The 67,979-nt window shown below is 49.5% G+C and overlaps 1 protein-coding gene across 16 annotated transcripts; it reads left to right on the forward strand.

Annotated features, from left to right (window-relative positions):
- Positions 1-20,612: 20,612 nt before the first annotated feature.
- On the forward strand, positions 20,613-58,905 carry Sirpa (signal-regulatory protein alpha). 16 transcript variants are annotated; one of them, XM_087649564.1, is made up of 9 exons: positions 20,613-20,828; positions 21,357-21,447; positions 37,322-37,681; positions 42,192-42,506; positions 42,908-43,243; positions 45,140-45,253; positions 47,760-47,784; positions 54,554-54,605; positions 56,548-58,905. In XM_087649564.1, exons 2-9 carry the CDS (start codon positions 21,366-21,368, stop codon positions 56,803-56,805), a joined length of 1,542 nt encoding a protein of 513 aa, XP_087505690.1. In that variant the 5' UTR covers positions 20,613-20,828; positions 21,357-21,365; the 3' UTR covers positions 56,806-58,905.
- The last annotated feature ends 9,074 nt before the right edge of the window (positions 58,906-67,979 follow it).

The raw sequence follows: 67,979 nt of genomic DNA on the forward strand, positions 1-67,979 counted from the left end.
CTAGCGTTTCCTAGAGGCACAGGAGTATCCTGAGAGCAAGAAGGAATGTGACTTTGCTAGATTTTACTATCAGAGCAGAACCAGGTGACAAAATGAGATTCCCACAGACCCTCCCAGCTCATAAAGCAAATTGGCCAGATGTCCACTCTGGCCCTCCATCCCTGAGTGGTACCACCCAGCTACCTACGCCAGTGCCTTACATTTACAAGCATGTCCACAGCCTGTCTTCACTGTAATTCTTGCTTCTTCAGGAGACAACCTTAGAGCCCTTAGAACCAAGAGGTAGTTAGGAAATAGGCCTGGGAACCCAAGTACAGGGTTGAAATTCGCTCTACTTAGAGTCTCTGGGGCCCAGTCTTCACCTCTGTAAAACGTGAACAAGGATATCCCCAGACCCAGAGTAAATGGAGTCCCAAATATCTGGATAAGTAAAACATATCACAACACAGTTATGGGGTTAACGGGCATCAACACTTTTAGTCAGTCTGTGCTGTTGCAGTCTTAACACCAAGAAACTGTTACCACCAAGAGAAAAATCTAAGGTCACATGGGTTGTTTTTCAACCAGCTACCCCACCCCCAACCCAAGTCCACTCACATTTGAGAACAGAAACTGAGTGGAGTCCGGGCGCTCATTACCACCCAGGTTTTGCTGTCCATCTGCCTCTCGTAGTTGTGACACGGGAAGATGAGCCCATATAAGATGTGTCCTTGGGAGTGAGAGCCGAGTATTCATAGCTCTATGAATGGTCCCAGCACCCATGCCACCTGGGAAGGCCACCTGGCAGACGACCAGCAGCCATGAGAATGCTCTGTGAGTTGTGGCAGCATCTGTGCCCAAGACACTTAGGAGTGAACTGTGATTACCTAGGGTGAAGAATTCCTAGAGAAGTCCTGTGGCTTACAGCAGCAGATGCAGACAAGAGTTGACCACTGGGTCTGTCCTATGGAATATTTGACTTAGCAGAATCCACTGGTGGCCTCTCTTCCCCCTTGTCCCAGTCAGTCCAGGGCAAAAAGGCGCTAACAGCCCCTCCCGGATTTGAGAACCTTCAGTATCACTTTCTAGATGCTTCCTGGCTCTCCAGCACTAGATTCTGCTCTATGCATGTTCCTTGGGTCTCCTGGGTGAGCCCCTTGGAGCACCATTTTGCAGGCGAGAAAACTGAGGCACACTGGTACCTGGGGAGGTACAGACAGGTAGACGGTGATGGTGACAAACTTTGAGCTGTCCTGAGCCCTTGAGCTTTTCCCCTGAAAAGCGGCCTAGTGATTAAAGCTGACGCCCTCTGGAGCAGCCTGCAGAGTTCAAAGATAATCAGGTGCCTCTTCAGTTTCTTCATCCAGAAAAAAGAAGCTCAGACCCTTGAGAAGTCATCGTGGGGATTAGAGAGGGGCAGTGAGCACCACCTTCACTGAAAGCTCACTCTGTCACCCCACACACCCCTCCTCTGCCCACCAACTCTGCTTCTCTGGCTTCCCTACTTTTTTTTTTTTCTTGTTGCCATCTCTTCTGGGACATATGTCTTGCTTTGAAAATCTTCTCTTTGCCAATTTCTTCCCTTTCACGCTCCCATCTGGGTCCTAAACCCTAGCTCTGCGTTTACCTGCTACATAAACCCAAGCAAGCCTGGGCTGGCCATTTCTACCCAGTGCTATATCCAAGCCCTGCCCTCTTCAAATTTCTCCTGAAGAGCTCACTCCCTAAGTGCCATCACTCAAGAGGCAGATTCTATGGGCGAGGGTGTGGCCAGGGAATCTGCATTTTTCACCAGGCCTTCCTATGGGAGAGAGGTTGGCTCTTGGATTGTACTCTGTGAAGAACCAATCACCCTCAGTTTCCTTCTCTGTCAGAGGAGGGGGCAGAACCTCCCTTCCAAGGTTGCAAAATTGAAATGAATTATCTGCAAACAAACATATCTTTTGTCCTGTCTTGGTTTTTGTATAATTGCTTTTGTCTGTCCTTCCTGGTCTGTTTCGGTTGAGTTTCTATTCTTTTTCTCACTCTCCACTCATTACCTGAAGAACACCCAACTCCGGAGTGGAAATGGAAACCCCGAACACGGTGTGGGGCAGAGGTGGGGTTTCTGTGAGGGCTGGAGGCTCCCAAGCCGCCTAAGTGGCCCTTTTCACTCCTGGAAGCCTGCACCCAACAGTCCCCTATGATGGAGCAAACCCGCCCCTGCAGCCTCCACAGCCAGGAAGCCCAGAGAAGAGGAGGAATCTATTGTGCAGGAATGGCCTGCTGCTATGGAAACCAGCGCTCAGGAAACTCAGCAAAGATCCATTCTGGGGAGCCGGCTTGCCTTGGGGGAGGGGAAGAGGCCAAACTGCGCCTCGGACTTTGCCCTCCCATTACCCATCCTATGATGCTGGGCAAGTCACTTAACCTCTCTGAGCCCTCCTTTCCCTCACTGGCCTGAGAGCAGCAGCCCCCATTAGCGGTGGATAATCCCAGCCTCCGATGACTGAATGTCGCGCTGCGGCTTTCAAGACTGAAGATGGGCCAAATTGCTGTGAGCTTTCTTTCATTACCGCAAGCTCAAAATATTCCAGTGCCAGCTTGCTGAGCGACCCTGTGCCACGGAGGACCGGCAACGATTGCAATGATTGAATTCCCTCTCGCGGAGGCAGTGGGTCCACCCTTAACACACACACTACCATACACACTCAGACGCAGCATGCACACAGGTGCTGAGCTAGGCTGCCCAAAAAAAAAAAAAAAAAAAAAAAGCTCGGTTTCTGCAGGGAGCTCTCGCTCTCGCTCTCAGTATCACTCCATCTGCAGCGCCATGGTCAGGATCATCTGAAGGCTTCGCTAGACTGCCCACTTCAGGAGGCCTAAATCCAAGCCCAATAGCCAGACCTTGGAGGTCTTTAGCTCTCTGCCCTGTCCTGCTCCTCCTGGTATCATCTCTGGTTTTGTAAGAACCTTCCCCGAGAGGCAAAAATTGTATATTTTTCTTGCCACAAATCACCCAACATCTGGCCCATTTAGTTTCCTGTGAGGCTTGGAAAGGCAGAGGCCAAAGGGCATAGATATTCAAAGTGATGGGAACTGAAACTACCCACCCCAATAAGTATAAGTGAAAAAGTTACCCTCTCTGTGCCTCAGCTGCCTAGCACACACCTCCCTATCTACAGTGATCTGTATGTCACACACTTGAACTCAACTCACACAGCCCGTAGCACACACAGAATCCCACCACGCATCGCCACCTCCCATCCATCCAATGCCTGGAGTCTCCGAACCCCGTGTGTATCTTGCTACCTTCTTGCGTTTCCTGATACGGTTGCCTTGCCCCCAAATCCTGCTGCTCAGGTTCCCCTAGCACTCCTGAGATGCCCTAGTTCCACTATTTCCCCTTATCTCATTTACTCCCCTCAATTTACAGAGAACCTGTGCCCAAGATCACACTGGCTCTGTGGCCAGCAAGCCTGGGTTAGAAACAGATCCTTTGGAAGGCACTGAGTCAAGCTGATCCAAAGAGCAGCCATGTATGTGCTCCTTCCGCCAGCCAGGCTGTTTGCTTTCCTAACAAACTTTATGCTCCAGGCCGACGGCTCGGTGCTGGGTTCCCAGGAACGCACAAAGCCAGCTGAGATAAGAACACGCAGCCAAGAGAAGCAGGCAGATGTTAAACAAGTAATTACAGTCATGATAAATGCCACAAAGGAACAGCAGAGCAAGACCCCCAGGAGCGATACAGGACACCAGGGCTTCCCAATTCTATGAGGTCCTATAGTTCTAAGGTTGGTCCTCTGGTACAGAACCACCTTGGTAAAGCCCCCAAGTCTGCAGACTCAGTACCTTGGGATAGAGGGGTCCCTGGACCCATGTCCGCAAAGAGACATGGTAGGGTTAGACCTGAGTCGTGGGGGTGATGTTTTGCAGCCACTCATTGTATCTCAGGCAGGCTCATCTCCCAGCCAGCCATCTGACAGGCAGAATTAGTTCTAGGGCACAGGTAAGCAAACCGAGGGCTAGAAAAGTCAAGTGACCGCTTGCTGAATATGCTTACAGGTAGCAGGAAACAAGCAGCGCCCAGTGGGCTGGTCTTACCCACGATCCTTCACTTCACGACAGCAGTTAGCAACCCAGTATTGGTTAACCCTGTCATCATGGTGAATGGGTGTCCAGCCAGGCACTCCGGGTCACCAATTGAATGGCCTTCGACAGTTTAACTTATCTGAGTTGTTTCCCATCTGGTTGTGTCTCTGGTGTGATGGCACTTGTGAGGTTTTACTGCGGAACCTGCTCCCTTTCTCTCTACACTCTACCTCCATCCCTCATCTCAACCACACTGGCCTCAAGGACTCCTCTGACTGGCAGGACCTGACCCTGCGCAGCAGTTTGTACATACTGCTCCCTGGGCCTGGCAACTTCTCCTCCTCATAACCACAGCTCCCCTTAGAGACCTCCTTGGCATCCTGGTAGAAACTGGTCCTACGCCACCACCTTGGATGCCACCCAGCCTGTGTTTTTCTCCCTTGTACTTCCACCAGTCCCTACTCCCAGCCTCTTGCAGCACAGAGCTCTGGTTCACTCACTGTAGCCTCCCAGCCAAGGCACTTGACTAAGGCCACCAGGAGTTAGCAAGCCCATAGAAGCTCATGCCAGACCTATGCATACCCTTGACAGCTCAGAAGGGGTGCCCTGTCTCCCTATCCATCTGGTGACTGGGTTGATTCTGATCATACCTCCTCCCAAGTCAGTCAGACAGCAAGGTTTAGGCAGAGTGTATTCACAACTATACAAACAGGCTCTCTGAGAAGACAGCCGTGCAGCCTTCCTCCTATGTAGTAGGTCTCTAAAAGGGCACTGGATTCCATGGTCCTCTTTCTCCAGCACCCTGGAGCTGGCAGGCAATGGGAAACCAGGCCTAGGCCTGGCAAAGTCTAGCAGGGCCTCAAAGCTGAGTGCCAGGTCCCTGCCAGTTCCATTCCCCCCCAAAACAGCCTCCAATTGTCCCAATGCTCCCACGTTCCCTGAAGTCCTTCCAGAGGCCACTCTCTCATGGGGACACTCACTCTCAAAGGGACCCCAGGCAGTCTGCTTCCTGCTGGACAGGCATGGTGGTCCCAGCCTCACAGGAGTCCTAGGATTTCCATGCCCCACTGAGAACTCACAGCCCAGAGCTTGGCAAGGACAGAGAGCCAGAGCAGGCCACTGCTTTTAGCATTTGTATTCGGGTGCTGGCCCTGAACAGGCGCTAAGAATCTATCAGCCCAAAATAAAGTTCTCACTGAAAGCAATCATAAGAAGACAGATCAGAGGAAAAGGAGCCCCCAAGGGCCCTCTGTCTGGTTGAGAATTCTCTACTCTCAGCCCATACCCCAACCTTCATCTGTAGGGTTCACTGGATAGGTTCCTCGAAGCTCAGATTGCTATGGCAAAGATTCATTTCTCACCAATAGCAGTGCCCTAACTCAGGGGTGGAGCTTCTGTATCAGGCTGGTCCCAGGTCTATGCTATAGGATTTAGTGAGTGTATTAGTTACTGTTCTGTTGCTCTGACAAAAGCAACTTAAAGATGTGCAGGGGTAGGGGATGGGGGGTGGAGTGTGTAGGTCTTTGGTTAACAAGTAAAGTGTACAATTTTCCATGGCTGGAGCATGAGGTGACTGGTCACATTGTATCTAGAGTTAGAAAGCAGAGAAGGTGAAAGTTGGTACTTAGGTGTGTTTTTCTCTTCTTTCCTTGGGAACTCTAACCCACAGGATTGGTGCTGTCCACAGCTGGGATGGTTATTTCATCTCAACTAATCCAATATGTAAACGTCCCCATAGACATTCCTAGAGGCATGTCTCCTAGGTGACTCTAGATTCTGTCCAGTTGGCAGTCAGCATTAAGCATCCTAGCTAATCTACCTTTTAAAACATGGCCCCAGCTGGTTCTGAGTTTGAGATTCACTTAGAGACAGCTGTGACATAGCATACCTGGCTTTTCATTTGTCGAGTAAACAGGTCCTTTCGGGGAGTGTGTGTGTGTGTGTGTGTGTGTGTGTGTGTAGGGCTGTATCCATGTGAGATCTGGGGATAACAACTTAAAAATGAGCTTCAGGGGTTGGGGATTTAGCTCAGTGGTAGAGCGCTTGCCTAGCAAGCACAAGGCCCTGGGTTCGGTCCCCAGCTCCGAAAAAAAAAATGAGCTTCATCAGCACATACTATGTGTTACATCTTCTCTGAAGTTTTCACACTCATTTCATCCTCACTACAACTGCATGCAGGAGGCAACACGCTCTCCATTGAGCAGACGGAGCATGAAGTTTCCCAGCAGGAAGATGACAGGAGTAGCTTATGAGGCTAGATGGAGGCCCCAGAGCCTGTCCTCTTACTGTCCTCTCTCCATCCTGAAGCCCACAGTCGAGTGGGAAAAGAAGGAACATTCTTGACATGCAAGCGAATATACTCCAAGGAAGGAGCTATGCACGGTTTAGGGAAGTACAAGGAGTCACTAGTCACCAGACAGGAACCTGATGGGGCTTTGCTAATGGCTCATCTGTTTAGAGCACTTGTTGCTCTTGCAGAGAAGCAGGATTTGATTCACAGTATCCACATTGTAGCTCACGACCATTTGTAACTCATTCCAGCGCTGCCCTCTCTTTGACCCCCCTGGGCACCAAGCACGTATGTGAAACATATACATACTTGCAGTCAAAAAACCTCATACATAAAATAAACAATCTACCAGAAGGAAGGGGGAAATAAGAAAGAAGAAAGAGAAGGGACATGATGGAATCCTTCTTTAAATGAGGCCCCAGAGAGTTGGTCTTCACAGATAGGTAAGAGTTAGCAGTGCAGATGTGGTGAGAACGGTGCTCTCTGCAAAGGGAGTAGCCACACAAAGCCATACAGTTATCTTCATGGAAATGCGTGTGGTAGTTGCACAGTCAGGGAAGATCTTGGTGTCAAAGAGGCTGAAGGGCTGCTCTGCACCCCAAGGACAACAGAGGAACCACTGAACTGTGGAGAGCCCAGCCTTGTCACTAGGAAAACCACTCAGGTCACAGCCCAGCTGTGCTGGAGCAGGGACTGAAGAAAAACCCAGGTTGCAGAGGCTGGCAGGACCCCACTGAGCAACGGCTGGTGGTGGGGGCACTGCTAAAGCAGAGTGGGCAGGGGATGCGCAGAAGGAAGCAGATAAGTTTGGAGAAATCTTGGAAAACACAGTCGTAGGCAGGGGGAGCTAGTGAGCAGATATGCTGGGTCTGGGCCTGGGGTTGGTCTGCAGAAGCAAACCTGATAGAAGTGGGAGGTGTCCCGAAGGAAGTTAAACAAGACCTTGAGATGGGACAACAAAGTAACCCACTGACAGGTCCCAGTATCAGTTTTGGCGCCTTGCGAGGGGCCACATCGCTCGTCATTGTTAAGTCTGTCTTTTCTCTTCTATGCATCTTTGTGAGGTAAGTGGGAGGAGGGGCTATTAGTCCCGCTAACCTCTAAAAATAACACAGGGGAGACGGAGACGTGTCCACTGCCTGGGAGATTGATAGCATCACCGACCAGGTACATGTTCAGGGCCCTAAAGGTACACTACTTCAGGTATATTTTGGCACTGTGGAATCCCAGGACAATCACTTCCAGTAGGTCACCCTCACCCCCACATACACTCAAGCCTTGCTGAACTTCCCCATGTCCTGTTTCCATATACACCCACTAATAGGGAATTATTGGAGAAGTTGAGGCTCAGTGTGACACAAGGACAAAGTGTCGGATGCCAGTTAGGAAGGGGGTACGAATATGGACCCAGCCCAAACGGATCCCCACTTAAAGGTTGCCTAGAGGCAGGTGCCTTCCACCTCTGCCTGGCACAGTGGGAAGTCAAACTTGGACGTAATCCTGTTTGGTGGTTGACTATGCTAAATGGCTTCAGTTGGCGAGCATCCTGTGGACACTGGGATATCTCTACGTCTCTGTGTAGGGTGCAGGGTCACTCCTTACCCAACGCTGTGCAGCCGAGCATCTGTGACCCCTCCATCGATGCCCAGCAGTAATCCTGGAGAACTGTTGGGGGTATGAGGAAGGTGAGGGGACAGAGCGGGCGGGAGAGGGGTCCCACCCTCACTGGGAACCTACTGGAGGACCAGGAGCGCCTAGGACTAGGTGGCAAGCCTGGCAACAGAAGATGTTACGACCAGATGATGAGTTAAGCATTAACTGTGCGTCCAAGACTCTCTGAGAGTTTCTGAAGCCTACACCCTTGATAGGAGCTGGAGATGGTAAGAGGAGCTGGCATGGGGCAGAGGGGTGTCATAGTATGGAGCCTCGTCCTAGACTCCCAGGCCCAGCCCCAAGATGTACAACCCCTGGATCATGTATGCCAGCGCCAGCATGTCTCCTGACAGAGCTTTTAAAACTTAATTAATTAATAGAAATTTTTAATTTTTAATATTTTCCCAATTATAGGCCCGTATCTAGTTTGTCATACCATATCCGCCCTCATTATGCTGTCTGCTCCTGCCTACCCCCGTTCTCTTTCTAACTGGTCCCCTCCTGCTCGCCTGTCTTCTTCGGTTGTGTGCAGGCCTTGCGGTGGAAACCGGAGTTGCTGTGAGTTCATGATTGCGATGGCTATGCTATATCCAAAGGACAGCATTTCACTGAACTCCCTGCCACTCCCTGGTTCTTAAACTCCTTCTGCTCCCCCTTCCATGATGTTACCTCAGCTTTGGTGGGGGTGAAGCAGAGTGATGAATCATAGTTTGGGCACTGAGCCACGGAGACAAGGGCTGAAGCTGACTTCATTCTTTTGGATGTAGCGAATTGTACTTGACTCTGCCAATCTTTCTGCAAATTGGGATAATACTGCCATATTGCCTATTCCTAAGGCCACATTCCCAGTCCTTGGACAAACTCCAGCCACTCCCTGGGACATGCCAGGTGCTTTCTAGGTCCTGAGGATCCAATAGTGAGAGTTTCACTCTAAATGACATTTGCATGGGGGTTGGCAAATAAATAAATAGATAGATAGAAATAAATAAATAAATAAATAAATAAATAAATAAATAAATAAATAAATGGCAAAAGTATCAGAAGGTGACAGGAGTCAAAAATGTGGAACAAGGCAAGGAGCTGGGTGCAAGGAGGGGGTGCTTTACTGAATAATGATGGATCCTGACATTGGAACAGAGCCTCAAGGGACCCACAGTAGTCACAGGGAAGCCCTAAGTTGGCCTCCACGGGCTCATTTGAGGAGGAGAAAGGCCTGTGTGGCTGAAGCACAATGTGCATGCAAGATTATACCATAAACTTGAGGGTGGAGTGGAGGGGAGCCCTTCGAAGCAGTGTTGACTGTAGAATCTGGGCTTAACTTTAGGTGAGACAAAACAGAGAAAGGATATGATAAGATTTCTCACTGAAAGGCCTCCTGGCCAGTGAAGGGTAGGTTGAAGGGGCCAGGAGAGAGGCAGATGGACTGAGAAGCTTGGGTCTGGTCGATGAAGGTAGCTCAGGGTAGAAGAGTGTTGGTGCATGGCTGCATTATAAAGGCATCGCCCCCACCTGTGAATGATGCCAGACCAGAGAGAGATAGAGGCTAGGGTGGTCAGGATTAAATGAGATGTGTGTGGGCAACTGTTTACTTAGTAGGCCCCTTACATAGAGAAAGTGCTTGATAAGTATCACCCATTCCAGAGCACGGTGATGTTTACGGGCACTGAGGACTTTGCTGGAAAAGGTTGGGCAGTGAGGCAGCCTGGCATGTGCAGAAGTGGCACGTGGGGCGGGGACTTGGTCTCTCCCAAGATTAACAGGAGCAAAGCAAGCACCAGAGACCAACCTCCTGACCCTGCCAAGTCCCCCTGGGATCAGGGAAGGCTGTGTTCCCAGAGGTAAATTCCAAGAGCACCTCTCTCCACATCCGCTGAGAAGCCAACTCTGAAGTCTGTTTCCTGACCCTGTGGACCCCTGGGGAACAATAGTAGAGATGAGACTCCTCTTTCCTGAACGGTCCTAATTAGCTGCACAGGTCACTTGGACCTTCTCCATCTCCACTCAACAATTCTGCAGAGTTTAGGCTTCAGAGATGACCCCAGCATCCCCAGGCCAGGGGCTGGGGGTGGAGGATAGCTTGGCCATCAGAGAACGGGGCATTACTACCATCTCAGGTCCTTCTGTGGAAGAATCTACAACCGTATGATAGGACAAAGTGGCATGGCAACCTGGACCCATCTCCATGGCACTGATGGATCCACACAAACTAGGTCTGAGTGCCAAGCCACACAGGATAGAACCACCTTTCCTGTTGGGAAATGGCCCAGACGGAATCCCCCTTTACCCCTTATCCAGTTAGGATATGAGTCAGGGAAGGTCCCATTAGCACTCTTCCTTTCTCCTCCTGCCCAAATGGACCTGTGGTACAGAAAGGAGAGGCAGGGACATCTGGAGCTGCCCCACCTTGCTCTTGCTTGTAAGGGTCATCCAGGAGCACCAAGCCCATAGGCAGCCACCTCATATCAGCACCTAATGATCTAGGTCTCTGCTGGCCCCCGACTTAGGATGCCAGCTTTATGCTTAATCTCAAAGCAGTTCAGGGCTCACTTAAAGCCAAGTTCAGATAAAAGGTAATCAGGTTCTAAAATGGCTTCCAGCAAAGGCCAGCTGTCTGGCTATTAAATATTAAGTGGCAAGAACCTGGTAACGTGCAATTGCAAATTAGACTGTGAAGCAGATGCTGCCAATGGGTTGGCCTGGCACTCACAGTTGGGATCAACGGGGGACTGCAAGTTACCATGCTGAGCGGCTGGCAGTCGCCTGCATTTCCTGGGTGCCAGACTCTGGGTGACCTTATCAGACAAGAGGCAAATGGGGCAGCCCCAACTGGATGCCACAGGTAGGAAGGTTGATCTGACAGTGTTAACTCCATGGTGTTTTGTGCCTGCAAAGATTTCCACCCACAAAAACTCCTAGGGACAGTGTGACCTGGGAAAACACCTGCAAGGGCTTATGGGACTGAGACGGCAAAGGAGAAATGAGCTGAATTTAATGGACACAATCAATCCGTCACTCAACAAACATCTATTCGATGCCTCCTGTGTACTAAATGTTGAGAACTCTGGGAAATTATGAATTAAATATGTTAAACTTGTTCTCGGATGGCACTTAGAATTAACTGGAAGGTTTTACTCCACTAATGAATAAAGGTTTTCGGCAACAAAGTTTCACACAAAGGAAGGACTGGACATAGCACAGTCCAGAGCCCAATGGGCCACCAAGCTAAAGAGCTTGTGGGAGTCCTGGGGATTTCGAAGTCTAGAGCAGTGACAGGCCTCAAGGATGGTTCCCAGAGTCCCTGGGAAAGGACACAACCTGGTCTTTTAAACTACCATGCGAAGGCACAATAAGGAAGGAAGATCTCGGGATGGGGCTCAGTTAGAATATTCGCCTATCGTGCAAAAGGCCCCGAGGTCTATCTCCAGCAACACAAAATCTGGTGCAGTGATACACACCTGTAATCCCAGCTCCTGGGAGGTGGAGGCAGGAGAATTAAAAGTTCAAGATCACTCTTGGCTACATGATGAGTTCGAAGTTAGTCTAAGTTAGCAGAGACTGTGAGTGAGTGTGTGTGTGTGTGTGTGTGTGTGTGTGTGAGAGAGAGAGAGAGAGAGAGAGAGAGAGGAGAGAGAGAGAGAGAGAGAGAGAGAGAGAGAGAGAGAGAGAGTCAGTCCCAATCTCCCATTGGGTATTCCAGTGAATGTCTCTGCCTGCTTAGCTGGCCCTCCGCCCCTAGGTTGGGTTACCCAGCCTCGCTTACGGACAGGACAGGTATCTACCCCTTATTGTCTCTACACCTGCAGCAGCTAAGCCACCGCATGCACATTCTGGGAACACAGGCAGGCACCTTCATGTTGGCCAGAAGCACAATCCGTGGAGGTAATATGAGTATGCAGACCATTCAGGGGAAGCCTTATTCAGTTTGCCAGCCTCACGAATGCCCCAAACAGCTGGACTATGGCCCTGTGTGAGCCAGGGCCTGAGCCAGGTGAGCTTTCAAAGTCACTCCCTGGCCATGACTGTACTCAAGGAAAGGCTGAATCCAGGAAAGGAAAACTGCGGCAGAAGATATTGAGTGAAAGAAAGAAATAAAAAGGAAAAGCACAAGACTGCTTCTGGGGACAGTAGAGGAGACAGTTTATTGCAGATAAAAGGGAGAGCGGAGTCAGAGACAGGGACATCTGGGAGAGTCCAGAGTGGACATGACCACACTGAGCTGGGCCATGTGAGGAGAGGGGGAGGGGAAGGGAGAGGGGAGGCCAGGTACCAGGAGGCCCATGGGAGAGTAGATCAAAGACCAGGTAACCAAAACGGTTGGCTTACATACACACCCCTGGGCTGGAGAGTTTAGGGCAGGGAGCAGGGTGTACCAGCCAGGAGGCCCCACAAACAGGTAGGGACTGAGGGAGAGCAGCATCACTCCTCTGAAAGGTTAAATAGGCGCCTCAGACATCTGTCTCTTTGAAGTCTAGCAGACACCACCATCCCGGGAAGAGTTCCACCCTTGATTGTGGTTCTGGAAACCTAGAATTGCACTGGCTCAAGATGCCACAATTCCACCAACCTAAGACATCTTAGCATTCTATAATCCTGTGGTGCTAAGGGGAATGAAAACAGCATCATAGCTTTCTGATCCTCTTGGTAAATGCTGCTCTTCAGGAAAAGACCTCATAACCCACAGGACCCAAAGGCTGCAGGCCTATCCTACTTCTAAACACATAGTCTCTGTCTCTGTCTCTGTCTCTGTCTCTGTCTCTGTCTCTGTCTCTGTCTCTGTCTCTGTCTCTGTCCCTCCCTCCCTCCCTCTCTTCCTTCCTCCCTCCCTCCCTTCTTTCCTCCCTCCCTCCCTTCTTTCCTCCCTCCCTTCCTTCCTTCCTCCCTCTTCTCCCTCCTTTCCATTCTTCTGCCTGCTCTCTCCTCTCTCCTGCTCCCTCTCTCCCTCCCTCTCTCTCCTCTCCTCTCACGCCCCGCCCCTGTATGCTCAGCTGCACACCCCCTCCACTGCCCCTCCCCTAAGCCTAGCAGCTACACATTTGCCATCTGCATATAACCCAGTGATTAACACCTCTAGCTGGAGGGGAGGAGGGGTGTGGCCCACTTCTGGATTTAGCCAGTCAGGTAACTAAGTGAAGGAATGCTACGGGAGTATCAGCTCCCCCAGGAGAGCCTAGTAGGGGAAGAAGGCAGAAGCTCACATAACAAGATACATCAAAGAATGTCCCAGACACACAGATTCACAGACACGGGAAGGCGTGTGTGCTGCATTCCGATGGCACAGACAGCACAGGATGCATACGTGTATAGTCCTGACACTCGTGCAAACAACCACACGCAGGCACATAACCCATAGTGACATGCAAAACCACAAAGACAGGTACAGCACACAAATATCCATATTTGTGAATAGACATGTGTCCACTCTCATCGGTGAACACATATAACTAAGCTTGGAGACATAGCTACACATTCAGAATCACACACACACACACACACACACACACACACACACACACACACACACACACACGGGACAATTGCATTGCACTGACTACAAGCCCTCCAGGTGACAGACGGCAAAAGAGCTACTCTTTTCACCTGAGAGGCACTGCTCTTCATTCACAAGATGTTATTTCTCCACCACCGTGTACAGCAGCCGACACTGGGCCCTTGGGGGACTCCAGGGTGGTGACACCATGGCAGGGAGGTGAGGAACAGTTTATTCAGACCCCGGGAACTCAGAAGCAGCAGGAGCACAGGCAGGCCTCGGAGTTCTCAGCGCTAAGATGGCCTCAACAGGTAGTGAGCACCTCTTAGCAGCAGCAGCTCAGCCTCTCCCTCAACCCCGCCCTGCTCAGGACCGGCCCTGCTCTCTTTGTGAGGAGCAGAGCAGCAGATGGGGTCCAAGGTGGGATCTCAGGTGTGAAGGACAAATGGAGCAGGAGGTTAGGGGTGGAGAGCCTAGCGGAAACTAGAGGTGGAGGTGGGAATGATCCCAAAAAAAATTATAGTCTGGTTTGGCTGCCAACCCAGTGGGCTGTCCAGGCAGCCTGTCTCCTCAGACAGCCTGTTGGCTCTGTTGTGCAGTGGGTGAGTGGGCATAGATGAGCTCAGCCTTGACCCAGGATGGCAAAGTCTCTTGCTGATAGACGTAGTCTTGGAGTAGAGACTTTCTACTCCAAAGCAAGGGCACTGTACAGGCCCAGGGTGGCTGTTGTTCCTCAAAGGCCACTGTCGAAGTTCAGCAGAAACCGACAGAGAGGAAGTGGTGTGTATTGCTCAGGCTTTCCCTGCATGTCCTGTAGCAGGAACCGATACTCCAGCTGTAAAACAGAATGACAGCAAAGGGAGGCTTGGACTCCCTGTCTGGGAAGGTAGCGGGAGTCGACAAAAACACCTCGTCTTTGAGACGAGCCAGGCCTAACTCTTCCTCGGGATGCAAGGATCTCAGCCCTTCTGAGAAGCGGCCAGGGCTCTTACAGAAGAGCCTCCTGCTTTCTGCTCAACCCCATCCACTGCTATCAGTTACTTCTTGAGGCCCTACTGTGTACAGGCTCAGCTCAGGTACTTGGGAATAAAGGTGGAGTCTACATGTAGCCCTAATATGAGTGAAGAGTCACCCCAATCCACAATATGGAACGTTTATCTGTCACCAGGAAATATGAGTGCACTCAAGGGAAAAAAGGAGGAGCAGGTGGGAGAAAGCAAGAGCACAAGTTTAGACAGTGTGGCTGAGGCAGGCTGTGCTGAGGAGACTGCATTTGAGTAGAGCAGGAAGATTTGGAACAAGCAAGGTGGCTGATGGAGGAAAGATGGCGGCTGTGAAAGCCATCAGCAAGTGCAAAGGTCCTGAGGTAGGGGCCTTTGGGATAAATCCTGCCAGAGCATGGCATACCATGTGAGTCTCTGATTTCATTTCAAAATCTGACAAGGAAGGCTTCTGGATGGTTTATGAAGAGCACAGTGAACACCAAGGAGAAAGGAGCCAGAGAGGATGTGAGAAAGGCAAGTGTCAGAGCAGGGTATGACGTGGGCAGTGTGATTATGAAGCTAGAACCTAGAAGACTGGTTTATGTGTAGGGAGGAGGGAGAAGATATGTGTGAAGGGACCCTGTGGTACCGAGCCTGAGCTATGCTTTGATCAGAACCAAAATGGAGAAGGGGTTGAAGTAAGGGTCTCCTGTCACACTCTACTGATTTTAGTGATCTGTCTCGTTTCTTCTCTCTCTCCCTGCCCACACCCAATAATCCTGGATTTCAACGTGGTTTACAGCCACTCAGAGCCACACGGCTAGGGAGGGTAGACCCAGGAACAATAAGGTCTCTCCGCCCCTAGGCTATGTGGGCCATCAATGGAATTAAAGCTGTGTGATATTTGTTTCTTTCACTGGAGTCTGTGCCCCAACCAATCAACAGGCTTCGTCAGCGCTGGAACCACAGAAGGATGTGTATACCATTAAACTATGGCCTTAGTGGGCAGGGAGACCCAGAGAGGGTACTATGAACTTCCAAGCTCTGGACCAAATCCAGTATTGCAGAGGAGGGGCGATCGCACTGTTCACTTTAAAGCCTGCCTCCGGAGCTTTCAAGTCTTGTGCCTTGGGCAAGCTTCTTACATTCTGCCTCAGTTTTCCCACCTGTGGAGTGGGGATAAGACTGTTTCTAGGGGCCCAGGGGAGAGAGTCTCAGGAAAGAGTCAGTACACTGGACTCATTCCGGGTTGGGGCTCACTGTGGTCTTCTGGGCGTGGCTCTGATTAGCAGTTTTTACCAGGCACTCGGCCCTGGAACCCAGATCTTTTGATATTCATAGATGTTATGAACATTCTGCCTGAGCTTGCTGTGGGGAAGGCTCAGCTCCGCACAGCTGGGCTGGCTCTGGGTAGAACCAGATCCCCAGAGCCTGAGAACAGTGTTTAGGGCCTGACAATGCATCCCACCCCTGATGAGCTTAGGGGGAGAGCTAAGGAGCTAGCTTAGCTGCCTGTCTGCTTGCCGGCCGAGTGGTTCAGTCTCTGATTTTCCTGGGAAAGCACTAATTACCCCATGGCTCCCTGGGAGTGTGGTAAATGATCTGTCAAAGCCCCACCCCCACCCCACCCCCCCAGCCTGGGAGCACTGCTGCCTTCTCTTAGATGGGTGCTGCCCTTACCTCCCCCTTTCCTCTAAGAAGACTGGACCACAACAAACTGACCATCTACAGGGAAGCTGGGGCTGGACTCCTGAACCATTTGTGTCTTGGCTCAAAGTATGGTCCCCAGACCTGAAGCCTCAGCTTCCTGGGACCCCCTGCTAAGAATGCTGATACTCAGACTATCTGACACCTCCTGAAGTTGGGGTGGGGGTTTTGGAATCTATGTCTAACAATCTTTCTAGGGGATCTGAAGTTCCCCCACACTGGGAAATCACAGATGTGGGGGCTGTGGCCAAAGGAGAGATGATTATCGAGCACTGTGGCTGCCACACAGGCTGGGAGAGAGATACCTGCCTTGCAATGTGAGTCCTTGTGACTCCTCACCTGTGAGCTGGGACAGATCTAATACATCTAATTTACAACCTACTGCTCATTGGTGAGGGTCCTGGGGCTGCAGTTCTAGGGAAAACAATTGCGACAGCCAATTGAGAACTCAGTTAACCCTTACAAGAACTGTTTTGGGTAGGGCCCTATCACTGCCTTAATCCACAGAAGCAAGATGGAGGAAGTTAACTTACTCCATAGCTAACCTCAGTGTGCTAAACTTTGAGCCATTGCATCTGTCCCCAGAGACAACCACTGAGCCTCTGAGATGAGCCAGCCTGTAGGGAGGCGATGAAATGCACTAAGGCTCACAAGGCAGACACACCACCGTACATGCTATAAAGGTAAATCTGAATAGGGATGAGGATAGGGAATACCGGGGGAGGAGTTGGGTAACAAGGAGCTCTGGCGAGACCACTCTGAGACAGGCCTAGCAGAAGGGGTGGTTTCAACTTCTGCCTTTCTCTGCTGTTAAAGCGGTGTAGCAATTAGCACTCCTACCAGGTATGGTGTGACCACATCACAAGAACTGCAGGGACTGGGGGGACAGTTCATCGATCAAGGACACTGGCTGTTCTCCCAGAAGTCCCGGGTTCAGTTCCCAGTTCCCACATGTCAGTTCACGACTGCCTCTGAACTCCAGACTGGGAGGATATGACGCTTTCACACAGACACGCGTGCAGGTGAATATGCACAGGAGATAAAGAAACTGTTTATTAAAAAAGGACAAAACTGCAAAGCATGGCAGGTGCTGATCAAATAGAAACCTTTTGTTGTTGTTGTTGTTGTAGTAAGAACTGAATTCAAAGTTGACAACTTGGGGACCGAACAGCTACGTGTCCTAGGTAAGCTCTGACCCCTCTGAGTCTCTGTTTCTACAGCTACAAAGTGGGAATAGCAGCAGCCACGCCCAGAAAGGGACGACTATGAGACCCAGAGTGGCCTACACCATCAGAGCTGGTGAGTCTCTTCACTCTGCTTCCAGCCTGCTCAGCGGCTTCCCTCCAGGACAGCCTGCCCATGGTGGTTCAAGCTGCCTCCAGGGTCTGTGGCACTTTTATTTTTAATTGTTCTGGCTTCAGAGCTGAGGCCTCTAACTCTAAATGGCTCCTCTTGCCCTGTAAAAATAGGTCCTTGGCAGCTTGAGCCTCCTGACAGGTCCCACACAAAGGCAGCCAGGCAGGCTGGCCTGCTGATGCCAGCCCAGGGCTATGGGAATCAGCAGCAAGCGTGAGCCAGGCTGTATCAGTTGTACCGTGTCTCTGCAGGCCCCAGCATGCCTGGCAGAATGGCCCTGGTCGAGTCAATGTCTGTCTGGCCTTGTTTCTTGCATCTAGAGACACGGAACGGTGTTTGGGGCCTCAAGGAGAGAACGTGGATCTTAGGGCTTGGCACACATCAAAAATGCATTTGTCACTCTTACAGGCATCAAAACCTCCTGAGATTGCATTCATGTTCTGGCCATTAGTCAAATCTCTTGTGTCTTAGCTTTGAAGTCTCCAATTCTTCCCCTCCTCCTGTTCATTCAAGTCTTCTCTCTGGCGTGTGCCACACACACACACACACACACACACACACACACACACACACACACACACCAGGAAAGGGATGAAATTAGATCTTTACTGTACAGCCTCATATAAAAGGATTTCTTGGCTCCTGAGTGAGGATGGACAGGAGAGAGGAAAGAAATGGGTGCTAGGTAAAAGCGTATGAATATCTTTCATCTTGCCTTTTGGAACTGCACTGCCCCCACCCCGACCCCCATGGATACCCTTGGCCCATCTCTACCTCTCCCTGGAGCACTGACACCCACCTGACATGTGAAGCATTACAGGCTAATCTGTCAGCTCCTTGAGCACAGGGTCTTGTACTTAGTTTGTTCTTCCCAGGGGCCGCATCTCTATTGCCCAGTGCACTGCCACACACACAGTAGACACTCCGTGCATGCTGGTAAGTGCACGAAGCATGAACGGATCACATCTGGATTAAAGCACCCAGACTGGCTGTTGTGATGGCTGGTTCATAGCAATTATCTGTCATAATCTGCGTTCGACCCCAGGCAGGCTGTACCTTGCCCATTTAGTTTACACATTTGCCCACGAATCTCGGTGGACTCACAGCAACTGATGGGCGAGCATAAGGGACTTTTATGTGGACACACGTCAACTCCCCCACACTCAGATGTGAGAGTGAAGGGGGGTAATTTGGAAGCTCTGCTGAGCGCCTTTGCCAAAGATGCTGTATATAAATAGCAGGTAGTACAGCTATTATTCTTCCTAATCTCCCAGTTCCTAATCCCAGGCAGGCCGGTGTCTGTGCATGCGTGCCCCAGAACCAGGAGCAGCACAGCGCAGGAGGCTGCCTCAATTCTGACCCCAGCAGTAGGCCCTTCCTCTTCCAATCCCAGGTGGATTCTGGAGGATGGTTTTCACAAGGCTTTAATGGACGCCATGGTCCTGTCAGACCTGATTTAAAGAGCTGGAGACCCTCCCTGCAGCCCAGCTCAGATGCTAGAACTAAGTTCTCTTTCTTGCCTAGTTCCACGTCTCCGCACTCTCCTCCCTCCAGCCACCTCTTACTCCAAGTACAGTGGCCCCTTGAGTGTATAAATCAAGCATGGTAGGCCCTACTTGAATCTTGCCCACAGTGGTTCCTATTTGCAGAACCAATTCTCTTGGGCTTCTGGACCACCCTCCAGATTTGCTGGCCCCACACTGTTGCCCTTATCTAAACAAGCTGACACACATGCACACTTGTAACATACACTCCCTACAAGACCTTCTCTGTTCCTTCTTTCTGCTTGTCTTTCTCTGCATCTTCTCCCAGAGCACCAGTGGGTCCTTGTAATCCCCTAGGCCCAAAGAAATACATCTAATCTTCCTCCTAGGGTTGCCCTGTGGTCCCTCAAGGACTGTTGCCAAACACTTCTCAAACACTATCCTTGCCCTTGGTACATGGTAGGCTCTTCTTAAAATGCAGTGCAAATATCAGCCTGTGTAACTCTCCCAGTGGCAGTTCTGGGTCGCTGCTCATGTTGGCCTGGTCTGCTTTAAAGGAAGCAGAGACACAGAAACAAGGCCTTTTCCCCAAGTCTGCAGCTTCTCAGACCAGGAGTGAAGATCTAAAGCTTGGGAGATGGTTCCTGTGTTCGTCAGCTGCGTCCTGCCCTCCTCTCTGGTAAGAAAAACAAAACAAAACAAAACAAACAAACAAAAAACAACAAAAGGAGCAAAGAAAAAAAAAGAATCTTAAAAGACCCCAGGCTTTTGACCATAGGTGCAGGGAATGGCGGTGGGGTGTGGGGGGCAGGTTGGGGGTGCCATTGCATAAGGGGCTTTCTACACCATTAGGCAATCTTCCTCCTTCTCCTCTGAGCCTAAACATCCTCTTTATTAAGAGGCTGGGCCAGTAGGGCCTGTCTTGTTTCCTTACGTCCCCCAATCACCATCCTGGGAAACAAAATTGACTATCTCTGAACTTCCAGCTCAGAAACTATCCAGTTAATAGAGGGTCTTGATTCCTCTTCCCTGCCTTGGTGCCCAGCCTTCTGCCAACTGACCAAGCACCTGACCCAGCTCAAGGAAATCCAGAGCTAAAGTACACTTTGCATCCTAGAGGCTCTGTCCTTTGGGAGTGGCTCTAACATCTCTCATCTTCCTCACTGGGGTCACTATTTGCAGCCCAGGCCTCTCCCAGCCCAGTGCTGCCTGGGCCCTCTCCACTCTCAATCTACTCTCCCTGATAGAAGGCCTCAGGTCAGACTCCTCCCTAGGGTCCAGCCCTACTCCTTTCCCTGCCACAGCATTCTTGCTGCTCTTCTCCCCCAGCGCGCCTTTACCAAGAGGCACTGAAGTCCTTCCTACACACACGCTATTTTTGTACCATCACTCTCTCCTTCCTCTCCCCTTCCCCCTGCATTTACTTCCTGGTTTTGCTTTACCTCGGGGCCAGCTAGGAAAGATTTGGGCCCCTAGAACCCATGCCCACGCGGAGGCCGACCTTCGGCTTTGGGACACACGGTCAGGGCCTCTTGGGGAGGGGCAGAAGGCAAACCTCCCCGCCCCCTCCACTCTCCACCCTTGCCAGCGCGCCTGCCGCCGGCAGCCTCTTGCCCACTGGAGACTAGAACTGACCCGGTGAGAGGCGGAGAACAGGGGCGATCGGCCGCCACTTTCCCAGTCCACCTTAAGAGGACCAAGTAGCCAGCCTGCCGCTCCGACCTCAGAAAAACAAGTTTGCGCAAAGTGGTGCGCGGCCAGCCTCTGGGCAGAGGGAGCGGTGCTTCCACCGCCTGGCAGCCCTGCGCGCGGCGGCGCAGGTCCGAGCGGCTGGCGGGGACCCGCACGGGCAGAGCGGGCTCGCGCAGAGCCGAGGCGGGCGGCGCAGCTCGCGGGGCGCACTAGGGCGCGGGCGGGAAGGTGCGGGCGCGAGGCGGGGGCGCTCGGCCGGGCCGCCCTCGCGCTGGCCTCGCGACGGCTCCGCGCAGCCCGCACTCGCTCTGCGAGCTGTCCCCGCTCGCGCTCGCTCTCCGTGCTCTGTCCCCGCTCCCTCTCCCTCTTCCTCTCCCCCTCTTTCCTTCTCCCTCGCTATCCGCTCCCCCGCCCCCGTGCCTCTGGCTCTGCGCCTGGCTCCCTCGGGTCCGCTCCCCTTTCCCGCCGGCCTGGCCCGGCGTCACGCTCCCGGAGTCTCCCCGCTCGGCGGCGTCTCATTGTGGGAGGGGGTCAGATCACCCCGCCGGGCGGTGGCGCTGGGGGGCAGCGGAGGGGGAGGGGCCTTAGTCGTTCGCCCGCGCCGCCCGCCCGCCTGCCGAGCGCGCTCACCGCCGATCTCCCTCCTTGCTCTGCAGCCGCGGCCCATGGAGCCCGCCGGCCCGGCCCCTGGCCGCCTAGGGCCGCTGCTGTTCTGCCTGCTGCTCTCCGCGTCCTGTTTCTGTGCAGGTAAGCACCCTCAGCTCCCACTGCCACCCTCCCCAAGCTGCGGGCTCAGGCTCCGCACACTGCCGCTCAGCTAATGTCGACAGATCCCTGTAACGGGGGTTACAGATGCAGAATTGAGGCCCAGAGAGGGTCAGCCACTTGCCCAAGGTCACATAGCCTAGGCTAGAAGCCGGGATAGAACTCTTCTTATCCGGATCTGCCTTGTGGACTGTGACTGGGTAGCCCTGCGCTGGGCTGCGGGGTATAGGAATGAGTTGGTTTACCATACCCCTTGCCCAACCTGAATGGGGAAGCAAGCTGGCAGTTGCTTTAGGCAGTAGGGCGCCTGGCTTCCCCATACGCTGCCTTGCTAGACTTGATTGGAGAGAGGTCGGGGCAGAGGTCCTCGCTCTCGCACTGCTGGGCTGTTGGGATGGGGAAGAGTGAGCTTTCGCTCTAGTACCAGAGAAAGCAGGGTTAGGGTTAGTGGAGGTGGAGACAGGAAGGGAGGCCTGAATAAGCCACAGACCCTTGGGAGACACGTTGGATTTACCTGTGGTGGGCACAGCCCTCCCTGGATGGTCTCCTCCCCGCTACCCCCCTGCCTTCCTTAGGCAAGCTTCCAGTAGCTCCCTGCAGTTCCAGCATGTACCTGTGGCTCTGAGCTTGTCTTCTTTGTTGGCCTACATCAAACACCTGGCTGTCTCCAGCAGGAGGGCTCTGAAGGCCGGTTGGCCAAGGAGTGAGGTCACCATTCAGGAGTCCTGCATCTTAAAGGGGTTTTGCAAAAATCCTGGGTCTGGTCTGGAAGGATATGGAGGCTAAAGCTGTACAGGGGAGGAGAGAGGGAGCCTTATTTAGTGTCTTCTTGGATTGGTGCTATGGACATAAGGGTCTCTGTACACCCTTCCTTTTTCCGGGAGGTAAATACGGTCTCAGCATCCCCTCCTCACCCACATTTGCCTGGAGCTTGGCACCTGATGGCAATGTAGAAGGAGGAAGAGAGTCAGCTTTAGGGAAGAGAGTCAGCTTTAGGGAAGAGAGAACAGCAGGGTGGGAAAAAGTGGGGTGTCCAGGAGCTCTCTCTGGGTCACAGTACCCCCAAAAACCCAGGCACCCACCAGGTGCTCCCCACCAAGTGCTCCCACCCCATTCACAGTTTTCAGTTACCCTTGGGTCCTTTCAGGGCCAAACGATGGATTTCACCTCTCTCCTGAGATCTGGTCTGCTTCCTCCTGCCTTACCAAAGTTCTAGCCCAACCCTGTCATGTTCCAGGGCTTAGGAATCTACGGGCATCTCTCCGAAGTGCAGAAAGCTGCGTCCAGGTTAATATCTAAATGTTTGTTCTGCATCTTTTTCTGACTAGGGCCCTATGGCAAATGAATAGTTAACAAGTGTTCAAACTAGCAGTCTGCCCTTCCTGGGCATGGGGTTGCGGTGGGGGGTTGGGGTTGGGGGGAGCGGGGGAATGATAACACCTTTCTTAAGAGCCATATCTACCCCCTTCCCTACCCTCACCTATCAAAACAGTCTATAAATGATAAAGATTGGACCTTCTGTTCCAATCCATTCAGCATCAATAACCTGAAAAAGTAGGAGCAGTGGAAGGGCATAGATTAACTTCATAGTAAGTCAGTCTTGGGAGGTGAGAATGAGATTCTCTGTGAGGAAGAGATGGTGCATGGCCTCGGAGCACCAGCCTCCCAGCAACCCACACATAGTCCCCTGGGGCTCAGCATCAAATTCACATCTTTGCCACAGGAAGTACTTTAGCTCCTACTGGACTCATCCTCCCTTGTCCAGGCTAGGGAATTTACAGCAAAGCAGAAGAGGAGGAGAGAAGGACAGACAGGTGGAAGGCAGCTGTAGGTAGGACAGAAGGAGAGACAGGTAGAAGGCAGTTGCAGGTAGGACAGAAGGACAGAGAGGTAGAAGGCAGTTGTAGGTAGGACAGAAAGACAGACAGATAGAAGGCAGATGTCCAGTTTTCTAGGAAAATGGATTTGTTTGAGCAAGAAACCCAAATATCAGCTTAGAAAAGACAGCTTTGGATTGAATGAGTGCTGTCTCTGGCAGAACTGTCATCCTGGGAGGTGTCATGTGATTGCTGGGCTTCACAAGATCACTGCTTGGGTGAAGGGAACTGGTCATGTGAATTATTGCCTCCGGGAGGCAGGAGAGGAAGTTTCTAAAGATTGCACTCGACAAATGATGCCAAAGGAAAATTCTAAAAAGATTCTGGTGAAGTCACCACCGTGGGTTCTTGCAGCCTGTGTAGGGGCTGACCCTGCTATTCTGAACCAACGGACGAACGACCGAGATGGCGGCAGGCCTCACACTCAGCCACAGGATGCTTTCCCAGCCCTGGCTGGGCCTGAGCCCTAGGATGGACTTCTTTGCTCTAGTAGGGTGTATCTGAGGGGAGTTGAGGTTCCAGCGTAGATGAACAGTGAGCCCCTCCAGCAAGCCTTGTGGCCCTTGGGTAGACAGCAGCATGCTGGTTACGCCTCTGTGTTTTCCTAAGCAGTATAGCTGATCTCACTTCCTCTTTCGTAGGAAAGGGGGTGGGATGGGGTTATCTGCTATGTCTAAAGTCCAGAGGCTTTTGGAAGGCTCACTGAAAGCTCAGTGTTCTCTGGGTGCTTGGTGCCCATTAATTATTCCTGCCCCCCCACACTCGAGCTGATTTTTAGAAGTCTTGACTGTGTGTTGAGAAAGGGAGACGAACCCGTGTATACTGAGTAGCTAGCTGCATTCCAGGCCCAGGGCTTTGTCCACACAGTCTCACTTACCAACCGTGTGCCGTTCAGCTCCTACTTGTGAGGTTCAGATGAGGAAAACTGAGTCCAAAGCTTGTCCCAGGAGTAAGCAGTAAAGGAGCCAGAATTCGGGATCCAGCGTCTGGTGAGAGGAATGAGTGACTTAGGAGTCTGCAGCCCACATTGGTTGGGGTGAGAAGAGCCACCTGAGGCTGAAGAGTTACAGGAAGGTTCTTGTCAGCAAAAGCTTTTGGTCAGGTCTCCCTGAAGTCCACTGAGTGTGGAACTGGTAGCCTCTTGGCTTCTTGGGGAGTGATGTGGTTTGAACAAGAGGCCCCATCTGGGCTGGGGAGCTCTGGATTCCCTAACACTGGAACGTTCCTCCCCGAATCTTGCCCTTTGCAACAGATGGAGAACAGTGGGCGAAAGGAAGGGAGTCTAAAAGTGCTGAGTGGATCCCACACACACCACCTCGCCACTTGCAGAGCCTGCGTGTGACAGTGTGTGACAGGTTATTTCTTATTTGTCATCATGGGCTGAGGGAAGAGGACCTTCCTTAACTATGTTCAGGTTCCTGGCTGTGGACTCAGCTCTGACTATGTCACCATGTCACTCCCCAGCTCAAAACTGGTGATGCCTTGGACCAAGTTTTCTTTAAAAGAAAGAAAGGAAGGTAAAGGAGGAAGGAAGGAAGGAAGGGAGGGAGGGAAGAAGGAAGGAAGGAAGGAGGGGAAGAAGGAAGGAAGGAAGGAAGGAAGGAAGGGAGGAAGGAAGGAAGGAAGGAAGGAAAGAGGGGAAGAAGGAAAGAAGGAGGGGGAGAAGGAAGGAAGGAAAGAAGGAAAGGGAAGAAAAGAACAGAACAGCAGGGCCTGGGTGTTCTGTCAGGCCTCAGTTACATGTTTCCCAATAGGCATACATGTTCATGTGCTGTGAGGTAACAGGGCCTCCTCATTGCACACTGAAGCCCAGGGGAATCCTATGTGGGAGACCCCCAAGCCGCTCCAGTGTGTTATGAACAAGGGTATTTGATTTATACAATATCTGTTAATATGCAAGCTAACCCAGTTTGGCTCTTGGGCAAATCCACGCCCCCAGCTAGCCTCTTATCTCTCTACTTTTGCTCCTGCTGTTCTGCCAAGATGACCTTTCCTGTACTTTCTTACCTCCCTTTGTCTGACTCCTCATCCTTCCAGGTTCCCTTTACTTGTCTCCTGCTCAGGGGAGCTAATTCCTCCGACCCGCTCCCATGATTTTATCTGTTCCTCTCTGAGGCTACTTATTACTCCTCCTTTGTTTTGTGACTGTGTGCACTGCGTGTTTAACTCTCGCATCTGCTTCTGCAGCCTCACTGACTATTAGCCTCACCGTGTACACACAACAGTGCCAGGACCCCCTGGGAGGCAGGTCTGGTTCTGCCACCTACTTGAACAATTTGCTGAACTTCCCTGGGTCTCCTTTTTCCTCACCTATAAACCAGAGATGTCATTAACAGCTCTTTCTCAAGGAGTAAGTCAATTAATGCAAATTGAGGTGATGTTTGGAGCATGCCTGGTATCTGTAAGCTATCTTGCAATCACTGCCTTATGCTTTGTGACTTGCTCATCCTGGTACCTGTTAGCTGTCATGCTGACATTGTTTTATATTGTTTGACTTGCTCATATCTCGGACTGGAACGGACTTTTGCAAAGCAACCAAACCTAGCATGCTCCTACACATAGTGGGCACTCAGAAAACGAGGACCATGAGTAGCTAAATGTCAGTGTGACTCAGAGAGCTCTTTTCCCCCTGAAGCTTACCCCTGGGGGATGGACAGGTTGTGAGGAAACCAGCTCTGCGATCTAATTGCCTTGTTAGTGCCAATGAGCTGTGGACCCAACCTGACTCTAGGTGTCTCCCTCTGGACTCACACGTCTGGAATTGTGGCTTCACAGCCCTGGAAAGCTGGAAGGATAGAGGGCCTAGCACAGGTCTCCAGATCCAAAGTCAGGTCGGGCCAGGCCATGGAGGGAGATGCCAGGTCTCCTATGATACTTGCCGGACACTTTTAAAACGGAGCTGGATATCTTTACTGTGAAAGCCAGAGTTCTGACAGGATCCTGAGCTCTGTGAGAAAGTGCTAAAAATAATCATCACAATCCTGGCCTCCGAGCTACTGTGTGTGATCCTAGTGGGTCTCAGAGCTACCTGGAGTATGCACCATTGATGATTGATCATCTAACCCCCTTGACCAGTGAGGGGATGATGGCTCAGCAAGGTGTCTGCATCGGATGGCCACCCAGATCAATCAACCTGAGCTTCAAAGCCTGTGCTTTAGATGTCTCCTTGATTTGCTTGACAAGCAGGGAGGCTGAAGACCAGGGCTTTTGGCACCTTGCTCTCATGGGACATCTCTTATTTTTTTTTTATCGATCCGTGTATCCTCCAGGAGATGAGGGCAGCGGATGTTTCTACAATGTGCTTCCATCCACACGCTGGAGAGGGCCTGTTACGCTGGCTGATGCTGTTTAACTGTTCACTCGGGCTTCCTGGAACCCTGGCAGGATGGGTCTTCCCTGCTGAGTGGCTTGCCAAGCTTTTGGTCCAGGAAGATGTGGCACAGCAGAGGCAGACGTGGGGGACGTGCAGCATGGTCTTCTGTGCCAGCAGGATTCCCTGGCCCATCCATTTGGGTCTCCAAAGCTGCAGATCAGATCAGCAGCTGGGGGTGTGCAGTGCCAGGGTGGAGTGGGGAGATTGGATGCTGGCGTGAACAGCTGGGAGACATGGCTAGGATAGGTAATGGCCATACCAGACTATAGAGCCATTGGCCCGGTCTCTAAGCCAACCATCAATGTCTTCTAGAAATGGAGGCATGAGGTGGCAGCGAATGCCCTTTGTACCTGTCCTTGGCACAGAGCACACGTTGTCTTTCCACAGTCTTCCACTTTTGGAAACTTCAGACATATGCAGAATGAGAAGGGCTGATACAATGACCCAAGCCTTCCTACTGAATGGCCTTCTGCGTTCTTGTTTCTCAGTGTAACCGGGTGAAAGGAGCTGGCACGAGGAGACTTGCACAGTGGATACTGGGCACAGCCATTCCTCCTGGATGCATAGATTGCAAGTCTTCCTTTGGACTGTCATCTGACCCTCACAGAGAGCCAAAACAAGCATACATTTTACCCATTTTATAGACGAGGAGACTGAGGCTCTTGAAACCCATGCTGGGCTTTTTTCCAAGCCACTCAGCCAGAGAGAATTAAGGCTAGAACTGAAGCCAGGGTTTGTCTACTCTCGACTGCTGTGCTGTTATCGTTAGGGTCATTTTAATTGTAAATATTTGTGCAGTAGTTCTGAACATTGATAGACGCCAGTAGATTGAACGTCTTCGGGTACCTGGAGGTAAAACCATGAACAAGGTAGGCACATCCCCGGCTCCCATGGAGCTGATGTTCTAACAAGAAAGCAAAAACAAACGCAACTAGTGACGAGTCGTTTTCACGCCGTTTCCTCCTATGCTCACTGCTTCATTCTTTCTACCCTGACGCCCCCAGCTAGGACACAGGCTGTGTGAGGGTAGACACAGTCACCTGCCTCCTGAGACCTTAGCCCAGGACCTGGCCTCCAGTGAGTGGGCTAATCTATGTTAGTGGAACAGAGGAATAGCATGGATAGGAAGACCTCCTTTTAAAGAGAAGGCTTTAAGATGATGTTGCGCAGACAAAGATTGTTTCCCCAACTGCCCCCAAGTCCCTCCTCCGGGGCTCAGGCCATGACTTCCGTAGCATGAAGCTTCCAACATGCTGAAATCCCAGGAAGCTCATGCCGGTGCAGCTGAGGAGCCCCAGAACTTGAAGGAGACCCCGCAACCACCCTGAGGCCTGGCCCACGTTTTTGTTCACAGTGTTTGTCCCTGTCCCTGTGGTACTCCGGAGTTGGGTGGTGATGGCTCTATCCGGCTGAGTCCATGCAGAGACTCCATATTTGAGGCCTGCCATGATCTGTTTGGCTATGGTGGTCTTTAGGTATCTTTATGGCCCTGTTATATGATAGCCTCATCGTGTGTTTTGGGGCCCTAAAGGGCAGGAAGGGTCCCCATGCCCCTCCACTGAGCCTTAGTTTTCCCTCTGAAGGTAAACCGAAGGCTTCCACGGGTCTCTCCAGCGGCAGCTCCCTGGCCAGCTTCTTTGGCACAGGAGACCATGCATCAGGCACCCACTGTGTACTCACCCCTGCCTGACCGAGGGCCACATGTCTACTTTCCTGCTTTGTGCTCTGGTTTCCAGTCTGCAATCTGGAAGCTATTCTCACTCTTCTTTCCTGCAGAGGCTGCAAAGGGTTAAGGGAACTACTAGCCGAGCTGGAAAAGCTCTATGAAAGGAATCAGTGAATCACATCAGCTTAGCTGGGGAGAAATCCCATCCGGAGACTGTCTTGTGCTGGCTCAGTGCATGGTAACCACAGTAGATGACGTTTAATAGGTGCATGTGTGCGTGCGTGTGCATGTGTGTGTGCGTGTGTGTGTGTGTGTGTGTGTGTGTGTGTGTGTGTGTGTGTGCGTGCGTGTCGATTTTAGAGAGGCCTTTAGCCTGGCCAGGGAAATGCACGTTCTTTGGCAGCCCAAGAACACAGAAGCCTGAGTTGGAGGCCCCGTCTTGAGAGAAGCACCAGCATAGGGTTGTGCCAGCTCTTTGGCTAGAGGGCTCCATGTCCTTGTAGGGAGGAAAGACTGGTAACAGCAGCTGTCATCTTGTGGGGCCATCTAGTCTGTCCATTGCCCTGGGAAGGTATGCAGTGTGGCATGGTGCTTGTTTCAGAGCAAGTCAGGACTGGAAGTTGTGAGGAGGCCAATGGGTTCCTGACCTCCTTTCTTACTTCTGAGTGGGATGAAGGCTCTTAGGCTGCTGAGACATCACTCCACTCCAACCTCCCTAGCTACTTCTGGTTCCCAGAAGTCCATTACAGTTCAAAGGACATTCATAGTACACATGTGTTTGCAGTCTCTGTCCCTTGTATCCCTACCCCTGCCACTGGGCAAGCCACTGGGCAAGCCACGTGCCTTGCTTTGTCACCTTCAAGTTTTGCCTGACCCAGCTGCTGCTCATCCACAGACCCTGTGTGTGCCGTCTGCACTGTGGTTTTTTATGTATGTTAAGGCAGAGAGACTCTGTTGCCCTCTACCCCACCCCCAGCTGAAGGACGCAGTCATATGTTCTCTCCTTCACCTTTAAACACCTGGATACATGGGAGTTGGCATACACAGAGGCTTCATGGTCTGATTGCAAAAAGGCAGAAACATGGGGTCCTGGGTCTCAGTGTAGTGGGGGCTTCAGCAGAGAGCAAAGGGGAGAATGCCCCTGATTCAGGTCTTGAGGCTGCCTTGAGCATGATTTGTGGAGAGAGGAGGTGGAGACAGGGAGGCCACGGGTTGGGCGGGGTGAGAGGAAGGCTGAGTCCATTGTAGCTTGAGACTTGAGCCAGCAGGATTAGCTGATGGGTGGAGTGTGCAGCCTGGGAGGGAGGGAGGGATGAGAAGCCACGTGGTTCTCCACTCTACTCTCCACCATTAGGCATGTGTTTTCGAGTAGGAACGGGGCAGGATCCCTGCTTACAGATGAGGAGAGCTGCTTGGCCAAGTCAAATACCAGGCCTCTAGCCCCAAGCCAGAGCTTGCCACTGTCTGGGTATCTTAGGAGTTTGCTGCCTCTGAAAGAGGCCACCAGGGATGTGGCCCAGTGCCCAGTCCTCAGAGATGCCTGTGGTGGAGATAAATTGGAAGCCCTTCCTGTTGACCAGGCCTCCTGTCTCTGACTCTGATGCTTTAGGGTGGGTCTGCACCATCTGTCCAGTGGTGTCAGCAGAAAGTCTGCCCCCTAGTTGTGTACCGGAAGCCATCCTCCAGAATTCTGGGTTGGCCCAGCTCCAGGCCAACTCTGTCCCAGATAGCTGGGGTCCCAAAGACTTTGCTCTACTCCCAGATGGCAAGGCCCTTGCCTCACCTCCCCGTCTTTACTCATGTGGCTTCTCCTGGAAGGCCTGCTTTTACCTCCCCTCCCCTATCGACCTGGCTCAGAGGCTGCCACCTTTAGGAGGTTTTCCTGGATTCAGCCCCTTTCCAATATCCTCCTCCCCACCAGCCTTTCATGACATTTATTACTAATATATAGTCATTGCTTGTGTCCAGATATCCCCAGCGTAAGCTATTGAAGGATAGACCCACCTTCCTCTTTTTCCGGTGGCATCTAGGACAGACCCTGCCAGTAGAGGAAGCTTTGTAAGCGGGAGGAGATAAATCACTGGGAGGGAAACCACTGAGCAGCCACAGCTGTCAGAGCCCTAGGCTCCCAACTTTGGAGTCCACGCAACTGTAAGCTGGGGCAGCCCCCTCTAGAATCCAACACCAGGAACCTTCTGTCTCTGCTGGCCACAGAGCACAAGTACTCTCAGTACCTCCTTCCCCAGGGCAGGAGCCTAGGCTGAGCACTGTGCAGACTTTGCCCACTGGAAGTTGCTAATGCCCCCTCCTGTTTTCTTCCAATTCCACTCTGTGAAGAATCTCATTTCACAGTTTCCTCCGAGCTAGGCATGATCCCAACTTGCTCCACCGGTAAACATGAGCATACGGGCACATAGCATGTTCATAAACAGCTATCCCTGGGTGCCTCCCTGCGCATGTGCAGTACACACACACCTTTTCCTGCACACGTGTCCACCAGTACACACCGCACATACACGTGCGCACACACGCCTGTACACACACGATACACACGTGCTCTCTGCGGTCACCCTCCCACTGTTCACACCCTTTCACCCCCCAGACATCCCTCCTCAGACTACCTGCCGTTCAGACAATCTCTTCCTGTGGTTCATGTCACCGTGCACTATTTGCTCACTGCCTGCTCCCATTCTGCTCGCCACACACTGTGGCGTCCTCCAATATGTCTCCGCACACATACATCAAGTTTTACATGTGGGCACCTGCTGCGTTCCTACCCAGAGCCCTATGTACCTACCCAGTAAATGTGTGGATGTTTGTGCTCTGCACACTTATGTATATACGCATGTATCTGCCCTCAGTGTATATATGTACTCTTTTATGTACACTTATCCTGTGTGTGTTCGTGTCTTGTTTCTGTGTGGTGTGTGTATGCGTGTGTGTGTGTGTGTGTGTGTGTGTGTGTGTGTGCTGCTGGACACTGCACAGCAACAGTGCTTTAAGCAGGCTGTGAAGCACTCTACCACACCCCCCAACCCTTCTTCGTATTTCATTGTACAAGTACAATGAAACCCTTGGTATTTCATGGCACCACGAGCTTTTCTACCCAGCTACCGAGTCACACCAGAAGGTACAGGCAACAGCACTACTGAAACATATGTTGATTAAGTCTGCATTGCAGAATATCTGAGAGCAGCACAGAAGGAGGAGAAATGGTTTTAGCTCGTGGTTTCAGGGAATAGGTCCATGGTCACTCACTCGGCCCTGTGCACTTGTCAGAGCATCATGGGTATGTATGACTGAGGACGTGCCATGGATAGACAGAAAGCAAAGGAATGCTGGCTCTTGACTGGTTCTGCCCACCCCCCTTTTCCTTTGGAGTTCCTAGCCCATGGGGTAGTGGCGCCCGCATCCAGGGTTGGGCTTGCTCCTGGGTGATTCCTGCCTGGAAGTGTCCGCATGCGCACACCTGGAGGTCTGCCTTCCAACTCTTGCAGTTGATTCTAAGTCTAGTGAAGTTGACGGTGACGGTGACCAGCCGCAGTGTGCTGGAGAGCAAGGGACGAAGCACAGGGGACAATAGTGACCTGAGGGAGGGGTGGCCTGCTGCTGTGTGAGGGTTAGGACTGCTGGGGTTCTTGGGATGTGGGGCTCTGGGCTGTTGCTATAGTTTCTTCTAGGGATGAAGCTTCGGGAGAGTTCATATCCCAGGTCGCCAGGCCCTGCCTTCTTCCTTGGCTTCACTCCTGAGTTGAGTTAGTTTTCTCATTAGAAAGAGCACAGTCCATTTTTCTTCCATGTCTTATCATTTTTCTTCATCTTCAAGGCCTCACCGGAATATTGCTGATTTTAAACATGAAATACGTTTTCTAAACCTGCTCATCAGGTCTCAGTCCCACCTTACTGCATAGGTTGGTAGCATTTAGCACACTGGTTAAGCCTTGGACACTTGGGCCAGTAGAAGAAAAAAGGGACACCAGGTGACAGGACAGGGGTCCCTGGGAGTGAGGTGGGACAGAAGATGTCCTCAGAGTGGTTGGCAGGAGTTGTTTTATCCTTCGGATCCAAGTTGCTGCTAAGTGCAGTCATGTGACTCCTTCACAGTCTGACTTCCTAACTCGTGTGCCAGACACACAGCCACGTAGCCTTCGGTCCATGGGGATCCCATGATTCACCACTGCCTTCCACAGCAACAAGCACACAGGGCAGTTACCCTCCCTAGAAACACACCCATGTCCTCGCTATTTGCTTCTTTCCCCCCACCCTATTACAAAAAGAGAGGCTGATCTGTTCGATGTAGTACTTACCAGAAAGTGATAAGCAACCCTTCCAGCCCACCCCGCCTCACTCTGGCACCGCGTGGAGCCCTAGCACACAGCAGTGCGGATCTTACGGATCCGGTCCTCTTCCCCTAGACATGTGGCTGCTCAGTGCACCGGCGGATACGTACTGAGTCAGGAGCTGCAGTCACAGTAATAATGGGCAGAACCGTCTAAGAGAAGTTTGTTCAAGAAGTGGACATGTACGAAACATGCATGTTACGTGCATAGTTTTCTTTAAACATAAGGAGACGCTGTGTGTATTCTTTCGGAATCGTGGCACCAGAGCTGGGCCTCACACCTGCTAGGCAAGCCCTCTCTCACAGAGTTGGGCCCTCACACAGCTGTGTGTGATCCTCAACGATCACCCAACCTAGAAAACCTGAAATGTATCCAAGGTAGACATTAAAGAAGAAAAGGCAGCTTCATGAGGTTTTAGATCCATAGTCTGAGACCGTGATATACTTGGGGTTTGTTCGTAAACCGTTACTCCTTACAGGGCCACAGTCAGGCTGTCTTCTTAGCCTATAGGGGCTATAGATAGGCAGTACAAATCGAAAGTGACCACCGTGGAAATCGCCACTCACGAGGAGCCTCAAGTTTTTAATAACCAGCCCCCCACCCCCCGCCCTGAACATCAAGGTTTAGGATCAAACCAAATGTCACTTGTTAACCCTGATGGTCAGCATAGTTTTGTTATGATTCTGTACAGTCTTACAGGGCTGTGCATTTAGCCCGCAGACGGCTTCATAGTAGGGTCGGATGGTCTCGTTCGGTGGCTGTGGCACCCCGAGGTTCCCGGTGCTCCGGTATGCCTGAGTGAATGCTTGCACGTCCCGTAGCTGTCGGAAGGCGTGATTTGTGATTTTATGTTGTTCTATTCAGCTATTTTAACTAAAACAAAAGCATTGCGTGCAGTCATCCTTGATAGCACCACGTGAGGCCTTTTAAAAAAGGTTTGATTTTAAATTATGCGCATGTGAGGTAAGGGTATGTGTATGCGAGTGCAGGTTCCAAGGAGGCATCGGATCCCCCTAGAGTTATAGGTGATTATTAGCCTCTGCGTGGGTGCTGGGAACCAAACCAGGTCCTCTGGAAGACCTGTACCTGCTCAACCTCTGAGCCATCTCTAGCCCTGATATGATCGTTTAGTGTTCAGACTTTGTTTCTTTTAAATACTTTGCCATAGGTTTTCTTTTTGTTTGTATATAGCCGCCATGCTATTTTAATTGTGCCATGAAAAGTGTTCTTATCATCACAGCGGTTATTTTTATAATTCGCCTGTGGGCTAAGCGGTCTTCCACTTCCTCACCCCTCTCTTTTGCCTTTTGGGTTGTTTCCTCACATTTTCAAGGTCTTATGGAGGAGACTACCGGTATCTGTGATTGGGTCCTTGAGGAAGTGACTAGCACTCCATACTGGTCCACCCTGAGAATTGTTCCCCATCACCACGATCAGCAGTGACACCTACAGGGATGCTGTCTGGTTTAGGCCCTAGAAAGGCTGTGCGCTCTGCCAGGAGGCCAAAAGAGCAGGGAATGGTTCCATTGGCCATGTCAGTGAGATGACCCTGGGCTTGGCCCACAGCAGTCATTTTAACAAGTTTGATTCACAGAATTGAACCTGCAGAGCAAAAGAATAGCAAGCAAAATAAAAGGAAAAAAAACAAACAAAAAGAAAAACCAAAAAAAAAAATACCCGTTGGAAAATACACATGGAGATTAAAATAATGTTTGGCACTTACATCACACTTTTAAAATTCTTCAAACGCTTTAGAAACACTAGCTAATTAATTAAGCTGCCTAAATCTGCTGGCAGTTGGTTGAGATCTCCAGAGGAGCTAAAAAAAAAAAAAAAAAAAAAAAAAAAAAAAAAAAAAAAAGAGGGGGTTAAGGGGAGGAGCCAACCCTCCCCAGCCCCAGATTTTATTGTCACCTGCCTGGGGTGTGATTACAGGCCTCTGTCTGCAGCACAAGAATAGCCCTGCTCCAACTTGTCGGAGCCCAATTCCCAAGTTCCCCCTGAGCACGGCTCCCCGTCAGCTGCTGACTCACAGTTGTGTGCGCTGTTGAGGACGGGGTAATAATAACGGCGCACCAGCTCCTGGGTAGCCACGAATGTTAGTGCCACTGAACGGATGAAGGAAAGAAGAGACTTGGGGTGTTGTCAGGGCCATAGAGCAAATAAAACCTGTTCTTTCTCACTTCATCAGTATGTTCAGCATATATGTGGTTTGGGGACAGGGTCTTCCTAGCTGGGCTGGAAATCACAGAGATCCACTTGCCTCTTGAGCCCATTTCCATCGGGGACACAGTATATACCAGGCAGAAGGCAAGAAACAGTTCATAGTGGATCTACTTATCCTAATGGTGGGGAAAATAGCAGTTGACAGCAAACTGGGTATATAAAGAATACAGCAATGTGATGGTAGGTTTTAGAACTAGAATTGCCATAAAGTATACAGCAGGTGCTTATGTATAGCTTTGGAACAATCCTCATGACAAAGCAGAGTGTACACACCAGTTGCCTGCTGGTGAATCCATTTATGAATACTGAGCTGGCAAAGGGGCCCTGTTCTCGGCCCGGCCTGCGCACGTGGTGGTTCCAGTTCAACCGGTCTTGCGTGGTTAGTTGTACACCCACTGGGAAATATCCATGGCTCCCTGCTATTGGCAGGAGCTGGTGACGTCACTGATGCTCTTGGGAGGCTTCGTGTCTGTCAAGCCTGTTCCCTCCTTGCGTCTTGTCACTTGCCAGGCCACTGGCCCTACCCCTTCTAGGCTGGCTGATGCTGGCTGAGCCCCTGTTTCCACAGGCCTCACTTCTTTCCCTGTACTGTGAGAATCAGGCCGTTCCCAGGCTCTTACTTGCGGTATCTGCTCACATCTGCCATGAAAACCTGACTGGGGAAAGAGGTGAGGCAGGACAGTGAGCAACTGATGACAGGCCCATCCCAGGGCTCTGGGCCCGCAGTGACAGCAGACCTCTCCTGCCTTAGACCCTCTCTCCTTGATAGTACACAACACCAGGGGTTGGAGGATGGGCAAACACACAGTGCCTCTTTTACCCTGCCAACACAAAAGGGGCTACCCGAGGATCCTCCTATAGCCATCTAGTAGACAGAGTCACATTAGAAGCCGGTGGAGAGTCCAGCTGGGGACCAAGATCACCTGACTCGCTGTTGCAGTCTGCCACCCTTGCTGTCCTCATCCTCCCTCTCCTGTCCTCCCCTCTGGACCACTGCGTCTCTAATGTCTATGTGTCTGAATGCTCAGTGTCTACATTCATACGTTTAGCAAACCATTGTGTTTGGATCGAAAGGACTTCATCCATTGAGTTATCCCCTAGATGCTACTTTTTAGAAATAACTTATTTTAATTGTGTATATGTGTAAGTAAGTGTTGTATATGCATGTGTGTGTGTGTGTGTGTGTGTGTGTGTGTGTGTGTGTGTGTGTGTGTGTGTGCACGCACTTGGACTTACAGACCACCTGATGTAAGTGCTGGGTATTGAACGTGGGTCCTCAGGAAGATCAGCCGGTGCTCTTAACCGCTGAGCCATCCAGACCAGACGCTGCTTTTTAACTCACCAGCCTCAGCTTGTTTGTTCCTATTAGAAGTACGTCCAGATGGGAGTCCTGCAAAACCTTCCACAGAGACAGAGGCTAAGGGCCATCAAAACTGTTCAAGCAGAAGCCATATCCACATCCCCATGGTACTTGGCAGAGGGCGAGCACCTGGGCCTTCTCTGTTGACCTAATGACGACTCCACATGATTCAGCCACACGCTACTGAGCCACACCTAGGACCCAGGTTCTCAGCTCTCCTACCACTGAGACTGCTGTGTGCTCAGGACTCCATCTCCAGTACAGAATCTACCTCTTTGAAAAGTACCACACATACTGGGCTCTCCTACTTCTGGGTTTGTGCCCTCTGTGGGGGAATTCAGGCTCCCATTTTTGTCTCAGGGTTTCTATTCCTGCACAAAACATCATGACCAAGAAGTAAGTTGGGGAGGGAAGGGTTTATTCAGCTTACACTTCCACATTACTGTTCATCACCAAAGGAAGTCAGCACTGGAACTCACACAGGGTGGGAAGCAGGAGCTGATGCAGAGGCCACGGAGGGTGCTGCTTCCTGGATGGCTTCCCCTGGCTTGCTCAGCCTGCTCTCTTATAGAACCCAGTACTACCAGCCCAGGGATGGCACCACCCATGATCAGTAATTGAGAAAATGCCTTACAGATGGGTCTCATGGAGGCCTTTCCTCAAGGGAGGCGCCTTTCTCTGTATTAACTACAGCTGTGTCAAGTTGATACACAAAACCAGCCAGTACACATTTTCACTGACAAATTCAGATTTGAATTTCAGAGCCCAGCTCAGATAGGACATTTCCCCCCAAAGGGCTTGGGCACTCTACTACACCAAACCATGTGACTTAGCCCTCTGTGCCCCAGTTTTCTCACCACAGTCTTGATTTACAGGTTCATGTGGGGGATAACACATGCCGAACATTGTGCTGAACTCAATACCACTGTGTGTGATCAATCAGTGAAAACCATTGATAAACTTGAGCTTGTAGGATCCCTTAAGGTGAATCATGGCTGCCATCTTTCTCTCCAGGAGCCAGCGGGAAAGAACTGAAGGTGACTCAGGCTGACAAATCAGTGTCTGTTGCTGCTGGAGATTCGGCCACTCTGAACTGCACTGTGTCCTCCCTGACGCCTGTGGGACCCATTAAGTGGTTCAAAGGAGAAGGGCAAAATCGGAGCCCGATCTACAGTTTCATAGGAGGAGAACACTTTCCTCGAATTACAAATGTTTCAGATGCTACTAAGAGAAACAATATGGACTTTAGCATCTGTATCAGTAATGTCACCCCAGAAGATGCTGGCACCTACTACTGTGTGAAGTTCCAGAAAGGAATAGTAGAGCCTGACACAGAAATTAAATCTGGAGGGGGAACAACGCTCTATGTACTCGGTAAGTAGGCTGTGCCTTCCTCATCCCCTCAGGTGTAGCATTAGGTCAGAGAGTAGCATCCCGGTGAGTGTGGCTCACAAGGGCACAATCTGATCTCAACCTTCAGCAGGTCAGGGACGTCAAGGCCAATCGTTAGCTCCAGGTTCCAGTGCTAGCAAGTAAGAGGGCATTAGCATCCCTCATCTGCCCGCCCCACGGCCCTCTCTTCCTTGCACACGGTTCAAGTACCATGAGTACCAGAATGCAGATCCCAGCAGGCTCCTTGCTGCCCAGGTATTAGGCATCCCCACAGGTGAGCCCAGGACCTAGGAAGCACTGAACCTCTAGGAGATGCAGCCTCTCCACACATCACTTTCACAGAGATTCAGGAAGCCCCTTCCATTCAGAACCCGAGGCCTGTCAGTGACAGAAAGCTCTCCCACATGTCAGTCAGGACACAAAGGACCCCTCCATTATATAAATGGCTCCATTTTACTCTAGCATCTAGAAGTTCCACAATTTATTGTAGTCTGTTGGTAGATAATTCAGTTTTTCCATGCTGTGTATTTTTTTAAAATAATGCTGCATCGAATGCCCGTCCCACTTGTCTAGGACAGGCAGTCCCCCTGTGAAAGGCCTACTACCTTACACAGGTCCTTCCTCCAGGCAGTGACCGAGTCTCCTTGTCACCTCTGCACAGAAGTAGGGCAGGTAGTTTATCCTGCTATGACAGACACGGAAGCTCCCAGGTAGTGTGTCACTTGCCTAGACAACTACAACTAGCAAGTCGCTTCCTGCCACATCTTCATCCCGTGTGGCTTCATGCTACATCTTCTTCATAGCATTTCTCCTTAAGCCAGAGCCGGGATTATCCACATTTCCAGTGTGTATGACAGTGCTGAATAGTCCCTTAGGAAGCCATGAGGAATTAATTGCCTGAGATCTTGCCATTTGGAGCAAGACTTGGCTTCTGTCAAGTCCTCAGTGTTTTTGTTTTGTTTTGTTTTGTTTTTCCTGTAAATGGTAACAGTACTCCATGAGCATCAAGATGTTAACAAAGCCCTAGATGGGGTGTCAAGGTCATCACTGAGTATGAGAGGTACAGTGGCCAGGAGGACAGGGGACAGAGTCTTAACTGTTTGGAACCACATCGTAGATAAGCCACTCCTTTGCCCGTGCCCTGGTACAAACCTCTCCGAATAGCAGCCTCGGTGGCCTCCTCTGTCATGCCACTCTCACAGAGTATGTGGTCAGGGCTGAAGCAGTGACATCTTACCAAACACTTAGAACAGTACCTGGCTTGTATCCCCCCATGGGAGCTGTGCTGAACTATCCATGTGACCTTGAGTGGCTACTTTCCCCTCTCAGTCTCAAGTGTTGGTGGGGTTAGGGTCAGTTGGCGGCTTTCCATCTGTCTGCTTGTATAACTCATCTAAGAGACCAAAAGCACCACACACCTCACATCTGCCATAGAAATTCCACTGTAATTGTCCTGACATGGATCTGAAGTTTCTGAGTGCGTGCGTGCGTGCGTGATCTGCCTGCCCATAAGCAGAGGACAGAGGAGAATGTTTGAATCTTCCTATTACATTACTTTCTGTCTGAGACAGAGTCTCTTACTGATCCTGGAGCTAGGCTGGTGGCCAGCAGACCCCGGTGATTCTTCTGTCTCTGTACCACTCCCACAGCGCTGGGGTTATTAATAGGCAAATACCATCATGCCCAGCTTTTTTATGTGGATTCTAAGGATTTGACCTCACGTCCTCATATTTGCTCAGCAAGTGTTCTTACCTGCATATCTGTCTCCATAGCTTATGTCTGACATTTTTAACCACAACCAGGCTGAGGTACGTGTCCTGAAACCATGGAAGAAAAGCTATGACTTATTTCCCCCCTAGCAAAGATAGTTTCCCATGAAGCTGGTACTCAAAAACCCTTGATGCTTTGGAATAGCATGTGCTCGCTGGGTTCCAAGGATGAGCTGAAACATCTCCCAGAACTGGCCTCAGAAGACTGGGGATGTATCCCACGCAGCTCTGACGGCTCCACTTGGACTTCTGCTAGGAGCAGGACAGGGCATTCCTGACCTCCATGTCTGAACAGAGACAAATTATCTTTAGCTCAGTCCCTCCCTGCCTTGATGACCCCAGATACCACAGATCCTTCCTCGGTGCTCCAGGCTTTCTAAATGGCTTATCCCGATGAAACACCTGTGACCCCATTGGAATTTTGAAGCTGCTGGCCTAACTCGGGTCCTGAGGGGAAGTACCACAAAAGAGGAGAGAGCCACAATGTGGTGGCCTTATTGTGCCTTCTGACTGCCAAAGAAGAATTGTGTAGTCTCAGAGCTAACTATAGTAGCCACAGCTGTTATTTATTTGTTACCTACTGTATTCCAGAAGTCATATTTTTTTTTCTTTCGGAGCTGGGGTCCAAACTCAGGGCCTTGTGCCTGCTAGGCAAGCGCTCTACCACTGAGCTGAATCCCCAACCCCCAGAACTTGTCTCCCAGAGTTTATGTCGTCCTCCCAGAGTGATTTTTTTTTAAATGTATAAAGGAAACACAGATAGATTCCTGAAAGATTTTTTTTTTTTAAATTTTGTGTATATATGAGTACACTGTAGCTGTCTTCAGACACACCAGAAGAGGGCATGGGATCCCATTACAGATGGTTGTGAGCCACCAGGAAATTGAACTCAGGGCCTCTGGAAGAGCGGTCAGTACTAAATTAATCATCTCAGTGGAAGCCACTATGCTTTTGGCTAATCCACTCTACTCTGAGCTTGTCCTACAGAAGTTCACCCCAGTTACCCCCTCTTGGGCTGGTGAGCACAGAGGAAGCAGCCAATGTCAGGCCCCAGGAACTCAATAGATGGTAACTGCAGCTTTTTCCTGGTACCCGTAGGATACCCAAATCCAAAACAGCCCAAGGCCCTCATCCAGGCCTGGGGAGATTTGCGTGTAACCTACACACATCCTGCCGTCTATTTTAAATCATCTCTGGGTTTCTTATACTTAATACGATGCAAATGCTATGTAAATAGTTGTTCTGTGTGTTGTTTCGGGAATAGTGACAAGAAAAAGCCTGTTACTATTCAGTACGGATGCAGCTCTCTCAACAATATTTTACATTTGCAGTTGGGTTCGATTTAAGCCCAGGGAGTCCTCAGGGCCGGAAGGATGGGTCTTCACCGCTGCTGGTGTCCTGATGACTTGACTTCTTCAAGTGACACCTCCTTTCTGTGCCCTTAACATATTAGGTGGATATTAGGGAGCAAGTTCGTGTTGACAGGTGGAAACGTGTGGTGTTTGCTGTCCGGAAGTGATGCTGGGTGCATATGAGCACTTCGGGTTAATCCCCAAGGGACACTGCCTCCCTCCTAGTCACCCATGTGTCCTTTCAGGACCAGAAGTGTGTCTGCTTGCTTGGTGGGGCTGCTTACTGTCTGTCTTTTTACTAATTAGAAATCAAAACCACCTTTGGCTTTCCTAACATAGACGTGATCTTTGTTTCCAACTCTATACAAAAGCTCTCCAGTTTAAAAACAAAAAATCCCTTTAATATCTCCCTTTCAACTATGGGACTTGGCATGGATGAGGCCTACTAGGTTGTAGAGAGAGAAGAAGAAAGCCCAAGTAGCGAATCCCTAAGTTTTCACAGAGAGAACGTAAGAATCAGGTGTAGGGCTGGAGAGAGGCTCACGGAGGAGCTTCCACAGCACTTACTAAGGACCTCAGTTCAGTTCCTAGTGCCCACGCTGCCTGATGGCTCACAACCACCTGTGGCTTCAGCTCCAGGGGGTCCAGTGCCCTCTCTGTTCTCTTAAGGAACCCACTCACATACATAGACGCATTAAAAAATTAATTTTTAATAAAAATCTGGGTCAAGGTCAGGTCTGTGTGTCTTCATGTTTGAGAAGCATCTCCGTGTGTCTGTCATCCGAAGCAGGAAGCCTCCAGGTCCTCATTTCATCCTCACCGCATCCAGACCGCAGAAACCTTGCGTCCTGTGTCATAGATGTGTCTCTGGGAGGTGCACACACCTCAGAGCAGCCACTGGGATCTGACTGGCTGTCCTACAGTGTCGTTTGTTTCCTGTGTTTACCTCTGCAGACACTTTCTCTAGGTTGGCAGGGTTTCCAGGAATGCAGTCAAAAGCAGTTAAAGCAAAGAATGAGATAGGTCAGCAATTGTGGAAAGACCTAAAGCAGAGAAGATTCCAGACCTTGGGCCTGGAGTACCTGGCCTTGCCTTAATGCCTGACTCCTTTATTTCATGAAACCTTTGCATCCTCCCCAGATAGACGGCTAAGGACATGGTCATTCCAGCTTCATCAGGAGGGAGATTAATGCATAGTGTCACCAAGCTGAAGATACCATACAGTTCGGTAGTAGAACATGTACTTAGTGTGCATACAGCCCTGGGGCCAATCCCCCATGTTCGGTAATGGTGATAATATCTAGGCAGGCACCACTAGTCCGTTTGCTTGGCCATCACAATCATATCTCTTGTCTATAAATGCTCCTTTAGCCAAACCTTCTTCACCGGAAGTATCGGGCCCAGACTCCAGGGGCTCTCCTGGACAGACAGTGAACTTCACCTGCAAGTCTTACGGCTTCTCTCCCCGGAATATCACCCTGAAGTGGCTCAAAGATGGGAAAGAACTCTCCCATTTGGAGACCACCATCTCCAGTAAAAGCAATGTCTCCTACAACATCTCCAGCACAGTCAGCGTGAAACTAAGCCCCGAGGACATTCATTCTCGGGTCATCTGCGAGGTAGCCCACGTCACCTTGGAAGGACGCCCGCTTAATGGGACCGCTAACTTTTCTAACATCATCCGAGGTAGATGTCCTTGACTTCTAGCCCGAGCACACAGCCAGCCATTACCCTATGACTAGTACCATGCTGGGCGTTGCATTTCAACAGCAACTGTAATTACTGAGCACCCAGTGTGAGCCACACCCCTTGCCTGGTAGTTTCCATTGATTTTGCTGTGGGTACTGCATGCATTGATGTCATTCATTATCACCCTTAGCAGTAGCTCCCGGTCCCCAGACAAGGCACCATTTGTGTTCTGGGTGCTGCGCTTAGTGGTTCCGTTCATATCAGACCCACATTCATATGAGACCCACACTGAGTACGCGTATGCATGCTTAGCAGTCTCATTCGCTGTGCTGGGAGAGGCTGGGCTCTGCAGCCCCTCCCCGGGATCACAGTTAGAGCTTTTGCCTGTACTGTTTCAGTTTCACCCACCTTGAAGATCACCCAACAGCCCCTGACGCCCGCGAGCCAGGTGAACCTCACCTGCCAGGTGCAGAAGTTCTACCCCAAGGCTCTCCAGCTGAACTGGCTGGAGAATGGAAACTTATCACGGACGGACAAGCCCGAGCATTTCACAGACAACAGGGATGGGACCTATAATTACACAAGCCTGTTCCTGGTGAACTCATCTGCTCACAGAGAGGATGTGGTATTCACGTGCCAGGTGGAGCATGACAGTCAGCCAGCGATCACCGAAAACCATACCGTGCGGGCATTTGCCCACTCGAGTAGTGGAGGCAGCATGGAAACCATCCCTGGTGAGGCCTCCACTCCTACTGACCGGCTTTTGTCTTTTGGGTTTTTTGTTTGTTTGTTTGTTTTTGTTTTTTATCTTTATCATGATTTTTCTGTTTTTCAATGTTAAAGTTATTATCTAATGCTTACTGTAGAGAAGTCTAGAAGTTTACACATAAGCACATAAGCATTTATACTCCTACATTCAGCACTGGTAAGAGTTTGGTTCCTGTCTGGATGGGTCTGTTGACACAGTGTACCAGAGAGGAGGAAAGGGAGAGGGAGGCTGTCTCTGCTAGCATCCTATCTCCTGCTTTCTCTGCCTAACAATTGTTTGGTCCCCATAGCCCCTTTCTACCTCTCACTTTTTCTGGCCTCTGCTCCTTGTTGTGTCATTGCTTGTGCCTCCTCTCACGTCTCATAGAGGCTGGCGATCTGGCTGAAGGACAGTCAGTACTACAAAGGGTACCCTCATCTGTACCATAGCGATCTCCCGGGATAGTCCGCCATGACTATTTCTAGACCAATGTGTGTGTGCCTAGGACGGCTGCCATGCTCCACTGTTCTGTGACAGCATGTCAGTAGTGTCACCTCAGCCCCTCCAGTATGCTGTCAGTCAAGAGCTCTTCTTTTGAAAGCGCCACGTGGCAACAGCTCTTTAGCACTGTCCCAGTGTTTGCCGGCACTACAGCTGATGCCTTTTATACAACGCAGCCCCTGAAAGGAAGAGAATATGGGCCACCTTTTTACTCATCCTTCAGAGGCACTTCAGGAGCTCCTCAGGCCTGTGTTGTGCCCCTTTGATTTTACCCATGACCGATTCTCTGAGGATGCGTAGTTCATGCAGGTAGGAAGTGTCGATGTTCGTGATGACTCTACCACTGACTTGCCATCTGACCTTGGACAAGCTGGTGCCTCTCTCTGAGCCTCTGTTTGCTTGCGGACATGTGGAAAGAGATAGGCTTTGTCACTCCTTAGTTGGTAAGGACCATGACTGTCTCACTCAACACCAGCTTTACAGCACACAAAACACAGTAGGGAATCAATAAATAAATACCTTGCCAGAGGATGAAGGTTGGGCAGATGATCCCTCAGGCCATCCTCTGTGCTGTTGAATGACGTAGATTAGTATTGGCCTCAATAACAGAGCAGGAGAACATGATTCCTCTGATGTGGATGAGGAAGAGGTGGAGCACTTAACTTGAGTTCACATCTCTGTGTCACAGAGCCCTGCTCTTGACTTTACTGTGCTGTGGGTCTAGGACAGTGGTTCTCAACCTTCCCAGTGCTGTGACCCTTTAATATGCTGTGGTGGCCTCCAACCATAAAATTATTATCATTGCTTCTTCATAACTGTAGTTTTGCTACTTATGAATTGCAATGTAAATACCTGTGTGTTCCCATGTTCTTTGTTGACCCCTGTGAAAGGGTCATTCGATCCCTCAGGGGGTCACAACCCACAGATTGAGAACCACTAGTTTAGGACATTGCCTGCCCTCTACCACAAATGTACACGCTGTGGGTTAGGTCCTGGGCACATGTGTGAAACCTTGGGTGCTGTGCAGAGCAAGTGCCAACAGCAAGTCCTCCACCATCACCATCTTCCCAAGTCCCTCCACATAACAGTTGGTTTCCAGTCTGTCTGTCCCGCTGCCATGGCTGATGAGAAGGCTTGAGTCTCCATTCCTCAGGATAGGTAATATGGTTTCTGCCTGTGTCCTGTGCCTACTTTCTCTGTGGCTGCCAGCAGCGTGCCTTTTGCAATGCTCACGAGTGACTTGAATGGGTAGGTAGGCAAACTTAGAGATGTAAGAAAACGCAGCCAGATGTCCACAGCCAAGGAGGAAAGGGTCAGCAGGCTTCCATTGTTTCTGTTTTGGAGTGTCATGCATGAAGCCCTTCTTCCTTGTGGTCCTCAGATAATAATGCTTACTACAACTGGAACGTCTTCATCGGTGTGGGTGTGGCGTGTGCTTTGCTAGTAGTCCTGCTGATGGCTGCCCTCTACCTCCTCCGAATCAAACAGAAGAAAGGTGAGTGGAATCTCTGCTTTCTCTCAGGGCTGTCCTCACGGGATGGCCCCTGGGTTCTTAAGTACACGTGACTTCCAGTGACAAGAAACCTGGAGGGTAGTCCTGGGGGAGGGGGTTGATGGAATAGCTTCACCCCTGGGTCTAAGAGGTTCATTCCTCAGCCATCCTCCCTGCTGGCTGTCCATCACCGCCCCAGGTCTCATGCCCTCATGGGACTGCTACTGAGGTAGTAGGAGCTGTTAGGCTGGCACTGGGGAGACTCAGAGGCTCTTCCTGTCAGCCTCTGAGAGGAGATGCCTGACCTGCTTGCAGCCTTCTGTATCCCTTATAACAAGTTCCCCAGTTAGAACTCCCAACTACCACCAAGGGAATCCAAGTGGGAGGGCTGGCAGAGTTTCCATGTAGGATACTAGGAAAGCGCCTGACACACACATGTTTAACAAGGGCAGCTCCTACAGCCAGAGTCATACATATGCCAGGAAAGCACCCTCACAGTGACAGGGTACATGGCCTTAAACTCCACCGGGGAAGGAAGACATGAGTTCTAGGCCAGCCATGTTTCCCGTGTGTGCGCGTGCACATGTGTGTGGTTGTGGCTCTGCAAAGCTTCTGACCTTGGAGTCAGGCTCCAGACTTTTTCATCCTCACCACCGAGGCCTCTACCAGCTTCACTTCCCCTGTCAGAGACTGGCATAGTATTATATTTGGCCACAGCAACTTCAGGGGAAACTGGCAGAGGGCAAGTGGTTCATCTGACTTGTCACACAGCTGATGGGGGCAGCGATTTGAAGGTAGTCATGAGGCTCAAGTGAACTGCTGTGAAATGGTCGGTTGGCCGAATTCTGGGACCACTCCAGTATACATCTTCACTATGCTGGAGGAGATGGCTTTAATGCTGGTTTTCCATGTTTTGTTTTGTTTTTAATCCGGAGCTGAGGACTGAACCCAGGGTCTTGCGTTTGCTAGGCAAGCGTTCTACCACTGAGCTAAATCCCCAACCCCGTAACCAAAAGCAATAGATGTAGCATTTTATACCTCAGCTCAGTGCACCCTTTATGTAGATTTGAAACTCTGATGTTTTCTTCTGATTATATTGTGTTCTCTTTGCTGCTAAAAATGCCAGCCGTGACCCTCATAAACCACAACGTGGAAACAAGCACCATCCCAAGCTGCCATTCTGTAGCTGAGTGCCTGGCTCAGGAGGGACCACATGGGCCACTGGTTTCCCATCCCTTAAGCACCTCCTCTGTCTCTGTCCCACACTTTCTGTCCCATCTGGACCAACTGGAAGGACTCACCTTTGAAACAACAGCCAAACCAAGTCCTGCCTGAGGACCTGAGCCCTCAGTTTGTTTTTGTTTGTTTGTTTGCTTGTTTGTTTGTTTCGCCTGACTGTTCCCAGAGTTCCTTCAGAGGGGGACCCAGGAAGGGCTCCTGCTCCAATCAGGAAAGCATGTTCCTGGCCCATCACATTGTAGAGCACTTCAGTAGGCGGCGGTGAAATCCCGCTGTCCTTTCAGAGGCCTGGCAGTAGGTGCAAACTAGCACCTCATGGGAGCTTGTTGTTGTGTGGTACAGCATCAGTGCCTAAGGGATCATAGGAGGGACAGTGGCCTGGAGGTCTGTAGACACAGGAGACCACTCAGCCCCTGAGTGGTGAGTGCGTGCAGAGCCCAGGTCCCAAACACAGGCTCAAGCAGCAGTGACAGCCAAAAATGTGCTCAGGCCAGGCCCACAGTACTCCTGATACTTTGCATGTAATAATGCAGTCGCTTCTCAGTACAAACCTTGGTAGTCTCACTGACCCATTTTACAGATGAGGTGACTGAGACACGGCAACATTATAAAAGTTGGTCAGAACCTGTGACCTGCAGCCTCCCTCTACACTGGCTCACCTGCAGATCCCGTTCCCCGAAGCCCCAGCCTGCCCCTGCCCCACCCAGAGCTGAGCTTACCGTCCTCCGGTGGCTGTTCAAAGTGCAGCTCTGAGCACATTTCAGACATATGTTTTAATTATAGCTTTTAACAGACTGGGAATCAAACTGCTACAGATAAATATAATCCCCCAGAGATAATCTGTGGGATGAGGCCCTTCCTGTATCCCAGACCGAAAAGCACCGAAGCAGACAGTTGCGTTCCTGGAAAGAGAGAATGGGGAAATAATGGATGTCATGTGAGTTAAAGGAGTTCAGCAATGGGGAGTGACCCACCCAGGGTCACACAGCAGATTAGTCACACTCCAACCATGCGGGACTTAACTGGGGAGTGCCAAAATGCCGTGCTTGAAGGGAGAGGAGGCCTAGCAGAGAGTCGGAGGGCATCTGGGCCCTCTGGGGGGTGAAGGCTACTTGGGACCTAAAGAGAACACATTAGCCCAGTTTAGCCCTCAGACTTGGCCTTTCCTGAGCTGATTCTCCCCACACCCCTTAAGGCAAACCTTGGCTCAAGCAAAGTTACACAGCAACTTGTTCCTGGTTAAATAACATTTTTTCTTTTTCTCTTTCAGCCAAGGGCTCAACTTCTTCCACACGGTAAGTGCATCCCTGAGCTGTATCATACTCACCTGTTTTATTATTTTTAATCTGTGTGTGTGCACGTGTGTGTGTGCACGTGTGTGTGTGCACGTGTGTGTGTGCACGTGTGTGTGTGAGTGAGCATGTGTGAGTGTGAGTGTGCACATTTGTGTGTGTGAGTGAGCATGTGTGAGTGTGAGTGTGCACATTTGTGTGTGTGTGAGAGAGTGTGAGCATGTGTGAGTGTGAGTGTGCACATTTGTGTGTGTGTGAGAGTGTGAGCATTGTGAGTGTGAGTGTGCACGTGTGTGTATGTGTGTGTGTGTGTGTGTGTGTGTGTGTGTGTGTGTGTGTGTTTCACTACTGTTCCACTGTGTTTGGCCAAGTTAGTTGACGATGAACAGGGGACTCTCCTGTCTTCATCTCCCCTTAGGACCTCTGGGATTACAGACAGACATAAGCTGACACATCTGGCTCTATATGGATTGTAGAGATCTGAACTTGGTCTTCATGTGTAACAGGCACTTTACCCACTGACCCATTTACCCAGACGACCCCCCCCTTTACTTGTCAAATACTGTAACTCACCAACCGTCACTTATATCTGTCCACACCCCCTTTCTCTTGTACCCTGCTTATCAGGTTTATTCTTAATTATTGCCTTAAAGGAATAGCTTTCAGGGCACACTGGCATTGATAGCCCAAGGCCTTTGCCTAATTCCCGGGGAGAGTGAGGGCAGCCTCCCTCCTCACGCCATCTGTGCTCATCAAGTCCCACACAGTGTATGGGGCTCACCTCTCCAGGCCTAAGCCGTGTTCCCTCCTCCTAGGGTGTAGCCTGAGGATCTGCTAGGGTGGTGATAAAGTCCATCGGAGGTCCCAGCCCGCTCACTCGGGAGCTCAGGTGGTGACATCACAGGACAGACACCTTAGTGCAGTCGTTTATGTTCAGGAGGGTCTGTCGCAGAGCTCTGCTCTAAGAGCTGGGGTGCAACCCGGGCTCAGACTTGGAGAGGGAGGCAGGAAGTGCATGTGGAAGCAGAGCCACCCAGAGTATGGCGGCTCCGACACACCGGGGATGGGTGCCATGGCTGAAGGGCTTAGGTAGAGGAAGCCACAGCCTCTGAAGAGACGTGTAAGCAGGGACCTGAAGCTCGGGGCTCTGACGCAGGCTTATCGAGCTTGGACAAGAGAACGGGTAGCACCACGCCTGGGGTGGGGCACAAGAAGGCAAGAAAATGGGGAGGCTCATGCAGCCATGTGAGCTTCACCCCTTTTGGAGAAAGAGTTTTCTGGTTTGTAAGATAGGCCCCAGTGCTTCCCAGAAGAGTAGAACAGCTCCCCAGAATCTGTGTGAAGGTGTGAAGAATAAAGCTGTAAATGGCTTCCTGTCAGTTCAGGCGAGGCTGTGTCCTCATGAGCTGTGCAGATCTTCCCATCCTCCCATCCCCCCTCCCTCCCTCCGTCCCTCCCTCCCCTCTTCCCTCCCTTCCTTCTGTAGTTCAGAATTGAACTAAGGCTCTGGAGTGGGAGACAGTGGTATAGAGCTTGCAATGGTAGAAGAACTCACGCAGTTCCATGGAGAGATGTGATCTAGCTTTTATTTTACAAGTACCGCCTTCTCCCTGTGTAGAAGCTGGGTGACAGCAGAAGGGCCAGTGAGGGAATGACTGGGCTGCTCTAAGCAGATGACGGATGAACGAAGGCTTGGGCCAGGGAAATGTGAGCTAAGACGTGGTCAGACTCCAGTTGTACTTTAAAGATAGTGCCAAGAGGACTTGCTGATGAACTGGTTGTAGCATCAAGGACAGCTCGTGTGGGGACAGTGAGGAGTCTGTGTCCAGGAGGACCATCAGTAGTAGAAACTGTGGCTGCACATAGCAGGAGGGACTCTAGGAAGCTTCAGCTGCCCATGTGTGCCTAGGAAGAGAAAGTGCACAGTGCCCTTGAGGTGAACCTGGGCTTCTGCTTTAGTTTCCCGGGGCAGCCTCTTGAACTGACCCTGCCCAATGTCACAGCCTCCACCCCTGAACATGCACATCACTCTACTGCCCCCACCCCCTCAGGAATCCCGTTCTCTCACCCTTGCTCTCCTTGCCACATTCCTTCACCTGGCCCAGTCTTTTCCAGGAGCAAAACTTGTCTCATCTGCTCAGAGACCTTTGGCTGCTTTCTGTGGGCCTTCAAGGTCAAGCCCAAAGGCCTTCTGGTCCAGCCCCTGGGCTCACCCACTGTTAGTTCTAGCCAGCCTTGAGGCCTCACACTTCTCTCCTCTGCCACATATGGGCTCTAGCTTCCCTCCTAGCCCTCTCACACGGCCTCTTCCACACATGTACTCTCTCAGCCTTCCCGTGAGCCTCTAGTGCTCTGTCTGGACATCCTGGTTTACCTGATGTGGTTCCGGGCCTGTCTGTGTTCTCATGACCACATCTCCTGAACACCGGGACTGTGTCCCTCCTGCTCACAGCCACCGCCGAGTGCCATCCCTGGGATGGGATGAGTTTTCCATAAAAGCTTGTTGAGTGAAAGAAAGACCGAGTAGCTTCCACCCCTTACCACTGCCGCCCTTGTGAGCTCTGAGCCCCTGGAACTCTTTCCCCGTGGGAGGGGTCACTGTCTGGTTTTGTTCCTGTTGGTCTCACTCACCTTACTTTGTTAGATAGTGCAGCTCTGGTAGAAAGAGACACTATGAGATGACAGCAGCAGTCGCAGCTTCTGTTTAGTGAGCACTTACTGTGTCCCACGCCCATCTGTCCCTTTACTCGTGGCATCCCACTGGTGATCATGAGTCTCTCTTCCTACCCTTGTTGAAGGACAGGGCTTCCCAGACTTGTGAGTAGCTGAAGCCTCAGGGGCTGTTCACACACAAACCCAACCTGAGCCTATGATTCAGACTCCATGGCACCCAGGAGATTATCACAGCTCCCCTTCCCGTGGTTGAGGAAGCCAGGATCTGAGAAATCAATGTGGTGCCGAGCTGGCCTGGTTCTGTGCAGGATTTCTGGGACCAGCACTGGCATTTCCCCATTGATGCTTCACTGCCTCCCGCCACCTGTTCCTTCCTCCAGAGAAGCAGGACATTTTCTGCCCTTTCATATCATTCCAGTGTTAGTCTACCCAGGGAGCTAAATCACTAGCTTCTTTTATGTCTCTAGACCAAAGTGATGGTGGGGAGCAAGCTTTAATGGTGGTTTCCTGGGCAGCAGTGGCTCTAGCCCAGCGTGGGATCAAATACTTTCTGAAAGACATTGGTGCCGGTGTAGGAGACAGCCTAACACCTCAGAGAGGGTGCCGGGGATCCTACGCCTTTGAACTCAAAGGACCCTGCAGGCTGCTGAATGGCCATGGGCCCAGCCATCTGACAGACAGGCAGAACACTGTTATCCCCGCCCACGTGAGAGTGTTGTCTGCTCTTTTATTGGGCTCTGGGGTTCATTTGGACAGCCATTGTTGAACTGCGACACGTCCGCTGCACTTATTCTCAGAATGCCAGGACTACCGTAATTGTTTGTTTTGGATTGAGCTCAGCTCAGAGCCAGACTTGAGTGGCACTGGGGCAGTCCAGTGAGAAAACACTCAACCACTCATTCAGCAAGTATTTGCGGAGGGAACTCCTTCCCCGTGGGAGGGGTCGCTGTCCGGACTAGCCCAGGACTAGGTGCTAAGGTTTCATTGTCCCTTGGGAGGTGATTTGCCATGTGAATGAAAAGCTTAATAATTGGTGTGCAGCAAGAACTAGAAAAAAAGACAAATGACCAGAGCTCAGGGGCAATCAGGGAGTGCTCCCTATGTGGGCAGCAGTGGATGAGAGCCTCAGTGTGGGGCGATCAGGGAGTACTCCCTGGCAGAGTACACTAGACAAGGAGTAGCTAGTGCCAAGGGCCTGAGGGAGGACTATTGATGACGCTGTATTAGCTGGAGCACAGGGAAGGAAGCCTAGAGCAGGAGGGCAGGAATGGGCTGTGCAGAACCTCACCAGTCAGGATGTAGAAGTGGATTGCATTATAAATGCTGAGGTTTCTGTACAGAAAAATAATTGCTTCTGTTACTGCTTCTCCTCTTCTTCCTCCTCTTCCTCTTCCTCTTCCTCCTCTTCCTCTTCCTCCTTCTCTTCCTCCTCTTCCTCTTCCTCCTTCTCTTCCTCCTCTTCCTCTTCCTCCTTCTCTTCCTCCTCTTCCTCTTCCTCCTCCTCTTCCTCCTCTTCCTCTTCCTCTTCTTCCTCTTCTTCCTCTTCCTTCTCTTCCTTTTCTTCCTCCTCTTTTTCTTCTCTTTCATGAAATTCTCCTGTTATTTTGTTTTGAGGTGGGAGTCTCAAAGCCCAGGCAGGCCTTGAACTTGAAAGCCCTGCCTCAGCCTCCTGAGTACTGGGATTATGGGGATGAACCAACATACCTGGTTTTCATTTATGCATTACATACACAAGAGATGGAGGCAGAGAAACCAAGACTGTACACAGCCCGAGGACCTGGGACCAGGAGGATAAGATGACCAAGTAGTAGAATTCGATGTAGCTTTTGGAGATGGCCAGTTAGCCTTGTGGTGCTTGTATAAGAAAGAGAAGACTCCAGGATATGTTCCACACTGGTCTGAATCCAGCATGAGTAATGGTGGTGCCACGTTTTAAAATAGAATGGACAAATGCTTACAGCATTGAATACTGCTCTGGAAGATAGGAATGATCTCCCGAGAACAGAGTTTGAGAGTTCTGTGAAGGTTCAGATAAGGCTGTTTAAAATAGTATTTCAGCCGAGCACAGTGGTATATGCTTTTAATCCCAGCACTTGGGAGGCAGGGGCGAGTGGATCTCTGTGAGTTCAAGGCCAGCCCAGGCTACAAAGTGAGACCCTGTCTCCAAAGAAAAGTGTTAAAATAGGATTTCAAAGATCTGAAGGGAGAGTTCTCTGTGCAAAGGCCTCGGGGCTGTTTGACAGGCTCTAGCTTCAAGGTTGGGTGCCTGTGCCTATGTGCTAAGGCAGTGTGGCAAGGAGGAACAGAAAACAGAGATGAAGATGTGAGGTTGTCATAGAGAAGCAGCCTCACCAACCCAGCACTGCCTGTGAAGCCTTCCGGGGAGGAAACACATAGCTAAGTCTTAAAGAATACGTATAAGTTAACAGAGAGAAAAAGTAGTAAGGACTTTGTCCTGAATAGTTTTGTGTCAAGCTAAAGTCATCTGAGAGGAGGGAACCTTAATTAAGAAAATGTTTCAGTAAGATTGGGTTGTAGGCAAGCTTGTGGGGCATTTTCTTAATTAGTGATTGATGGGGGAGGGCCCAGCCCATTGCGGGTGGCGCCACCCCTGGTCAGACGGCTCTGAGTGCTATAAGAAAGCAGGCTGAGCAAGCCATGAGGAGCAAGCCGGTAGGCAGCACCCCTCCATGACCTCTGTGTCAGCTCCTGCTTCCAGGTTCCTGCCCTGTTTGAGTTCCCGTCCTGACTTCCTTCAATGGTAACAGTGACCAAGAGGCATAATTTCAATAAAGCCTTTCCCCTCCAGGTTGCTTTAGTCATGGCGTCTCATCATAGCAATGGTAACCAGAAGGAGGAAGCAGAAAATGCAAAGCAACAGTAGCCCTCATGCGTGGGACGCAGTAAGAGTGTCTAAGTGAGCAGACACAGCAGAACGGTGTGCGTGTGCGTGTGCGTGTTTACATGCGTGCATGTCTGTGAGTGTGATGCTTGGCTGGGAACCAAACAAGCAACAGAGACTGCAGAAGGTGGGAAGTGCTGACTGGAGAGAGCTGCATGATCACCTATCTGCTGCCTCCTGGATCCTGGAGGACTGTTGGGCCACGTGGGGCTTCTTAGGATCCAGGCACTCACGGTGGCTCTGTCGAACCCCCTGCTGCCTCATTGCTCACCCTGCCATTATTCATGCTCGAGTGCCCAAGTTCCTAGCTTGAAATTTTATAGAACTCCTGTGGGACCCGTCTCTGCTCATCTCCTTCTCTGGGACCCTCCAGGGAGCCAGGCCTGGGGCTCCGATGGTGGGATCAGGGGTGTAAACAGTGGTTGTTGTTTATTAAGCAAGACATTTTAAGGCATTTTGATCCTTCTGACAATAATGCATAGGTGTCTTTATAATGAAGAACACTTGGGAAATGTGGAAAACTGAAACAAGCAGCAACACTCTGCAGACCACTGTTGGTAGCATTTTCTTTCCAGTTCCCACTCGTTTTTCATTGAGAGTACCGAACTTGGTGACTCAGACATGCCACTCTATTGGCGTGAACAAGGCACTGAGACCTATCCCCTGCACCACGAAAATAAAATGGAAACTTCCCACCTACTTTTTGAACACAGAAGGGTTTAGTTTATGCTAATTTCCGAAAAACCACTGCCTGTCGGCCAAGCCCCAGGACGTGAACGTACTTCCGTGTCTTGTCCCGGGCTCAGGCCTGTGTCTATTCAATCCCGCCAAAAGGTACAGTTGTGGTTCAAAAGATGGGCACTATCCCTGCTCATAATTTGTCCACCACTCCCGGAAAGGACTGCCCTGGCTTGTCCCACACAGCAGTGTGGAGTCTTCTTCATCCCACCCTCCTCCCCGTGTGCCTTCCCAGTACTGTCAACTCTAGAGATCCTCCCAACAGGGGCTTTTCAACAAGCTGGTGTGCTTTGTTTAGCGTTCCCTCAGTGAGGAGACCGGCTCCTGTGTCCAGACGTTTGATCAGCACTTACGGTCCCTCCTCCGCTTGTGTAGGAAGTAGGGACCTGAATGTTATTCTGGTTGATTTGCATAAGCTCTTCAGATAGATATTTTTATCTGAGTCTCTTTCCACTTCAGGTTGCACGAGCCCGAGAAGAATGCCAGGGAAATAACCCAGGTACAGTCTTTGGTGAGCTGCCCTTCCTGGGAAACTTGGGGTGTGATTTCCTTGATTCAACTGGAGTTGCAGATCCAGTTCTAAATTAAGACTCTGGGCTAGGGAGGAGGATCTATGCGTCACTGAATCACCCATGAGTTCTCTGCCTCCTTCTCCAGCAACCGCCGGAGAGTCTGGGGCTTCTGGGTTCACTGTTAGCCGTTGCATAACTTCAGGGGGCACCAGTGGCAGTGTCCCGAGCGCCTGGAGTCAGAGTGCAGCCTCCTTTGTTGCACATTCCTGCTTCTGGGCTCTTGCTCTAGCCAGTTCTTCCACTGGGGAACCTTCAGCAGTGCACCCTACTGTTCCCTGCCTGTCATGGCCGTTCTCACCTTTGTAGAGGAGGAGTAACCCTGTGTCGTGAATGACCTGGATGGATGACAAGGGTACCTTCCGTGACCCGGTAGCTTCTCCCCCTTTGCCGAGGGGAACTTATAGGCAGTATTTTTGTTTATTTCCCAGATCCCTGAGCCCTGTTGTCTCTCTCCAATGGTGTCACCTCTGGCCACACAGGGTTTCTCAGAGCCTTGTGACAAGACAAACCCTGTCCTGAGCCTGGAGTGAAAGCCCTAGCTTTCCTGCCATTTCCAAAGCAGTTGACATGACTTTAGACAATCTGCTGACAGAGCCAGGCTTGGAGAGGTGTGGTATGGGGGCCCGAGACACCTTGGTTTGTTGTGCCAGCCCCTACCAGCCTTAGGCATGAGCTGAGCGGTAATTAGCAAGTATGAGACAGTTTCTAGTCATGGCAACCAGGGCCCTTTCCCCCTGTTATTTGTGTTTTTGTTTCCTTCTGGAATCTTCTGGGTAAGAGAATTGGTTGCTGAAGCCTATAGAAATTCACATTCCAAGACTTACTGAGTATGCAAATAAATGTCAGGCCCTAGAGCAAGGTGGCCACTTTTCTCCTGGGGAGCCAGCAGACTTGCTTTAGGTCCCCAACACCAGCCTCTGTACCTTGCCAGGGAGGGAGGCAAGTTCAGTCCCCGTGGTTTCCCAGACAGCAGTGGGTACCTGCAGGGCTCAGGACAGAGGTGTCACAGTATGGGAAGCCCACCGTGTTCGGTTCCAACAGGCTTCGTTTCTTTTGCTCAGTTGAGTGACTTAGACCAATCATTGAGTTTATATCTGCTCTCTAGGTCACATTTTTTAACCTGTAAAACAGGGTCAGTCATTCTTCCTGTGCAGAATTGTCGTCAAGCCTCCGTGAAATGATTTCTGACTGTGATTCCATTCATCTCTCTGTCTAGCCGTCTGTCCACTCATCCTTCCACCTATCTGTCTTTCTATCCATTAATCCCGTCACCATGAACTGGGCCTCTGTGCTAGCCTTGTCTGCAATATAGCAAGTGCCCAATTTAGAAAAATAAATGTGTAAATGAAGGAGTGTTCCCTATCTCCTGGGAGATCGCATTTACTAAGGTTGTAAAGCAGACATAGTCTTTGGTGGTAGATGCTATGCTAGGGAGATGTGAACTGAAGGGCTCAGAGGAGCTCTGGGCCCAGCCAGAGGGAGGGTAGAGCAATGCTAGATCAGAGTTGTACTTGGTGCACTGGGGTCTCTTACATGGGAGAGGGAGGTGAGAGTGGGTGATCCAGGCCAAGGAAAAGACATGGGAAGGGGGAGAGGATAGCTATAGGTGGGTCCACCCAGAAAGAAGGAGGTAACATGAAGCTGGAGGAAGCAAACTGGGACTGGAAAGGGACCACCACCATAGTGTTCAGAAGACCCTTTGGGCTCTGTGCGGAGGAAGGTGGATTGGAAGGGAAAAGGCTGGAAATGGGACACCATTGGCAGGAGAAGGGGCCTGGATGAAGGCTGAGCCCTCTGGGAAAGAAGCATGCAGATTTTTTTTAGCCAGTTGATGAGTCAACAGGCTGGGCTCCAGAATGACTTTCTCTCTGTGTCTTTTAGATCCAGGACACAAATGACATCAACGACATCACATACGCAGACCTGAATCTGCCCAAAGAGAAGAAGCCCGCCCCCCGGGTCCCCGAGCCCAACAACCACACAGAATATGCAAGCATTGAGACAGGCAAACTGCCTAGGCCAGAGGATACCCTCACCTATGCTGACCTGGACATGGTCCACCTCAACCGGGCACAGCCAACCCCCAAGCCTGAGCCATCCTTCTCAGAGTATGCCAGTGTCCAAGTCCAGAGGAAGTGAATGGGGCTGTGGTTGGCTCTAGGCCCCATCCCCACAAGTTTTCTTGTCCTACATGGAGTGGCCATGATGAGGACAACCAGCCAGCCAGCCCTGTCTCCAGAAGGCCAGGTGGCACAGGTCCTAGGACCAGGGGTAAGGGTGGCTTCTGTCTTCCCTCCGTGGCTCTCCAACACCTCTTGGACACCCATGTCCCCTTCTTCTGGAGCTGGGTGTTGCAGAACCAGAGGGGGAACTGGAGAAAGCTGCCTAGAATCCAAGAAGCGTTGTGCCTCAGCCCATCACACTGGGTCTGGATCCTGGTCTTGGCAACCCCCAGGTTGCTTCCTTGATGCTCCAGCGCCTGGTCTTCTGTGTGGAGAAGAGTTCACCATCTCCATCCAACTTGAGCTTCGGGGCCAGACTCCCTTTAGATCAGACCGCCCCATGTGTGGAAGAACTACACCAGGAGTCAACAAGTTTTCAGCCAACAGTGCTAGCCTCCCCACCTCCCAGGCTGACGAGCCCTGAGGAGAAGGAACCCTCTTCCCCTAGACCAGCAGAGACTCCCTGGGCATGTTCAGTGTGGCCCCACCCTTCCAGTCCCAGCTCGCTTCCTCCAGCTAGCACTAACTCAACAGCATTGCTCTGTGGACGCCTGTAAATTATTGAGAAATGTGAACTGTGCAGTCTTGAAGCTAAGGTGTTAGAAAATTTGATTTGTGCTGTTTAGTTGTTGTTGGGTTTCTTTTCTTTTCTTTTTTTTCTTCCTTTTTCTTTCTTCTTTTTTTCTTTTCCCCCTTAAAACAACAGCAGCAGCATCTTGGCTCTTTGTCATGTGTTGAATGGTTGGGTCTTGTGAAGTCTGAGGTCTAACAGTTTATTGTCCCGGAAGGATTTTCTTATAGCAGAAACAGATTTTTTTTCCAATTCCCAGCACCCTGAGGACCAAGAAGGATCCCTCTGTTGTCATTTTCAGCACTCAGCGTCACTGGGATGAGCCAGGCTCTGTCCCCACAGCTGGCCCTTGGCCTCCATGGCTACTGTGGTAAGTGCAGCCTTGTCTAATCCAGTGCTGACGTTGGCCATTCCTCATTGAGGAGAGAAGGTCAGTGACAAACTCACAAGCACTGCAGAGGCATACGGAGAGAAGGGACGCTCGGCCAGCACCCGGTATTCCAGCGCTCTGAGGTAATCAGTGCAAGGAGTCTGTTATTACCATCAGACCTCAGCAGGATCATACTGGAACAGAACCTGATCATACCTGTGACAACACAGCTGTGAGCCAGGGCAAACCACCCCACTGTCCCAGAGTCTGGGCAGAGGCTCTGACCCCCACCCTTCAAACTGGATGTCGGGGCCTGGCTGGGCCCAATGGCAAGCAGATGTTGCAACCCTAGCTATCTGGTCTTAACATGCAGCTCAGTAAGTTGAGGCGCTAATGTCCCCCCATGCCGGGGGATTCCTGGTTCCGGCTCTTCAAGTAAGAAGCTGATTCAACCTGCCTGTTTCTGTAGGTGTGACAGGGATGTCAGGAAAACAGCCAGGACTCATCTCTATAGGGCTGGTGACCTGATACTTCCCATAAAGGCATCCAGGAGTTAGCTGACCCAATAGTCAGAGTTGACCTCACTGGCCTAGCAAACCGTAACTTGTCTTTGGCCCAGCCATGGTCTTGGGCTGTCTTCTAATTCCAAAGGGTTGGTAGGTAAAGATCCATCCTCTTCCCCTCTGCCAAGAGACATCACGTGTGTACACACACACATGCGCGCGCGCGCACACACACACACACACACACACACACACACACACACACACACACGGGTGTATAGGTGAGTTAAAAGGATGTCCTCGCTGACATCCTAATTTTGTCTTAAGTTTTTTTGGAGGGAGAAAGGAAAGAGGCAGGGAAGATACGTAGCTCTAGCTTTAGTCAGGCAGCCTGGGGGGATCCCCAAGCCTATGTATGGAACCCTGGTACGAAAGCGCCCTGTGAGGAGTGGGATTTCAGTTTTATCTGTAGACCAGATGAGAAGGAGAAAGGCCCCATTTTGTACATAGTTGCAACTTAAAATTTTTGGCTTGCAAAATATTTTTGTAATAAAGATTTCTGGGTAACAATGATGCCTTGGGGTGTTTCATTTTGTCTCTGAAGCTTTGTCCTTGGAGTCTGCCAGTTGCCTGTCCTCTGGGGCTGGGGGTGAGGAGGGAGTGTGCCAGGGCTTCAGAAAGTTCTGTATCACTTGGTCCTCTCTAGTTTTTACAGAGGCGGAGGTTCTGTTCCCTTGGCTCAGAGGGAGTCATGGCTGCATCGGTCGTGCTGAAAATTCAGACACAGACTCTCTCCACTGCCTCAGTGTCGTGGGGATCTAGACAATTCACCCAGCACTGGCTACCTGTGGGACCTTGGCTGTACAGTAGGGTTTAATTGTGCCCCCTCCCGAGGTTCCCTGGGAGAAAGAAAGGAATCCCCCATGCTACCTAGCAGGTCTGGATTAAGTTCAGTTGAGCTGTCCCACTCCACCTGCCCAATGGGGCTGATGACCCCATCTTAGGTTTCCATGGCTGCAGTGAAGCATGGTGACCAAAAGTGAGTTGGGGAGGAAAGGGTTTATTTTGCTAACACACATCACAGTTCATCATGGAAGGACAAGAACTAATGCTGAGATCATAGAGGAGTCCTGTGGCTTGGTGTTCTAACCAGACCCGGAGCCCCCAACCCCAGGAATTTATACGCCACCTTTAGTGTCCAGCCCCTAGACTGAGGGAGGCTTTTGTGCACCTTGTGTGTTAGCTCCCTGTCACTGTGACCAAACACCTGAAAGAACAGTAACTTAGGGCTCTAGGATTTAGAGATTTCTATCTGTGGTTAGCCGGCCCCATTCCTGTGGGCCTGTGGCAAGACAGAACATTATGGCAGTGGATGAGGAGTATGTCATCAGAGGATCCTTAGCAGGAAGAAGGGTTGAAAGTCAGGGCACACCCTTCAAATACAGCCTCTAGTTACGTGCTTCCTCCACTCAGGCCCCCCTTCACCTCCCACTAATGCCATCAAGTTAAGAATCTCAGTGGAAGAGCCTGTTGATTAGGCCATAGCCCTCGTGCTCCATCACCCTCCAGTGATTCCATCGGCCAGCTGGTGACCAAGCCTTCAGCATGTAAGTCATCTCATCGATGCAGTGTGCCTGAGAGTCCTGTGATCTCTCGCGTTCTTCAGTTCTTCACGGAATCTTGGCAGATGGGTGCTCTGGTGTCCATTTCACAGAAAAGGAAACGAGGCTCAGAGAGGCAAAGTGACCAACTCCTAATGGTTGAGTTAATAACTATTTCTCAAGCCCCTGCTTGGAAGCAGGCCGTTTGCAAAACTCTTGAGAATGCAGGGTTGACGAAAGATGGGCCACACCCATATGAGCTCATGGAGTGGGAGGAAGTGAGAGCAGCTGCCAGTCCTAACAGAGCACTGCTGAGCCTGCCCATGGCCTGCTTACAGAATGAGAACATCAGTCAGGGAACAAGGGTCCCCTGCAGGAGGGCAGCCCTGCTGCCAAGAGGAAATGGGTGCCCTCGGGCTTTTAAGAAAGGAATGTGAGGGCAAAAAAAGTCGAAGTTTGAGATACAGATTGTTAACATTCCCCAAGGTGCTAAACCAGACCTAGAGAGAACAAATTTACTAATTGGACATATATCATAGCTTTATAAAACCTGGTCCCTAATCAAACAGCATAAACAAACTCAGATGTCTTTCTTGTCAGGACTAACTAATCCTTTAGTAATGCTTTTAAACAGTGCTCTACTGTGGCAATGAGAAGAAACACTCCCTCCTTTCGCCTTCCTTCTAAGTTTGGGATACTTTTTTCCTTATCAGATGGAAATTCACAGGCTTTGCTAAGCCCGCATGAGTAAAGCAGCTCCCCAGACAGGAAATCCCCAAGATGAGATCTAAATATTGATAAGGATGAGTCAGGTTGTACAGGGGAGTCAGATCCAGGCAGAGGTCGGCCTTCCCTGCAGGTACTGAGCCCTACAGAACTGCACCCCCTTCCACAGTACTGTCCATCACCCCTGTACCCCATCAGCCTCCTGACAGATTCAAAAATGGGTCCCGGTCTTTGTACTTCGAAGCTCTGCCCAAAACACTTGCTTTCTCCTCGCCCTCCCATCTGGGGACTGGGCCTAGTTCATTTGTTATACATGCTATAGCTGTCTCGCCATTCTTTGGAGCCTGTATCACAGTGTGTAATTATACATGGACCAGGAGTTGGTTGATTAACATCCCTCTTCTACAGTGCCCTGGGTGCTGCCTGATAGTAAGTAGAGTGTTGGATTATGTTCCTTAACACAGTTCCCATGACCAGACCCTAGACAGCATCCAGCAAATACTGGTTTGAGAGGTGGGAGAATGGAGGAAAGAATGGGAAAATGGAGAATGAGCAGATGGATGAATTAATGATGGCTAGATAGATTGTCAGATGAAAGAATGGTTGGGTAAGAGGAGGCACGTATGAATGTATTATATACTATGTATGTATATATGTATGTATATATGTATGTGAGGAAAAACCAAGCAAGAAGAGAAAGGACATAGTTTGAAGCCTGCCTGGCATCTTAGGAACACTAAGATCCCTAACTGCCAGGTTAGGAATTAGATTCAAGCACTAGACCCCCTGACTTTTTCCATTGAGTTTCTCAGTCATTTGTCATGGTCCTGGGTCCATTTTCCCAACTGGCAAGGAGCCAGTGACATTTATCTAAGCCCTGGATGCCTCTTCTTGGGAAGCTGGGGCTATCCATAGAAAACAGGATGAAAGAATACAGCCATATTCAAATAAACCCAGGAAACACTTTAAAGGGCATAAAGATAAATATTTGAGTTGATAGGTTAAACATGATACTAAATAAAAGACATATTGTTGTGACTGAGGAGACAACCTAACCATTAAGGGCACTTGGTCTTGCATAGACCAAGCCATCAGTAGCCCCAGTTCTAGGGGATTTATTACCCTCCTCCTACCTCCATGAGAACTAAGCATGAACTTAGTGCACATAGACACTGTGCACTCAAGTGCATAGATACTCATACACAATAAATAAATAAATAAATAAGAGGTTTTAAAGAAAGAAATTAATAAGATTTTTTCACTTTGCTAAAACCATAGACTAAAATCCAAATGGTCCAAAAATTTAGATGTAAGTGCTGACACTATAAAGTTCATGTAAGAAAACACAGAAGGGAGACTTAATGACTCTGAATGTAACAGTGACATTTTTGATATAATACAAAACTCCAGACAACAAAAAGAATAAAGCCATAATTTGGGCTTCATCAAAATCAATAACTTGCTAGACATCATAGCACAAACCTTTAATCCCAACATTGGAAGGCAGAGGCAAACAGATCTGTGAGTTTGAGGCCATCGTGGTCTACATGGTGAGTTAAAAGACATCCAGGATTGGATAGGAAGATCCTATGTCAAAAAAATTAAACATTTATGTTCACCAAAGGACACTATTAACAGAAGTCAACCTATTTATTGCAAGAAAATAGTTACAAGTTGTGTATCTGCTAAAAGGTTAGTATATAAAAATGTATAAAGAACTCTTAAGACTCAGTAATAAAACTTTACACATCCACCTTCATGGCCCAGCCCAAAAAATCTCATGACTTCCCTCTTCTTGTCTTCTCTAAAACCTGCCAGATTTTGGCCTCATACCTAGTGGCCCAGCCTAATCTAACCATGCCCTCCTGCAATGCAGTCAACATAGATTTCCACCAGGACCTTCCTACCTATAACAACCCACAGATCTCTTACAACCATCCTATCCACTCAGACAGACCACTTCCTTCTCCAGGATCTAGCTGCTGAGTCTCCCTGACCTCCCCATTCATGTATTTGCCACAACCACACAAATCTAGTCTGAGGACCACCTTGCCTGCACTACAAATGACCTCTATGCTTCAGCCAAGACCTGCCCTACCTATTCCCTAAACCTAAGGACCCTCCCATACAATATCTAACCTTCCCACCTAGCCGAATGCGCCCCCAAAGTTCAGGCTTGTACCAGGAGCACATACCGTACAGTAGCCCAGTCCCCTCCATGCAAGCCATGGAGGACTTCATTCCATCCAAGTCATTTCCAACTTCTAGACCCAATGTCTCCACCCACCCAACATCCTCTCTTCAGCCCCAACCTGTTCTGTACACAACAGACTAAGAATTAAGGATAAAAAAGTCCACATGCCCAGACTTTATTGCAAAAATACCAAAATACCAATAATAATGATAATAATAATAATAATAATAATAATAATAATAATAATAATGTAAGTCAAAATTTTCTCTGTAGTGCTATGGAGATGTCTACCAATGAGGATTTTCTACATGAACCCCAGGAGACAAAATTTAAAAGAAAAATCATAAACTTCACCAAAAATTGAAGGAGTTTAAAGAACACACACACACACACACACACACACACACACACACACACAGTGAAATTAAGTAGAAAGAAATGAATGTGGCTAAATCTCTCATTCTGCAGACTGCTCAGGTGTAGGTCTCTGTGTTAGTTTCCATCTACCAGAAGAGGAGGCTTCTCTGATGTTGGCTGAACAGGGCACTGATCTATGGGTAGAGCACCGTAGCCTTAGAAGCAAGGTTTTATTGCTAGGTTTTAGAACAGCAATGGTATGTGTTTTCTGTAGGCCTATGACCTATCCATTCTTAAATTCTTGGGTACCAATGGTGTAAGTCATGGATTTCATCACATGGTATGGGTCTTGAGTCTACTCAGAGCGTGGATGGCTACTCCTATGATATTTGTACCCACTATTGCACTAGCATTGATTTGAAAAAAAATCAAGGATTAGAGTACATTGTATGAAAGGTTTTCAATAAATAAAAAAGAGTTTAAAGAGGAAGAACTTAGTAAATATAAATGACTGAGTGATGGAAAAATTACAACCCCCCAAAGATAACAGATGGAATGATAATGACAACTAATCTTGACAGTAATCTTGAAGAGGCCCTGAGCTGAAGGGAAGGTGGAACTAAGAAACCCAATGATTTAATTGGAAAACTCGAAGTCTTAGAAATACTCAAATATAATATAGACTATCAGGACTCAAAGATAGTAAAGGATCTAGGAAGCAAAAGAGGAATATGATATAATTGAAAGCTTAAGAGAAAACACAAGTCACATAAAAGTCTGATGGGAAAGTCCATCAGAAGAACTGATTTCTCAATGGAAACTTTGAAAGCCAAGAGCAACAAATTCCAAGTTCTAATACCTGTCATGACCAACATGGATTGATATGTCCAGAAAAACTATCTGCAAAAGTTGAAGGAGAGAGACAAGCTTTTTACAATGTAAATACAAATTACAGTCAACAAACCAGAGCTATGGAAAATACAGGAAATATTCATTCAGTGAGAAGAGAGGAATGAACACAGCAGAGAGACCCCAGGAAGAACTATGAAGCCATGATTATTAAAGCAAAAATAATCACCGAGAATATAAACCACCTCAAAAGTCAATGACACAAGGACCATAATTACACACATTTCAACAATAACTTTAAATATCAGTGGCTTCAATTCTCCAATCAGAAGACACAGGCTGACTGAATGAATCAAGAAACAAAATCCATCCGTTATCTAAGACAAACACGCCTTCAATTTAAAGTTGGGCTCTGCCTTAGAGTCAAAGGATGGACAGCGCTCCAACGAAAGGGACCAGGAACCAAGCAGGCATTGCTAGCCTAACACATGTCAAAATAGACTCCAAGTAGAGCTAATAAGAAGAGATGAAGAGAGACGCTGTATTCTAAGCAAGGGACAGTTAGCTACAAATGCTTCAACATACATGCACCAAATTCTAGGGCACACAGTTTCGTAAGAACATCTGATACTAGATTATTCAAAGACACAGATTAACACCAATCCATTGACAGAGGTGACATCAATACCCCATTTTCTCTAATACACGAATCATCCAAACAAAAAATAATTAGAGAATCATCGGATTTTTTTTTAACATCAAATGGACTTAGCAGATATTTATAGACTATTCTCTCCAAACACCGAAGAATACACATTCTACTCCCCACTACGGGAAGCTTTTCTAAAATAGACCACATCCTGGAAGACAAAGCAAATATTTACAAATTCAAACAGATACAAACCACTGCTTGTATACGATCTGACCACAATGCAACAAAACTGACAGCAGGGAAAAAAAAAAAAACCTAGTAATACACCAACTCTCGGAGATTAAATAACTCATGATTGAATGATGAATGAATCAAAGACATCAAGGAAGAAGAAATTTCCTGGAACTAAATGAATGCAACAAAACCTCTGAAACACAATGAAAGCAGCTCTATGAAGGAAATTCATATCGCTAAGTGTCTACATTAAACATTAAAACAACAACAACGAAGAAAGCCAGGGGGCAGTGCACACCTTTAATCCCAGCATTGCTAAGGCAGAGGCAGAAAGATCATTGTGAGTTCAAGGCTAGCCTGGTCTACAGAGCAAGTTCCAGGGCAGCCAGGGCTACACAGAGAAACCCTGTCTCAAAAACCAAAACTAAACTAAACCAACCAAACAACCAAACAACTAAACAAACAAACAAAACCAGCAACAACAGAAAGAGCTCAAGTAAATGGTTTAATGATACAGCTCAGAAAAGTCAGAAAAAACAAGCACAAGCCCAGTCGATGGTAAGAAATAATAAAACTCAGAGCAGAAATCAGTGAAATAGGAAAAAGAAAACAACACAGAGAATCAACAAATCTCGACCCTCTTTCTTTTTCTTTTTCTTTTTCTTTCTTTCTTTCTTCCTTTCTTTCTTTCTTCCCTCCTTTCTTTTCTTTTCTTTTTCTTTTTTCTTTTCTTTTTTTTTTTGAGAAAATGACCAAACTTGACAGACCATTGGCCCAATTAACCAAATGAAAGAAAGAGAGGAACCAAATTAACAGAATCAGAAATGATCAGGCATCATTACAACAGATAACAAAGACACTCAAAATGTTATAATGGAATATTTTACAAACCAGTACTCCATTAAACTGGGAAATATAGAAGAAATGAATATTTTTTAGATTCAATCAAGCCACCAAAATTAAACCAAGAAGTTAAAACCCTGAATAGACCCATAAACAAGTGAGGAGATTGAAACTGGCTTTAAAAAATTCTTTAAAAAGCCCAGCACCAGATGAAGTCTGGTCCCAGTATAATTCTACCAGCCATCCAAGGAGATCTCCATCCAATCATTCTTAAACTATTTTTTTGAAAAGAAGAAAGAAAAGGAACATCCCATACTCCTTCAACCACTCTAATGCCCAACCCAGGTAAAGACAGAACAAAAGAAAGAAAATTTCAACATTTCTGATGAACATAGACTCAAACATCTTCAATAAAATACTTGCAAATAGAACACAAACATGCATCAAAAAGATTATCCGCCATGACCAAGTGGGCTTTATCCATGAAATTCAGGGTGTGTGTGTGTATGTGTGTGTGTGTGTGTGTGTGTGTGTGTGTGTGTGTGAGAGAGAGAGAGAGAGAGAGAGAGAGAGTGTGTGTGTGTGTGTGTAAATAAATGTTATAAACCAGATAAGTGAACTTAAAGACAGGAAACACATGATCGTTTCAATAGATGCAGGAAAAGCCTGTGGAAAAACTATCCTAAAATTCATATGGAGCTACAATACACCACGGACAGTCAAAATATCCTGAGGATAATGTGGAAGGTATAATGAGAACAACGTTGAAGGGATTACCATTCCAGGCCTTAGTATATATTAAAGAGCCATATGGAGAAAATCAGTATGGTACTGCTACAAAGACAGATGTGTCGACCAATGGGACAAAACCCAAAAGACCCAAACAGAAGTACAGGTATTTTCAGTCATTTAATATTTGATAAAGATACCAAAACCATGAGCTGGTGAAAATACACGTGATCAACAAATGGTGCTGGGAAAACTGCATATGCATGAACAGAAGAGTGAGATCACAACCTCATCTGTCAACCTGCATAAAAACTAACACCAAACGGATCAAAGTTCTAAACGTGAAACCTAAAACATGGAAACTCCTAGAAGGAAACACAGACAGCACCATATATGATACAGGTGGAGAAAAAAAACACAGACAGCAACATATATGAAATAGGTGTGAGAACAGACTTTCTGAATAGGTCTCCATTTATATAAGAATTGAGACCAACAATTGGCAAATGGAGTTCCCTAAAACTAAAAAGCTTCTTCGAAGCTACCATAGATGATAGATAGATAGATAGATAGATAGATAGATAGATAGATAGATAGATAGATAGATAGATAGAGACATAGAGACATAGAGACATAGAGACATAGATAGATAGATAGATAGATAGATAGATAGATAGATAGATAGATAGATAGAGATAGACATAGATAGATAGATAGATAGATAGATAGATAGATAGATAGATAGATACATAGATAGATAGATAGATAGATAGATAGATAGAGATAGACATAGATAGATAGATAGATATAGACATAGATAGATAGAGATAGAGACATAGATAGATAGATAGATAGATAGATAGATAGATAGAGATAGACATAGATAGATAGATAGATAGATAGATAGATATAGACATAGATAGAGATAGACATAGATAGATAGACATGATAGATAGATAGATAGATAGATAGATAGATAGATAGATAGATAGATAGACATGATAGATAGATAGATAGATAGATAGATAGATAGATAGATAGATAGATAGATAGATAGATAGATGGATGGATGGATGGATGGATGGATGGATGGATAGATAGATAGATAGATAGATAGATAGATAGATAGATAGATAGAGATAGACATAGATAGATAGATAGATAGATAGATAGATAGATAGATAGATAGATAGATAGATAGATAGATGGATGGATGGATGGATGGATGGATGGATGGATGGATGGATAGATAGATAGATAGATAGATAGATAGATAGATAGATAGATAGATAGGTGTGTGTGGGGTAAGGGACCTTCCTCACTGTTGGTGAGATTGTAAACTGGTACAGCCTCTGTGGAAGTCAGTGGGCAGAATTCTCGCAGACATAAAAACAAATGCACCATCTGACACAGCCCTGGCACTCCTTGGCGAGTGCACACAGCACTTCTTCACATCCTATGC

The sequence above is a fragment of the Rattus norvegicus genome, chromosome 3 (genome assembly GCF_021556685.1).
Source record: "Rattus norvegicus strain SHRSP/BbbUtx chromosome 3, alternate assembly SHRSP_T2T, whole genome shotgun sequence".
NCBI classification, from domain to species: Eukaryota; Metazoa; Chordata; class Mammalia; order Rodentia; family Muridae; genus Rattus; species Rattus norvegicus.

Bases quoted from the DNA above. Each gene is read 5' to 3' on its own strand.
- Sirpa (XM_087649564.1), top strand. From the start codon at position 21,366: ATGGAGCCCGCCGGCCCGGCCCCTGGCCGCCTAGGGCCGCTGCTGTTC. The intron at 37,682-42,191 runs GTAAGTAGGCTG...ATGCTCCTTTAG, and splicing joins AACAACGCTCTATGTACTCG to CCAAACCTTCTTCACCGGAA. The intron at 43,244-45,139 runs GTGAGGCCTCCA...TGTGGTCCTCAG, and splicing joins CAGCATGGAAACCATCCCTG to ATAATAATGCTTACTACAAC.